At 50.2% G+C, this 71805-nt stretch overlaps 1 protein-coding gene and 1 long non-coding RNA gene across 2 annotated transcripts; one reads left to right on the top strand and one right to left on the bottom strand.

Moving 5' to 3' along the window:
- Positions 1-32821: 32821 nt before the first annotated feature.
- On the bottom strand, positions 32822-56604 carry LOC140394954 (uncharacterized). The gene is made up of 3 exons (XR_011936077.1): positions 56427-56604; positions 39196-39243; positions 32822-33351 (listed from the first exon to the last, which is right to left on the bottom strand). It is a non-coding gene; the product is annotated as an uncharacterized lncRNA (long non-coding RNA).
- micos13 (mitochondrial contact site and cristae organizing system subunit 13) lies at positions 56503-71286 on the top strand. The gene is made up of 4 exons (XM_072482174.1): positions 56503-56651; positions 64770-64926; positions 66318-66369; positions 71082-71286. Exons 1-4 carry the CDS (start codon positions 56638-56640, stop codon positions 71186-71188), a joined length of 330 nt encoding a protein of 109 aa, XP_072338275.1. The 5' UTR covers positions 56503-56637; the 3' UTR covers positions 71189-71286.
- The last annotated feature ends 519 nt before the right edge of the window (positions 71287-71805 follow it).

The following is a 71805-nucleotide window of genomic DNA, read 5'->3' as shown; positions in this document are numbered from 1 at the left end:
GGGCATTCAAATGGTCATTGGATAGACATATGGACAATAAGGGAAAAGTGTAGATGGGCTTTAGAGTGGTTTCACAGGTCGGCGCAACATCGAGGGCCGAAGGGCCTGTACTGCGCTGTAATGTTCTATGTTTTATGTTCTATGTCTCTTGGTGGATTGCAAGTTAAGATATGCTCCTTAACGATGCATCACAGGGCAACGCGGTGGAGCAGTTGGTTAGCCCTGCAGCCTCACAGCGCCGAAGTCCCAGGTTCGATCCCAGCTCTGGGTCACTGTCCGTGTGGAGTTTGCACATTCTCCCCGTGTCTGTGTGGGTTTCACCCCCACAACCCAAAGTTGTGCAGGGTAGTTGGATTGGCCACGCTAAATTGCCCCTTAATTGGAAAAAATGAATTGGGTACTCTAAATTTTTTTTTTTTTACCGATGCATCACAACTACTGAGTAATACGTTGATTATTATAGAATTTACAGTGCAGAAGGAGGCCATTCGGTCCATCGAGTCTGTACTGGCCCTTGGAAAGAGCACCCTTTTATTAAGGCCACACCTCCACCCCATCCCCGTAACCCAGTAACCCCACCTAACCTTTTGGACACTAAGGGGCAATTTAGCACGGCCAATCCAACTAACCTGCACATCTGTGCACATCTGTGGATTGAACCTGTAAGGCATTGGCCTGTCCTTCTATCATGGCGAGTCATGTGGAACACAGCTGAAGTCCGCACAGAGCTCAAAAATGCTCAACTCCATTCCACCCGGAAACATAGGAGTAGGGGACTTAGGAGCAGGAGGATGCCATTCGGCCCATCGAGCCTGCTCCGCCATTCAGTAAGGTCATGGCTGGTCTCAACTCCACTTTCCTGCTGCCTCCCCTAACCCTTGAAGATCCAAGCATCTGTCCAATTCTGTCTTGAATATACTCAGAGACCCAACCTCCACTGTGGCGTGGTAACACAGTGGTTGGCACTGCTGCCTCACAGCTCCAGGGACCTGAGTTCAATTCCAGCCTCGGGTGACTGTGCGGAGTCAGCACTTTCTCCCCGTGTCTGCGTGGGTTTCCTCCGGGTGCTCTGGTTTCCTCCCACAGTCCAAAACTATGCAGGTTAAGTGCATTAGCCATGCTAAAATTTCCCATTAGTGTCCAAACGTTTAGATGGAGTTATAGAGTTACAGGGATAGGGTGGGGGCATGGGCATAGGTAAGGTACTCTTTCAAAAGGTCGGTACAGACTCGGTCGGCCGAATGGCCTCTCTGCACTGTCGCGATTCTATGATCTCTAGGGGCTAGAATTCCAAAGACTAATGAGAGAGAGAACAACATTCTCCTCATCTCCGTCTCCAAAGGAAGGCCTCGTACTGTTAAACTGTGTCCCTTAGTTTTAGTCTCCCCAGAAGTGAAAATATCCTCCTGGATCTTTTTACTTCAATAAGGTCACCTCTAATCTTCTCAACTCCAGTGGGTTTCGGCCCAACCTGTTCACTATTTCTTCATAGGATAGGGTACGTGTGTATATATTGCCAGCGCCTGTACACAGGACATGATGATGTGTCGGTCGTTCACGAGCTCTCACCAATGTGGCTACAGGCAAGGCTGCTGAAGATCTTCCAGTAAACCGTTTAAGTTGTAGCCTTTGTCATCATTCCTTTTTTTTTAATTTAGAGTACCCAATTATTTTTTTATCCAATTAGGGGCAATTTAGAATGGTCAATTCACCCAGCCTGCACATCGTTAGGGTGTGGGGGCGAAACCCACGCAGACACGGGGAGAATGTGCAAACTCCACACGGACAGTGACCCAGAGCCGGGATCGAGCCTGGGTCCTTGGCGGTGTGAGACAGCAGTGCTAACCACTGTGCCAGCGTGCCACCCCTTTGTCATCATTCCTACAGTTTTGTATATATTAGCAATCTTCAGGCTGCATACTTTTAAGGTGCTCTCTGCACTTTTTAATTTGCACCACAGGTAGGTGGCGGTTCTGAATCAACATTCTCGCTGACAAAGTAGTTTCTTCCGTAGCAGAGGCAATGCCTTCTCACAGGTACCTGTGCAATTACACTGATGAATGTGTCATTAATCAGTAAAGTTGGACTTCAAAGTCCGGTCTCGAGTTTCAAAGCAGCCTGGAAACGTTCCTCAGGATTCAGTGAGGTGAGAGATGTTATTTGGGAGACGTCATTTGTTAATGTAAACAATGCTGCCCCCCACCCCCCCCCCCACCCACCCTCTAACCCCCACCCATTCTCTAGCCCCCACCCATCCTCTAACCCCCACCCATCCTCCAACCCCCACCCATCCCCCAATCCCCACCCATCCCCCACCCATCCCCCAACCCTCACCCATCCCCCAACCCCCACCCATCCCCCAACCCCCACCCATCCCCCAACCCCCACCCATCCCCCAACCCCACCCATCCCCCACCCCTCACCCATCCCCCAACCCCCACCCATCCCCCAACCCCCACCCATCTCCAACCCCCACCCATCCCCCAACCCCCACCCATCTCCCAACCCCCACCCATCCCCCTACCCCCACCCATCCCCTAACCCCCACCCAACCCCCACCCATTCTCTAACCCCCACCCAACCCCAACCCCCACCCATCCCCCAACCCCCACCCATCCCCCAACCTCCACCCATCCCATACCCCCACCCATCCCCCAACCCCCACCCATCCCCCAACCCCCACCCATCTCCCAACTCCCACCCAAACCCCACCCATCCCCAACCCCCACCCATCCCCCAACCCCCACCCATCCCCAACCCCTACCCATCCCGCAACCTCCACCCATCCCCCAACCCCCACCCATCCCCCAAACCCCACCCATCCTCTAACCCCCACCCATCCCCAACCCCCACCCATCCCCCAAACCCCACCCATCCCCCAACCCCCACCCATCCTCCAACCCCCACCCATCCCCAACCCCCACCGATCCCCCAACCCCCACCCATCCCCAACCCCCACCCATCCCCCAACCCCCACTCATCTCCTAACCCCCACCCATCCCCCAACCCCCACCCATCCTCTAACCCCCACCCATCCCCAACCCCCACCCATCCCCCAACCCCCACCCATCCCCAACCCCTACCCACACAGCAACCTCCACCCATCCCCAACCCCCACCCATCTCCCAACCCCCACCCATCCCCCAACCCCCACCCATCCCCCAACCCCCACCCATCCCCCAACCCCCACCCATCCCCCAACACCCATCCATCCCCCAACCCCCACCCATCCCCCAACCCCCACCCATCCCCCAACCCCCACCCATCCCCCAAAACCCATCCATCCCCCAACCCCCACCCATCCCCCAACCCCCACCCATCCCCCAAACCCCACCCATCCTCTAACCCCCACCCATCCCCCAACCCCCACCCATCCCCCAAACCCCACCCATCCCCCAACCCCCACCCATCCTCCAACCCCCACCCATCCCCAACCCCCACCGATCCCCCAACCCCCACCCATCCCCAACCCCCACCCATCCCCCAACCCCCACTCATCTCCTAACCCCCACCCATCCCCCAACCCCCACCCATCCTCTAACACCCACCCATCCCCAACCCCCACCCATCCCCCAACCCCCACCCATCCCCCAACCCCCACCCATCCCCAACCCCTACCCACACAGCAACCTCCACCCATCCCCAACCCCCACCCATCTCCCAACCCCCACCCATCCCCCAACCCCCACCCATCCCCCAACCCCCACCCATCCCCCAACCCCCACCCATCCCCCAACACCCATCCATCCCCCAACCCCCACCCATCCCCCAACCCCCACCCATCCCCCAACCCCCACCCATCCCCCAAAACCCATCCATCCCCCACCCTTCCCTTTAAATGCAGGTTGAGGTCCTCAATTCAGGCCAATTATCAGTTTTCCAATTACAGTCGAGGTTAAATACCCCAACTTTGCTTTTTAATAAAAATAGTTCCCAACCCCACGGTTATTCTCTGCGTTTTAGAAAAATAAGAGACAATCTCATTGAAAGCTGGGTTTGATAGGGTGAATGCCAGGACGCTGTTTAGTACTGTTCCACACAAACCTGGGTAACAGCACCTGGAAGGGTCTCTCAGGCCACTGAAGACCCCCGGGTGGTCGGGGACGGGGCAGGGTAGCACCCTGGCACTCCCTGTGTCACCTGGGCACCTTGGCACTGCCACCCTGGCACTGCTTTTTTTAAATCTCGTGATCCCCGACGCAACTTCCAGACCCCCAATGCCCCAACTCATCTGTTGGTGGGGGGGGTCCATGAGCCTCCCCGCACACCACCACATACCGGCACGCCACCCCCATGCCCGATCCATGGTGGGGACACAATGCCAGCTTGGCACCCTGGCACTGCCAGCTTGGTACTCTGACAGTGCCACCTGGGCACCCTGGCAGTGTGTGTGTGTGTGGGGGTGGAGTGTGGGCATGTGTGTGTGTGTGAGTGTCTATGTGTGTATGTGTGTGTGGGGGGTGTATGTTTGTGTGTGTGTATGTGGCTATATGTGTGGGGGTGTGTGTGGGTGGAGTGTGTGTGTGTGGGGGGTGTATATGTGTGTGTATGTGTGTGGGGGGGGGGTGGGTGGATGTGGGTGTGTGTGGGTGGAGTATGTGTGTGTGTCTGTGTGGGTGTATATGTGTGTGTGTGATGGTGTGTATGTGGTTATGTGTGTGTGTGGGTGGAGTGTGTGTCTGTGTGGGTGTGTATGTGGGTGTGTGTATGGGGGTGGGTGTATGTGTGTGTGTGTGGGGTGGTGGTCGGTGTGTGTGTGTCTATGCGTGTGTGCATGTGGGTGTTAATTTGTTATGTTGTAGGTGTAACATAAGCGGCTTCCTTGTGGTGCACTTGACAAAGGAAGGTTCAGACGTGGAGATAACTTCAACACGTTTATTAAACGATTTACACTTCTATTACTCGGGTTCAACACTACTGCTAATCCTACTATAGCTACCCAGACTGACTAACCAGTTGCTGCAATCCACGTGGTGGGTCTAATATTGAATCAACCCTGTGTCTTTACTCACTGACTGTCTCCACTGGAAAGAGGCAGATCATGTGTGTGGTGTCCTTTATATATGGGTTGGTGTAATGCCCCCCTGTGGTCGTGTCACCTCCGTGCGTATCGTGAATGGCCATTGGTCATGTCTTATCTACCTGATCTATTGGTTGAGTGTGCGTGTGTGTGTGTGATGTCTCTTGTGCTCCCTCGAGTGGCTAGCTAGCCTACATGCATTTACATTGATGCACATCACCACAGGTGTGTGCGTGGGGGTGGGTGGGGGTGATCTGTTGCAGGGATAACACCATAAAAGAGCATCTCAAATAAAATCTCATGCAATATAAATCCAATGTCGACACCCCCAAAATGGCTGTGGTTTGTGTTGATATCTACAGGTCTGTAAATTTACTATCAATTACTTATTACAGTCTGCAATCTAAGGGCTAAATCCAGCTGGTCTGTGTTTATACATTGCTAATAAAAACAGAGGGACCTCAATAAATGAACAGGCAAGTCAGCTGTAGGGAGGTTATGGCACCTTGCCAGGGTCTGTGGCAATGACTAACGGAATTATTAGTGAGGAACCCCTCAGATAATTGTCTTTGCTCTGTGTGCCCAGACCTGTGCTTGGAATCACGTCATGGTCGAGTACTGGAGCGGCGCTGCAAGAAAATGAAAACACCCCCTCCAGGCAGATTCACAATTTGACAGTGACTTAGTGTTCTTGTAATCAGAGGTTACTTAAACTGCTACTATGCGGAATATGTGTACACGGTCAAACCTTTCTCTTACAGAATCTAACATTGGTCCCCGATCTCTCCTTTTCTTTTTTTTAACTCCCTTCACAGAAATCATTCCTGAACTTCCAAACCTGAGGAAAACTTTGTGATGAAAAATAACCAAGTGATGAAGGGATGAGGTGCCAAATTTGTTCGGAGATTCGGGGTGCTGTTCTGACTTACCAGGAGCTTTGGGTTGTTGGAAGCCTTTCATTTCTTTTGTGTTTCTTCACTTCAAGTTGTTAAGAACCTTACGTAGAATGTGTACTCCCTGTCAACAAAACGTCGTTACAACCTTTGGTCACATACATCTAACAATGCGTACTGTTATAAAGTTCTATGTCAACATTCTCCATTCAACCTGGCCTCTTTATCTGTCACGGTTGAGATGCAGTGCATGGCCAGTAGGTGATGCTGTGGAGCAAGCTTTTGAGACCTTACTCCAAAGATTGCTGCTTTTTTTGTGGTTGTGTGTTCTGAACTCATGTCATCATCGCACCAGGGAAACGCTGTGGGTAATTTATTAGTGAGGCCTATCCAGAAAACTGAGTAATGAGATGAAAGTATTTTTATTTAAACATGTGCATGGGATTGTTCAGAGATGACGGGAAATTGGATGGTCTTCACTATTGCTGGATGAGAAGATACTGTCGTAGTGAAGCTCACTGTTAACACTTCCAGCTGTGTGTGAGAGGTAGAGAGTGCCGTTACGAGATCATCTCTCCCCAGCTCTTTGAGCTTATTCCCTGCAAAGATCAGATGAATTATTAAAGAAAAAAATTTAAAGTGGCCAATTCTTTTTTCTTCCACTTAAGGGGCAATTTAGCGTGGCCAATCCACCTAGGGGCGGGGGGGGGGGGGGGGGGAACGGACACTCACGCAGACACGGGGAGAATGTGCACACTCCACACGGACAGTGACCCAGGCCGGGATCGGACCCCGGTCCTCGGTGCAGTGAGACACCAGTGCTAACCACTGCGCCACCGTGCCGCCCAAAGATCGGATGAATAATAATCCATACTAAAAACTCTAGAAATTAAACCCTGTGATGGAAAAACAAACCTGAGGGTAAGTAATCTAATTTTGCATTGCCGACATAAGGGAAGAAGGGACTTGCATTTAAAAAGCACCTTTCCCAGCCTCAGCATGCCACAAATCACTTTACAATCAGTGAGGTGTGTTTGAAGTGCAGCCATTGTTGTAAGGTGGAAGACAAGGCAGTCGATTATCGCACAACAAGCTCCCACAAACATCACTGGCTTTGAAAGCAGACCAAGGCAGGCCAGCAGCACGGTTCAATTCCCGTACCAGCCTCCCCGAACAGGCGCCGGAATGTGGCGACTAGGGGCTTTTCACAGTAATTTCATTTGAAGCCTACTTGTGACAATAAGCGATTTTCATTTTCATTTCATTCATGTGATAATGAGCAGATTATTATGACGGTGGCTAAGGGACAAATATTGAGCGGGCCATCAGGAATGACTGCCTCGCCCTTCTTCATGTGTGCACTATGGGACCTTTCACATCCACCTGTGAGCGTAGCCAGGTCATCGGTTTTACCGCTCACTTCGAACGACTGTACCTCAACCGTGTAGCATTCTCTCAGGACTGCACTAGAACTGCCGGCTTGGACTTTGAGGTCAAGTTGCTGGGGTGGTCTGACTTGGAGGTCAGGGTGCAAACCCACCGACTCACAAGGAGACACACCAGGAGCTTAAACTTTAAAAAAAATAAATTTAGAGTAACCCAATTCATTTTTTCCAATTAAGGGGCAATTTAGCGTGACCAATCCACCTACCCTGCACAACTTTGGGTTGTGGGGGTGAGACCCACGCAGACACGGGGAGAATGTGCAAACTCCACACGGACAGTGACCCGGGGCCGGGATTGAACCCCGGTCCTCGGCGCCGTGAGGCAGCAGTGCTAACCACTGCGCCACCGTGCTGCCCCTCTAGGAGGTTAACCTTTGTAAATCAGCTGTCGTATTTCCTGTATTATAACAGCGACAGTGCTTCAAAAGGGCTCGTAAAGCACTTTGGAATATCTTGAGATTGTGATAGGTGCTATGCAAATGAAAACCGTTCTCGTCTTCCCGTTCCCCCCTTCCTTGCGGCGTTCCTGGAGTGGGAAAGCAGCCATCACACGGGCCATACATTTTAGACTAAACTGCAAAAATCTCCTTTATTATAAGATGTAAATTTATGTCGGAACAAAATTAATCAGCAGGATTTGAGTAGTGCGGTGGGCAGCATTCAACGATAATTGGATTTTCAAAGACGAAAATGACAAAGTGTTTTGGGATTCTCAGAGTCTTTTGTTCAACAAGCTAAAACTGGATTCTTATTGACGTAACTGTGTGCGTCTGTTCACCATGGTTAACTGAGAATACGGTGCAAAGCTGCAATAATTACACCTGGTCCGACAGCTTTCCATAATTCAGGAGGAAAGGAAGCTAAAGGACAGAGGAGACCAGTCACAATAAGGAAAATCCAAAGATTTTCTCCGGAGCACAGGAATCAACATTATTACATGTTTGTGTGCGTCCAGGTGTTTGGGAAATAGAAATGAGCTCCCTCTGTTGTTGGACGAGATGCTTGAATGATTAGTTGCAGATCCACATTCGATAGGTCTGATCTAATAACAACTTGGCGATGTGTTACAGTTCACTCCAGGAGTCCAAGTCACCATAGCAACATGCAAATTTACACGTATGTCGTAATCTGGAGCTATGAATCGTGAAGGTAAATGGCTCCAACTCTCTTTCTATCACGTGGCTGACAAGGAATCTATACCACTCTTCCCAGCTGTCATTGATGTGTGTTGTGTTGTGTTATGTACTCTGGGATAACACAGGCTGCAACTGGATGCAGCTTTAACCAAAAGATACTCCAGACCTTGAAGTTAGTTCAATCTGACTTATTGAGCCAGTAGCACAGTTACCACAGTTCTCTATGAGTTCGACTCTCTGCTAACCTAAGTGTGGTTACTCTGTCTGACTGAACCAGACTAGCTCTTAGCCACGTGCTGGAGGTGTGATACTGTACATACACCCTGACTCACTCTGTAGATGTTCATCAGTGGAAAGAGGCGGAGTGTGAGTGCCTCGTGCCTTTTATAGTGAGATACCACCCCTGAGTGTCCTGCCTGCTCATTGGTCATGTCCTGTTTTCTGTGTTCATTAGCTGCCTGTCTGTGCCTGTCTGTATTTCATTATCTGCATTTCTGCATATCGTGACATATTGGAAGGGTTTTCAAGTTGATAATTAATCTTTCTTGGCCTCATTATGAACACACCATTCTTGGCCATCAAGTCCTGGAGTGAAACCCGACCTCCGAGCTTCTGGTTCAGAGGGAGAGACACTGCTCACTGCACAAGACCTCCGAATAATCATTTAGGTCCCAACCAAATAACTATTTGCATGTTTTTGCTAAACCTTGAAAGATTGTTTGAACCTCCACTGCAGTATTGTGTTCAATTCTACACACCGCACTTTAGGAAGGAGGTGAGATCCATGGGCAACATGCAGAAGAGATTCACTACAACTTTTCAGGGCTGAGGGACTTCAGTCCCATAGAATCCTTAAGTGCAGAAGGAGGCCATTCAGCTCATTGAGTCTGCACCGCCCATCCAAAAGAGCACTCCACCTGGGCCCACTCCCCCAGCCGATCCCCGTAACCCTAGTATAGCCACCTGGGTTGGCCAACTCCCGATGTAAAATGGAGAACAGCAAAGGCTGCAGGGAAATTCAGCCAACACCAAATGTTAGCAACATATTACTGGCGACTCCGCCGGGACCCGAACTAGAAGTGGCTTAACCACTCTGGGAGAACCCAAAAATCTGAATTAGAGATCCAATTGGGAACAGAAAACCACAAGTGTTCAAGCAGTTCTGATCAATCCTCATAATTCGGAAGTGTGTTAAATGCATGCGTAACTAACAGGGCTATAAGGTAAACAGATAGATTTTTTGTTGCGACAAAACTGTCGGAAGTTTGTATTTCGGAAATTTGCGAAAGCCGTACCCATATTTACAGCACCGCCTTAGTCCCCCTGTTCCAAATTTAAAAGAAGCATTCAGATAAGAAAGATGGCAATGCAGGCAATGCAACGCCTCATGAACCCAGAAGAATTTGCGGTCGCAGCGACCAGCAGCAGTAGAGTAGGACAGTTACCCATATGGGAGGAAGAAATCAGGAAGTACCTCAAAGGGAAAGGATGGCCCCTTTGGAGCAAATTCTGTTGCAATGAGGAAACAGGTCCCGGGAGTATAGGACATACTTGGTGGGAGAACCTGAGCGAGATTCACAAGAAGAGCTTAGGGAAAGCTCGCAAGCCGATGGCAATCGTGTCCTGCTTGGCACAATTGCGAGGCACAGAGGAGGTCGTAAGGACGCTCCGGAAAGAGATAGAAGGCATACATCGAATGAGCAAGGTCGATGTTAGTGAGGTAGAAAGAGAGGACTTAGACTTAAGGAGGAAGTTGGCAGCAAAAGACAGAGAGGTGGATGATGCCAAGAGGGCACACCAGTCTTGTCTGGCGCACCTAAGCAGCTTCCAGTCCCAGTATGAAAAGGCCTATCAGGACACGCAACCTGCGGTCCTGGTACGAGAAGAAACCGAGAAGCAGGTAGAAGCATTGCAGAGACAGTGTAGTGACCTGAAGGCAGCATTAAGAGCACTACATGCTGCCACCACGGAGCAAAGACAAAGCTCGTTAGACCACGCAAAGTGCCGGAAGCAGATTGCAGAGCTGCAATCCCCGCTTTCAGTCCAAAAGGGATTCCAGGAAACCTTTGGAGCAAAATTAGATGAGGAAGACGGCCCTGATTGGGAAGAGTTAAATGAGACAGCGCAGAGATATGTTCAGGGAACATGTGCGCAGGGAAAGCCCCAGAAGAGGAAAGTGCCCCAACCCCCTACAGAGCAGATAGTTCAGGCTCCAATGAACCCAGTCACCACCCACCGCACAGCCACATCGGACAATACGGAATTTCTGTACACCACCCCCTTAACAGTGACCCAATTACGGGATGCGTGCGAGAAAATCAAACCGTTCCTCCCCACCTCAGACCCCCACCACTTCTTTGCCAGAGTAAAGCAGCAGGCGACCATGTACGGCCTGGATGAGCGAGAGCACGTGAAGCTCACAGTTTTGAGTTTAGACCCTTTGGTCGTAGCAGCTCTTCCCGACCCACAGAATGTAGGAGGAGGCACCCTTGAAGAAATGCCTACCGCAGTCCTATACGTGATCGGGTGTAACCGGGGTGACCCCGCAGATGGCCTCAATAAATGCAGACAAAAGAAAACCGAGCACCCCACAGCATTTGCTGGACGCCTGTGGATTCACTTTGCAGCAGTTTTTGGAGATTTAGACCGTGCCCATTTGTCCCCAGACAACATGGCCAAATGGACTTGCACCCTTATCTCCCATTCCACAGAAACAGGACAAAAAGCTCGCGCGAATTATGATCCCTCAGAGGAGGCTCATAATGAGAAGTGGGTAGTAAAAAGATTGTCCCGCACCTGGGAGCAGTCTGTAGAAAACAAACCCGCAGTTAAAAATCCCGAAGAAAAGCAGGCAGAAGCAGACATACAAGCCGTTAAAACACACCAGAACCCCGCATGGGTAAATGAAGGCAAGAACAGCCCCCCACCAAAGTCACAGGAGTGTTACAACTGTGGACATTTGGGACATTTTGCAAGGGAATGCAATGCCCCACGAAAGCCACAGAGAGCCCAGCAGACGGGCACTCTAAGTAAGAATAAGACAGAGCCCATACATAGTGTGAGCACCCGTTCAGATCAGACGGACCTGAACGGAACGGACTGACGGTGTTCGGGCTCCCCCAGTTGGGTCTGCGAAACCCTTTGGGATAAGTCCGAACGACCGGTCGTCGCAGCGAAAATACGGGGACAGCCCATCGAGTTTCTCTGGGACACAGGAGGGTCCCGCACCACAATAAATTCCTCCACCATGTCCCAAAAGGACACGTGGCCCACTATAACCACCATCACCCTCAGCGGCTTTACAGGCCACTCACAGCAGGGACACATCATAGGCCCTGTACCCGTTCAAATCGGCAACATCACCGCCAAGCACCCCGTAGTTTTAGTTGACCTGCCCCACACAGCAGAACACATTCTGGGAATAGACTTCATGAACTCCCACCATCTTTCATTCGATCCAGTCAACCAGTGTGTCTGGAAAATGGCAAAATCTGCAAGAGCCCCCGCAACGCTCACAATAGGAGAATACGCCAACAAAATTAGCGCAGTAGGCAAATTTTGGTTTAACCCGACGACAATTAGCATGGACAAGCAGGTTAGGGCAGTTTTACAGAAAAACAGGACAGCATTCGCGACCCACAAACACGACTGTGGCTGGATGACTGGTTCAGTACAAATCACAGGACCTGACCCTAGACCCCAAAAACAGTATGGATTTCCCCAAGAGGCAGAGGGAGAAATCTCAAAGGTAACCGACAGCTTATTAGAGCAGGGCGTACTTAGATCAGTAGCCTCCACTAATATTGCCCCGATTTGGCCAGTGAGAAAGCCCGATGGATCATGGCGACTGACCATCGATTACCGGGAACTCAACAAAATCACCCCCGCAGCAGCCCCCACAGTAGCAACAAGTCCCGAGACCATGCTCAAGCAGGGACTCAATTCCCGATGCTTTACGGTTTTGGATGTCAGTAATGGATTCTGGTCCATTCCATTAGCAAAGGCGTGCCAGTACAAATTTGCCTTCACCTTTAAAAATCAACAGTACACGTGGACATGCCTTCCACAAGGATTCCACAACACCCCCTCCATTTTCCGCTGACAGCTGGCAAATGGTTTAGCCAAATTTTCTCGCCCCGAAAGTCTGGTCCAGTACGTAGATGACCTACTACTGCAGACAGACACCAAGGAAGAGCACATTGAGCTTCTGTCCGAACTCCTGGAACTCCTACAAGCAATTGGATGTAAAGTTAACCCCAAAAAGGCCCAGAATTTGGAAGATAAGGTGATATATTTGGGTACAATTATCACACATGGTAAACGCGAGATCGAGCATAAAAGGATTGACTCGATTGCTAAATTGCTCCTTCCCCAGAACGTTTCAACCCTCCGGTCGATTTTAGGACTGGTTGGCTGCTGCCGAAACCACATTGACGGTTTTACCAGCAAGGCAGCGCCCCTCTCAGACCTCCTAAAGAAAGGAGCCTCCCGGGAATGGCTTCCGCAGCATACGGTTGCTGTGGGTGCGTTGAAAAGAGCACTCATAGCAGCCCCCGCACTACAAGTTCCAGACCCGCTTTCCCCCTATGCGATAGAGGTAGCAAGCACAGACCGCACTCTTTCGGCCGTGCTCCTTCAGGAACTGCACGAATAGTTAAGGCCTGTGGCTTGCGCCTCCTGAGTTTTAGATGCTGTGGAGCAGGGATTTTCAGCCTGTGAAAGGCACCTGCTCGCAGTATTCTGGGCAGTACAGTATTTTTCGTACATTACCGGACTCAACTCCATCACAATTCTCACCGAACACACCCCCACCCAACTTTTACTGGACGGACGACTCAAGGACGGTACAGTCAGTCAGATTAGAGCAGCTAGATGGACCCTTCTTTTGCAGGGATGGGACATCACTGTTAAAAGGACAAAGACCCACACTTTTTTAGCCGACAACTTACAGTACCCCGGAACACGCCATGAATGTGAAATTATATCTCCACACCACAACACAGGCCCCTTTATTGCTAAAACACCCCCCAGAAAGATAGGTAGTTCAACCCAGAGCCCCAAGCACACAGACATGTGCGAACCCATAAAGATATATGTGGATGGATCTTCCACAATATTAGAAGGGAAGCGCATAACAGGATGCTGCATTTATGTCGGGGACGTGCAGGGACGCGCCCTAGAAGAAATAGCAATAAAACTTCCAGGCCACTTAGGCGCGCAGGCAGCAGAACATGCAGCCATCGCATACATAGTGGAACACCCAGATTCCTTCCCCAGCCCAGCAGACATATATTCGGACAGCCTCTATGTCTGCAACAGCCTTACAGAATTCCTACCCCTGTGGAAAGCAAGAGGATTTGTTTCCGCAGACGGAAAACCCCTCCCTTCAGCCCCATTGCTCCGTCACATTTTAGAGCGAGCACAGAACAGGACTTTTGGTATAGTCAAAGTTCGAAGCCACCATCGTTCCTCCCCCCCCTGGAAATGTAAAAGCCGACGCATTCTGCAGGTTCCACGCATGGATATTTTTGGACACCCCCCGAAAGCGCACCAGTGAATGCAGTTCAGGTCTCGCAGACCAATATCAAGGATTTAGTGCAGGCCCAGAAGCAGGACAGCAACCTCAGGGAGATTTTGAAAGGAAACTATCCAGCACCCTACGAGAGGTTAAAAAATGCTCTGACCACACATGACGGTGTGGTGTTAAAAGACACCCTTTATGTGGTTCCTGAACAGGACAGGAATCAACTGATTTGTTTATTCCATGAATTGATCCCACTACAGCCCACCTCAGGCAGCTCTGCTGGTGGCTGAGTTTAAAGGACGATGTAAATCACTACATTGAGAATTGCCTTATCTGTGCCCAGAACAACCCGGACAGATACACCAAAATGGCTCAGGTCAGTCACACCCGACCCATTAATGGCCCCTGGACTAACCTCCAGATTGATTATTTGGGACCATTGCCCCCTTGCAGGAATGGTTATAAATATGTACTCGTGGTGATAGACACGTTTACAAAATGGGTAGAGGCATTCCCATCCAGAACAAATATGGCAAAGACCACAGCCAAGATCCTCACCCACCACATCTTTAGGAGATGGGGACTCCCCCACAGCATTTCGGACGAGCCGGAATGAATCCGACCAAGGTTCCCATTTTACGGGACGTGTCATAAAGAACGTCCTCACGATATTTGGCATTACCCAAAAATTCCACATTGCATACCACCCCCAGTCAAGTGGTATCGTGGAGCGCATGAATCGGACCCTAAAATCCACCCTCAGAAAAATGGTCCAGCAAAACAACACCACTTGGGATTCAGTCCTCCCTTTAGCGCTGATGTTTTTGCAAAATACAGTTTCCACATCTACAGGTTACACCCCACACACCCTCATGATCGGAACCCCGTGAAAGGCACAGAATTTTTATTAGGATTAGATTTGACCAGCCCCGAAGTGACGGCCCTCACACACGAGAACGCAGTCAAACAATTAGTGGAGAATGTTAAAACGGCTCAGCTAGCAGCCGCAGTGAAATTGGGCACAAGAAAGAAACAGAGCAAGGCCTGTTTCGATAAGACAGTGCATGCGACTGAGTTCAGTGTAGGACAGCAAGTCATGCTCTCCGTATACAACCCCAGCACATTCCTGTCACCAAAGTACTCGGGTCCGTACTCCATTGCGGACAAAGTAAGCCCTTCCGTCTACAAAATAAAGTACCCCAATGGAAAGACTGCGTGGTTCCATATTTCAACAGCTGAAGGCATATGGAACACAGTCTAACCACGCACATCACGTCATGCTCGACGCAGCAGACCACGCCCCGCCCACAGCCAACGTAACCCTACCCTCCCCCAACATGTCCAGCCCAGCCACGGACTCAACCTCGACTCCACCCCTGAAATATACACACCGCCCCGGAACGCCCACAGACTGCAGCAGCAGCAACAGTGACTGTGACTCGGACAATAGCCACAGCACGCCTCCCTACTATCCCCATGCAACAGAACCGACACCAAGTGAATCTGAGCACGATTCGAGTGATCCTTCAGGATCTCTTTCCCAAACAAACCCCACCACCGACCACCGACCTACAATGACGACCCCGATTCCGTCCCCACAGAACTAGCCACCACCTTTTGGCACAGAGATAATTTGTACAGACTCGTCCGGAATGAAGAGAGCGATCCAAAATCACACTATGCAGCCCTATCAGCCCTGATACACTCGAGAGTTTGGCATCCGGGAGAAGATGACGACCTTGAGTCTGACTCCCAAAATGAGAACCCCTTTGCGACCCTGTTCGCAACCGATAACAGGTGTCCAGATGATGTTTTAAAAGGAACCGCTTGGGAGAAACGGTGTCCTTTCTGATGGAACCTGCAGCATGTTTGATGTTGTTTGTACTTGTACTGTTAAATGTTGTATGTCAGACCTCCACGGCCCCACGCCACCACCCTTCTGACGCCCACTGGCAGTCAGAGAAACTAGTTTGGCCAGACGCTAGTTCAGAGGAACTAGTTTGTCCGCGGAGACTTGTTAATGTCCCAGACGCCAGTTCAGCGGAACTCGTCTGTCGACAGATACACAGACCCCTGTTCGTAACTGCTCTTCTGGTTCGAGGAAAGAACCACGACGGCAGCCCCCCCACGATGACTACATTTCTTGCCCGTTCTTGTCGGTTGCTCAGGCAGTGGAGAAACGGCATTGGGACCTGCCCTGCCTGGGAACCCCCCTCTGGTCAGCTATGCTCGAGTAGAGCACACACAGCATTGGTCGCCGTCCTACCCGGGGACTCCATCCAAATCGTACCCGTCGCGGCCCATACGCACCTCATTTCGGCAAGTTTTGTTCAAAAAGTTTTGTTTTGTTTTCAGGTAACCCTTAGGTTGCCAACCCTCTGCTATTTGCATCCTCAAACATTTGGATGGTAAACCGCACAGTCTGCGAGACGGCTCGCACTGGTTCAGTATTTGTAAGTGTGTCTTGTCCTGAAATTCGGTTTTTGAAAAAAAAATGAGGGAGTCACACATAGTGACCAATTATAAAGGGAGTAATTGGCACTAAAGGACAGACAGGCTATCGTACGAGATATTAAACCAAGATAGTAACAGACACTATGCTTGATCCCACAGAACTCCAGAAGCTCCAGGACCCGAGAAGAGAAGAGAAGAAAGAGAGAAGAAGAACCATGAGGACATCCTCCGCGTGGCTCATAACCCGAATGGACATTTGGTTGTGCGCGAACGCGAACCCCCTGACCTCAACCCCCCCCCAGCCGTTAATGATTCACTAAAGATCCCCTATTTTCAGATACGACCAGAGCCCCGAGCCCCGCGATCTATAATAAAGAGCATTCGTTTGCGATTTGTTGTAAATAAAGAAATGTTCATGAGCAATTGTACAATCCTGAGCTTGACTGCCAAGCCAGGAAAATGTGTATAAAACTGCTATGATTTTGTTTGTATGGTTTAGGAAGTTAGTGTGATGAAATGTTTGAGTGAGTGTAGTATATTAAGGATAGTTAGAGGTTCCCATTTTCTTGTTTTGTAATGCATGTCCCTGTTTGACATAGCGCTCCTCAGAATTGTCAGTAAAACATTTTTTGCATAGTTATGGTCAGTGTAGAGGCCATAGAAGAGTGCTCGCTGGGTCAGGGAATGAAAACCAACACAGTTATGTGATCCTTCACGCTTCGCGTTAGGATCACAAGGAGGGAGTGTAGCCACCTGGGTTGGCCAACTCTTCAGCCAACACAGGCAGAAACCAGCAGGTGCAAGTTTACTGTGTATTAAACTATGCAAAAGCCCAGACAGCATCGATACAAGCAGCCATCTGCATAATAATGTAGCAGCCATCTACATACTGATGAGCGATCCCCGGGAACAATCGCAACATTTGGGACAAACAAAGCTAAGCCAGACTCCCCGGCGCCAGCAGGAGCCAACACAAAAGAGGTTAACGGACACCTCAAGACCACCCATCGATCAGGGAACCGCTCCAGTATTGGAGAAATCGAACCAAGCGATTGGAACAAAGTCCAATCACCAAGAACCAGGTACAGGGTCCGCCCCGAAAGGCGGGAAGCCCCTGGGGACTATAAAGTTAAGCCCCCAAGTTCAAATTGTTCTTCTTGACCGCGTCACTCAGCAACGCGAACCAACCTTGACCATGACCGATTCTACTGTCGCCGATATCCAGTAAGTCTTAAGTCAATGCTCGCTACGAGATAGGCGCTCCTAGCTACCAATCCGAACCAACTTCGAATCCTGCAGACTCAGAACCCAAATGAAAGGCCATTTGTTCCCCTGACCTGGTGGGCCAGTCCGAAGCTAAGTATAGGCCTGTTATTCGTAGAAGTAGCTTAGACATAGAATTTGTGCATGAGTAGCGATTACTGTGTATAATAAATGTGCTTTGATTTGAATCTTACTAATCGGTGTATTGAGTTATTGATCATTACTTGAACTTGAACCTCATGGCGGTATCATAAAGATACCTGGCGACTCGAGAGCAAAGGTTATAAAACAGAGCCAATTGAACCAACCAAAAGTTAGCAACACTATGCATTGATCAGGGGCAATCCAGCTCACCTGCACACCTTGAGAGGAGAGATTGGATAAGCTGGGATTGTGTCATGTGAGGGTGTTTGGGACTGTAAGGGTTAATGCGGGGTTGGGGAAACAGTACTGGCCACATTATGATGGAGCAGTCACATGGGAGTGACAGAGTGTCATGGTGTTGTATTTCTTTGCTGTCTCAAAGATAACAGGTATAGAGGTGCCCACATTCTGGATTCTTGTAAAATACGATGAGAGGTTTATTAAGGATGTTCAATAGAATCAAGGTGATCTGTCCAAATCCCCCACAAACACTCTGCTGATGTCACTGCACATCATGTGATGCAGAACCAGCAGGAGTGTATTCCCAGATACATAACACCCCTCCCTCTTTACTTCATTAATGCAACAACAACAATTAACATTTATACAACAGATCCCATTAAGTATTATTTCTTTACATATTCTACACAAACCAGTAAGACAGTCTCTATGGTGGACATCAAATCCTTTATGGTAGAATTTGGCGTTCTTGGACTCGGCTACTTGTGATCTCAGATGTGTCCTCATCCCTTTCTGTAAATGCTTCTTTTTTAATTTAGAATGCCCGATTCTTTTTTTCCAGTTAAGGGGCAACTTAGCGTGGCCAATCCACCTACCCTGCACATCTTTTTGGGTTGTGTGGGTGAGACCCACGCAGACACGGGGAGAATGTGCAAACTCCACACGGACAGTGACCTGGGGCTGGGATCAAACCCGGGTCCTTGGCGCCGTGAGGCAGCAGTGCTAACCACCGCTTGTAAATGGTCCTTCTTGAGTAGCCATTTCAGTGTCTGTCTCTGTCGGCATTGAGAAGTCCTCAGAAACAGAATCTGAACTCTTCACTGTCTCTGGTCTCTGTTCCAACGTATAGCACTCCAGGGGCGTCATTCTCCGACCCCCCGCCGGGTCGGAGAATGGCCGTTGGCCGCCGTGAATCCCGCCCCCGCCGAAGTCTCCGCTCCCGGAGATTGGGCGGGGGCGGGAATCCGGCCGCGCCGGTTGGCGGGACCCCCCGCTGGATTCTCCGGCCCGGATGGGCCGAAGTCCCGCCCAGGAATTGCCTGTCCCGCCGGCGTAAATCAAACCTGGTATTTACCGGCGGGACCAGGCGGCGTGGGCGGGCTCCGGGGTCCTGGGGGGGGGCGCGGGGCGATCTGACCCCGGGGGGTGCCCCCACGGTGGCCTGGCCCGCGATCGGGGCCCACCGATCTGCGGGCGGGCCTGTGCCGTGGGGGCACTCTTTCCCTTCCGCCTCCGCTACGGCCTCCACCATGGCGGAGGCGGAAGAGACTCTCCCCACTGCGCATGCGCGGGAAACTGACAGCGGCCGCTGACGCTCCCGCGCATGCGCTGGGAAACTGACAGCGGCCGCTGACGCTCCCGCGCATGCGCCGCATTTCCGCGCCAGCTGGCGGGGCAACAAACGCCATTTCCGCCAGCTGGCGGGGCGGAAATCCCTCCGGCGTTGGCCTAGCCCCTCAATGTTGGGGCTAGGCCGCCAAAGATGCGGAGACTTCCGCACCTTTTTGCCGGCGCGATGCCCGTCTGATTGGCGCCGGCTTTGGCGCCAGTCGGCGGGCATCCCGCCGTTGGGGGAGAATTTCGCCCCAGATCTTCCAACGTTAGAATTTCTTGAGGGGCTTCTGGAAACTCACATCATGCGGCAAGTGACTGATCATCATGACTCCGCCAAAATCTCATCATCCGTCTGTGCGGTGTATGATACTGGACCTGTCTTCACCCAGATCATAGCCGGTACCCGTTTCACGTTGGCGGTATAGCTCCGAGCTAGCCCTCTGTCTCCCTGGTTCAATATTCGCTTTTTAGAGATGTTCTCCCTCCAGCAATTTGTGCTTATTGTCGTTTCACAATCTCTGACATATCAGGTGGAGTTAACAACTCAAACTTGTTCGTAGTTTCCTCTTGAACCACAGCATTGCCAATGAACTTTGCGTGGCAGCAGGTATATTGTGCTGATAAGATGTTAGAAATTTGTTCAGTCTTCTTGATAAAGTATGCCTTTATACCCAAAGATTGTAGTCAAGGGTCGATGATCTGACAAAAGAATAAAATGATGGCCATAAAGATAATGGCGGAACCTTCTCACACCAAAAATGATGCTGAACGCTTCCCTTTCTAGCTGAGTGTAATTCACTTCTGCGCTAGTAAGAGTGCATGTTGCAAATGCTATCAGTCGTTCCTCTTTTGAAGGCATAATGTGCGAGATGACTGCGCCAACCCCATAGGGTGAGGCAGTGCAAGTTAATTGCAACTTCATCTTGGGATTATAAGGAAACAAAGGCTCTGAATTCAGTAAAGTTTCTTTTAAAAAAAAATTTAGAGTACCCAATTCATGTTTTTCCCAATTAAGGGGCAATTTAGCCTGGCCAATCCACCTACCCTGCACATCTTTGGGTTGTGGGGGCGAAATCCACACAAACACGGGGAGAATGTGCAAACTCCACATGGACAGTGGCCCAGAGCCGGGATCGAACCTGGGACTTCGGCGCCGTGAGGCAGCAGTGCTAACCACTACGCCGCCGTGCTGCCCCGTAAAGTTTCTTTCACTTCATTATCTGCCTTTTCACATTCTTCTGGCCAGTTCCATGTCTGTTTGACACATAGCACCGCGTGTATGGGTTTCAATCGTGTTGCTAAATTCGACACAAATTTCCCATTATAATTAATCAATTCCAAAGTTGACCTTAATTGTGTCACATTTTAAGGATGTGGTGTTTCTAAGGTTGCTGATATTTTCTTTGGTTCTGTGTATAAACCATCTTTGCCAATAATATGTTCGAGATAATTCCTGGATGAGTTGAAAAAGTCACACTTTTCCTTTTTAACTCTCAGATTGTGGCTCAGTAACCGCTTCAGGTCAGCTTCCAAATTCTCCAAGTGTTCCTGTTCACTTGAACCGGTGATGAGTATGTCATCTAAATAACGTTGCACTCCATTCAACACACTCAGAATTTGATTCATAGATCATTGAAAGAGAGCGGGCGCAGGCGTTATTCCAAAAGCATGTCTTCTGTAATGAAACAGACCTTTATGCGTCACTATGGTGACACTATGCTCAGCAACCACATTCACCTGCAGATACGCCTGTGAACGATCAATTTTACTGAATTTCTGCCCTCTAGAAAGTCCAGCAAATAAGTCTTCAATCAACGGCAGTGGATAATGATCTGCGCACAATACTGGGTTAAAAGTATTTTTTTAAATCTCCACAAATTCTCACTAAGCCATCATGTTTCAATACAGGAATGATTGGTGTCACCCAATCACTTGCAGCAACAGGTTCGATGACTCAAGTCCTTACTAATCTGTCTGGTTCTTCATCAACTTTAGGCTTCATGGCATTGGTAGAGTTCTAGCTTTGAGACATTTGGGTGTGCTATCTGGCTTGATTTTTAGGTGTATCTCAACTCTAGTCATAGAGCCCAGTGAATCTTCAAACACTTTCTCACACTTCTTGAGAGGTTGCTGCAAGTTGCTCTTTTAATCCACTAAGTGATTGACTTTTTCCCAGTTAAGCCTCACCTTAGCCAACCGTGCCCAAAGAGAGAAGGAAAGATTCCACAGACAACACGAAGAGGGAACGCCTCTATCTGTCTATTTGCTTCTACTTGCACCATAATACATCCTTGTAATGGTACAACCTCTTCAGTGTACGTCCATAGAATCAAAATTGAAAGTTTAAAGGCAGATGCCTGAGCTTTTGATGATAAATTGTCTCAGGTATTAGTGATACTGCTGTGCCCGTATCCACTTCCTTTTTAATTTCATGACCGTCAAGGTTTGGATATGCCCAAGAATGTTTTTGATCGTCCTCAATTGACAAAATTCCTAGCTGTGGTTTTCTTCTTGCACCTTCTTGGTATAAGAGAGGTTTTCTGAGCTGAACATGCCATGGCAATGTGACCTTCCTAACCACAATTCTTGCATGTATTTGATTTACTCCAGCATTCCTCCCTGAGTGTCCAACCTGCGTACAACGGTGACAAGGCTGCAAAGGTTGTGCCATCCATTTTGCTGATCTTCACTCCAGCCCCTACTTGCAAAGCTTACATAAGAACATAAGAACTAGGAGCAGGAGTAGACCATCTGGCTTTTCGAGTCTGCTCTGCCATTCAATGAGATCATGGCGGATCTTCTGTGGACTCAGCTCCACCTTCCTGCCCGAACACCACAACCCTTTATTCCTTTATTCTTCAAAAAACTATTTATCTTTATCTTGAAGCTTCTTTCACTGCAAACTCCATAGATGTGGCAATGTCCACAGCAGCTTTCAGAGTTAAATCACTTACACGTAAGCAGCTTCAGACAAATAGCTTCACTGTGGAGTCCACAAACCAGCCTGTCTTGAAGAGCATCATCAAGTGTTGCACCAAATTCACAATCTCTAGCTAATCGGCTACAAACTGTAAAATGGTGTCACCTTCTTCCTGACAATGTCTGTGGAACCAAAACCTTTGTGCAATCAATAACGGTTTAGGATAGAAATGACCCTCGTAGATTTTCATTCATTCAATATCTCCTGCTTTCGTTGAAACTAAATTCTGTAGCAGCATCAACGTTTTACCACCAACTGAGCTGGGAAATGTTGCGACTATTAGGTACTCCCGTGCCCGATTTGCTAAATAACCAATTGGAATCCTCATATGTTTCATAGTCCTCATCAAACGCATCCATGGAGACTGTTTTTCCGGCCATTTTTGGATCCCAGCTCCTCGGGTCTACATTTCCTCCCTTCCGATTTTTAATCGAAAATATAGCACAAACAATCCCTTTTAACAGGCAACTAGGAATTATTTTCCGTTTTGCCTGACTGTAGTTCGCCTGTTTCCGAGTCATGGCCCCTGCAGACTTCGAAATCCCGGTTCCCCACATGCCCGTTTAGCATATACACATGCGCAGTCCCTGCAGCCTAGACCCCACTCACTTCAACGCAAGCAAGTCTTCCCCGACGGTTGATCTTCTTACTCACAGTTGCGGGATTTTTTTTGTTTTAAACCTTCTGCATCGGCAGCTGTGCTTCATCCGAAGGCTGTGTGCATGTGCGAGTCCAGTGCCGGGAATCCTCCGCGGCCCCCAATGCCGTCCCACCGTGAGTCAACTCAATCTTCCTTTTCAGCCATTTGACCGACCTCAATCCTCGTCACCAGTTTCACTCCTGTTATATTTCCATGTTGCCGCAAAGGGAAAAGCTATGGAGGTGCGCACACTCTGAATTCTTGTAAAATGTGACAAAACACAATAACGTAAAACATTATTAAGGGTATTGCTCAATGCAATTAAAGGTGTCGATCTGCCTAAAGCCTCTGCTGGTGTCACTACATGTCACGTGACACAGAACCAGCAGGAATGTATTCCCAGACACATGGAAAGTCTGGCCAAAGTTGTCACGAAGATGCAGCGAGTCAAGACTGTATCCTGTGTAAATATGTCTGTAGGTATGCATTATTAACAAACAGTTATTGGATGTTAATATACCAGCCTCATGGGACATCCACACAACAGGTTCGTACAGAGAAACATCAAAAAGATTCACAGCATGGATGGAGGCCATTTGGCTGGCTTTGCCTAAGCTAGTTGAGAGAGAGTTATTCAGTCTAATTCCATCTTCCTGCTTTTAGGTTACAACCCGTGCTGCGGGTGCTTTGTTTTAATGCGATGAGTGGTTTATGCTCTACCATCCTGTCAGCCCGGGGAGTTCCACAACCCCAGGGCAGCATGGTAGCACAAGTGGATAGCACAGTGGCTTCACAGCGCCAGGGTCCCAGGTTCGATTCCCCGCTGGGTCGCTGGCTGTGCGGAGTTTCCATGTTCTCCCCGTGTCTGCGTGGGTTTCCTCCGGGTGCTCCGGTTTCCTCCCACAGCCCAAAGTCGTGCAGGTTAGGTGGATTGGCCATGATAAATTGCCCTTAGTGACCAAAAAGGTTAGGAGGGGTTATTGGGTTACGGGGATAGGGTGGAAGTGAGGGCTTAAGTGGGTCGGTGCAGACTCGATGGGCCGAATGGCCTCTTTCTGCACTGTATGCTCTATGTTCTAACCCCAGCACCCTCTGTGTGAAATCGTTACCCCCTCAACTGCCCTCTGATCCTTCCACCATTGACTAAACTGCTGAACGTTCTGGTTGATGATCGAAAAGCCCAGGAGAAAACATGACGGGGATAGCGCGGGGGAATGGACCTTGGTAGGGCCTCTTTCAGAGGGTCGGTGCAGACTCGATGGGCCGAATGTTCTCTTTCTGCACTGTAGGGATTCGATGATTCTAACTCTCAAAAAACCCGAACCCTTTAGAGATTTATAGATATTCGCTGCAAGGTGGGGGGAGAGGACTAACCTGCACAAGGGACATCCAATTGAGGGCAATTGAGGTTCCTCCCCACCTCATGTTTATCCAGACTGAATTCCTTTTGTCACCTTTCCGTCCACCTGGCCAGACCATTGATATCTTCCTGCAGTCTACATCTTCCTTCTGCACTGTCAGCTGAATGGCCAATTTTCGTTTATCTACAGACTTTGTGGGCGAGCTTCTCCGCCGGCGGGATTCTCCGTATTGCCGGCACCCGGGGGTTTCCCGGCGGCGTGGGGCTGCCCCACAATGGGAAACCCCGTTGACCGGCCGGCAGAACGGAGAATCCCGTTGGCGGTTCCAGGTAGAAATGTGGCGGGGCGGAGCGGAGAATCCAGCTCCCTGCATTTCAGTCTAAATCATCGATATAGACCATGAAGGGCAAGGGGCCTGAGCCCTCCTGTACCCCATTGGAACATCCTGCCAGTCATAAAAAATACCCGTGACTGTGACTCCATGCTTCTTGCTCTGAGCAAAGTTTTGATCCAACTTTCTCGGGTGCCATGATGATTAATTTATTGATCAGTCTGCCGTGTGGAACCTTGCCGAAAGCTTTGCTAAAATCTATGCAGGTGGCGTCAAATGTGCCACCTTCATTGACCCGCCTCACTTCTCAAAAATTGCAAAGGGCAAAGGTAGCACAGTAGTTATGTCATGTGAGAGTGCCTTTAAGAAATGGATGTTTAAGCAAAGTACCTTTAAGAAATGCAGTGATGTCAGAGTGTGGGTGGAGCTGGGTTTTAGATCAGCCATTTGGCAGTTCTTTTGGTTTCAGTTTGAAAAAAAGCTTGGGTGAGTGTCTGTGTTTGCAGTGAGCTGGATTTGCTGTGATCTCTGCCGTGAAAGACTAGCTCTGGATCATTTGGGTGATTTAAACTCATAAAAGTAATGCCTTTAACCTGACGTGTTTCTGTTTAAAGGTGTTAAGTCTTCCTTGGATGTTAAAATGAATAACTGAAGGATTATTTAGTGTTGCAATATTTTCGGGGTTATCTTTGAAGTAAGGGGCTGTTGAGAGATCCAATTTAAAAGAGTTAAGTTGAGTTCATGGAATAAACATTGTTTTGTGTTTAAAAACCATTTGTCCATAATTGCTGTATCACACCTAGGGAACAAGCCGTGTGCTAGGAAAAGCAACAAATACATAAAAGGGGGAGGTTGGTTGAACTCCATGATACATTTTGGGGTTCTGAAAAAGCCTCTCCCTTAACAGTTGACACTGTTGCTTCACAGCGGCAGGGTCGCAGGTTCAATTCCCGGTTTGGTCTATGCGGAGTCTGCACGTTCTCCCCGTGTCTGTGTCGGTTTCCTCCGGGCGCTCCGGTTTCCTCCCACAAGTCCCGAAAGACATGTTTTTAGGTGAATTGGACATTCTGAATTCTCCCTCTGTGTACCCGAACAGGCGCCGGAATGTGGCGACGAGGGGCTTTTGTGGGGCGGAGGGAGATAGGGTGGGGGAGGATGGAGGGGTTCCCTCCCCCTCCCCCTGATTTGTGGATGTAAACTCTGACCGGTCAAACGGCCTGTTACTGAGCGGGAACCATCTGGCATCGGACAATGCTGCCTTGGCAAGTGAACACTTAGTTGAGACGACCACTGGATCCACAGTGAGGAAATGCGGCAGCCAATCAGCGCACAGCAAGCTCCAACAATCACGGGCTAAATAAGTGGCTCCTGGTGTTGCTCTAGGTGTTGCTTAAAGGAAAAACCTCAACCTCAACAGAGGGACCAACTCCCCCAGGCAGTACGTTTGCAGCCTGAGTCATGATAAAATTTGGGCAGGAAATTTCCTTTCCAAACTCTGACTGGGGAAGAATCTATTTGTGACTTTGAGCAATTGGGGCTCGGCACTGCCACTGGGTGGCACTGTGGGATTATTTTCACACTGACGGACCGATGATTTGTATTTATATGGAACAGCATCGCCCCTTGCTGGCAGATGTATGTAACTGCATCAACATGGGGAAAAACAAACTTGTCTCCACATCTGTTGTACACATGGAATGAGAAAACTCAACAACTATTATCAGCAACAAAGAAACTCTGTTGATCAGTTTAGAGACACGTTCCCATGATTTGTTGACACTCTGAAAACGCAAGCAGCTGTTCCTTCATCTCATTCCCTGCTTCTAATAAACTCCCCTCATATCCTGAAGGTGCCAACTTAAACTGCCATAGCAACCTTGCTCCTGCAAACCAACGTCTTCGACCAAGATGAAGGCTCTTCTTGGGCTCCACATCCATTTACTGGTTTGAGCTGCGGCCCAACACACAGCATTTTCTCCTCAGGTTTCAAAACCCAACTCTTCAGAAGTGACCATGTAATCTAGACTGGCACGCCAGTGCAGTACTGTCAGAGGGTCAGTACTGAGGGAGTGCTGCACTGTCAGAGGGTCAGTACTGAGGGAGTGCTGCACTGTCAGAGGGTCAGTACTGAGGGAGTGCTGCACTGTTAGCGGGTCAATACTGATGGAGCGCTGCACTGTCAGAGAGTCAGTACTGAGGGAGTGCTGCACTGTCAGCGGGTCAATACTGATGGAGCGCTGCACTGTCAGAGAGTCAGTACTGAGGGAGTGCTGCACTGTCAGCGGGTCAATACTGATGGAGCGCTACACTATCAGAGGGTCAGTACTGAGGGAGTGCCACAATCTTTCAGCTGCAATGTTAAATTGAGCCTCTCTGGTTGATGTAAAAGACCCCCTGGTATTATTTCAAAGATGATCAGGGCGTATTCCCCCTTTTCCTCGCCAATATGTATCCCTCAAACAACATCTCAAACAAATAATTTAAAAAAAAAACATCCTGGAAACACTCAGCATGATCTATGGACAGAGGATCAGAGTTACCATTTCAGACCAACCAATGTCATTTATTTTGTTGCTTCATTGGGATCCTGCTGTGCACAATTTGGTTTCAGGCCTTCCCTACATTACAACAGCGACTGGGTCGTAAAGTACTTCATCGGCTGTGAGGTACGTCCAGGTGGCCTGAAATAGTGGAAGAAAGACCTGCATTTATATAGTGCCTTTCGAAACCTCAGCGCATCCCAACGTGTTTCACAGCCAATTAAATATTTTGGAAGAGTCGAGACTGTCCATGCTGTAAAAAGACAAGTCTTACGGGATTCTTTTTATTGAGCAACAGGGCCTGTGTCATTTTATTATGCGTGCCTTCTGTTTTTCCTGGTGTGATCATTGCGCCCTCTTATGGATCAATTGACTCACTACAGTGACCACCAGCTACATAAACTGCAGCAGTCCCTGAACAAAGGTTCGATACACTAATGACCATCTACCTTTATCCTGTCACGGGCACAGTGCAAGGGCACCCCTCTCCCCACCTAAACCACCCCTCCTCCTCACCCACCCCCACCTGCCCCCGGCCAATCCCTCTCAAATTAGCTGGCTTGTGATTTCCCCGCCAGCAACGGAAGCCGTTGTACGATTCACAGCAGGTACAACAACAATGTACGTTTATGTTGCACCTTCAATGTGTTAAAAGGGACCGCGCGCTACACAGGAGCTTAACAAACCAGAGCAATGCACCGAGCCACCTTAAGGAGTTATTAGGTCAGGGGAAAGGAGGTAGGTTTTAAGGGTCGCCTTAAAGGAGGTAAGAGAGACGGAGAGGGGGAAGGGGGGGGGGGGGGTGGTTCCAAGGTTTAGGGCCTGGGCAACTGAAGGCACGGCTGCCAATAATAATAATCTTTATTAGTGTCACAAGTCGTCCTACATTAACCCTGCAATGAAGTTACTATAAAAAGCCCCTAGTCTCCACACACCGGCACCTGTTCGGGTACACAGAGGGAGAATTCAGAATGTCCAATTCACCCAACAAGCAGGGAGCAAATAAAATCGGGAATGCACAAAAGTGGCCAAAATTGGAGGAGCGAGGGCAGCACGATGGCCTAGTGGTTAGCACTGCTGCCTCTCGGTGCCGAGGTCCCAGGTTCGATCCCGGCTCTGGGTCACTGCCCGTGTGTAGTTTGCACATTCTCCCCGTGTTTGTGTGGGTTTCGCCCCCACAGCCCAAAAATGTACAGAGTAGGTGGATTGGCCACGCTAAATTGCCCCTTAATTGGAAAAAATAATTGGGTACTCTAAATTTTAAAAAATATATAAAATTGGAGGAGTGCAGAGATCATGGAGGCTTGAGGTGTTGGAGGAGATTACATACTCCACCTATATTGGGGCCATCTATTGGTGAAGAAAGAAAAACTTGCATTTATATAGCCCCCTTTCATAGCCTCAGAATACCCCAAAGGTTTTTTTTACAGGCAATGGAGTACTTTTTGAAGTGTGTTCATTGCTGGACTGTGGGAAGCGCAGCACCCAATTTGTGCACAGCAAGATTCCACTAACATCAATAGCCAGAGGATTTGTTTTAATGGTGTTGGTTAAGGAATAGTTATTGGTCTGGACACTGGGGAGCAGTTCCCTGTTCTCCTTTGAAAAAATGCCATGGGATATTTTCTGTCCACCTGGGAAGAGAGATGGGGGCTTTCGTTTAACTTATCCAAAAGATGGCACCTAGCGCAAGTTTTGTGCTCAGATCCCTGACATGGGAATTAAACGCACACCCTCCAAGCTCAGATTTAGACACAATTGTGAAGTTGACCGTGAGGAGTGAGAGCCAGACCAGCATCACTGTGCAACAGATTGGGGGGATGGGACGCTGGTCAAAAACTGTGAAGCAGACCGGGAGGTGTGTGAAATATGTCAGCATCACTATGAAACAGACCGAGAGGAGTGTGAAGCAGGTCAGAATCACTGTGAAGCAGATTTACCAGAATGTTGCCTGGTATGGAGGGCATTAACTATGAGGAGCGGTTGAATAAACTCGGTTTGTTCTCACTGGAATGATGGAGGTTGAGGGCCGACCTGATAGAGGTCTACAAAATTATGAGGGGCATAGAGTGGATAGTCAGAGGCTTTTCCCCAGGGCAGAGGGGTCAATTACAAGGGGGCATAGGTTTAAGATGAGAGGGGCAAGGTTTAGAGTAGATGTACGAGGCAAGTTTTTTACACAGAGGGTAGTGGGTGTCTGGAACTCGGTACCGGAGGAGGTGGTGGAAGCAGGGACGATAGTGACATTTAAGGGGCATCTTGACAAATACATGAATAGGATGGGAATAGAGGGATACGGACCCAGGAAGTGTAGAAGATTGTAGTTTAGTCGGGCAGCATGGTCGACACGGGCTTGGAGGGCTGAAGGGCCTGTTCCTGTGCTGTACATTTCTTTGTTCTTTGTTTTTTGTTCAGACTGGGAGGAGTGAGAAGCAGGTCAGCATCACTGTGAAGAGACCGGGAGGTGTGTGAAGTAGGTCAGCATCACTGTGAAGAAATCAGGAGGAGTGTGAAGCAGGTCAGCATCACTGTGAAGCAGACCGGGAGGTGGGTGAAGCAGGTCAGCATCATTGTGGAGCAGACCGGGAGGTGTGTGAAGCAGGTCAGCATCATTGTGGAGCAGACCGGGAGGTGTGTGAAGCAGGTCAGCATCACTGTATAACAGTACGGGGGTACTTTTTCTGTCTAGCTGCGAAGAGAGATGGGGATCCTTCATTTAACTTATCTAAAAACTGGCACCGAGCATATGGTGTATGCTCCGATCCCTGACATGGGAATTAAACGCACAACCTTCAGACTCAGGCTAAGCCTCAACTTATGCAGGTTGACCTTAACCAACTCTGCTACTCAAACCGTACAATCAGTAGAATTTAAATATTTGACTAGCTGTCTCACTCTAATATGCAGATTTGCCAAAGAGTGATCTCATCCACAATGAGCGGGATTCACATCGCGATGATCGCGTTAGATCTCGCAAGGCGCGGCGAGATGGGTAGATCCTGGAAGAGGGATCATTTGGCATCTACCGCCCACGCTTTCAGGCGCATCGCGGCCGGTCGATTTCGCCCAGATGGGTTGTGGTTGATGGAGATAGTTTCGAAGTTCACAAACACTTATAGACACGTTGGTGGAATGGCTAGGCAAATGGCTGAGGATGTTCAAATCGAGAAAATGTGAAGTGATTCATTTTGGCGGGAAGAACATGGAGAGACAATATAAAATAAAGAGTACAATCCTAACCGGGGCGCAGGAGCGGAGGGATTTTTCCCAGTTATGATGAAAGGTCATCGACCGGGAATGTTGGTCAGGGCTTTTCCAAGGAGGCAGCAGTCCCACTAACTGGGGAGGCGGGTGTGAGGGGCAAACCTGATCTAGTGGGTGGTGGGTTCTGGGGGGGGGCGACATTTAACTGCAGCAAGTACTACTGTCCAATGGTGGCCTGCCCCCAAAAGCTGCTGGCCAATCAGTGGCCCCGCAACCTCAGCAGCGCCACCAGTGGTAGTGGTGGCTACTGCTGGGCTACACCTGGATGAAGACGGTTGGACGTGCGTCCTCACATCCAGGCAAATGATGGGCATGGCCAGCAGCCGTGAGCCCCATTGTAGGCCAAAGAATGCTTAAAAATTAGCTCCCCCCCCCAACACACACACCCGGAGCCGGCCAGGGGGTCACCAGTATTCACTGGACAATCTTCCCCTGTTGTGGAGGGCCCAGTAGAGAGAGGCTGGAAGAGGCCCTTAACAGGCCAATTGGTCAACTGGACTCCACCTTAGCCACTACAGGCAACGCGTCAGTGCAGCAGGAGAATGGCAGGCTTCCGAACATGCCTCCCAGAGGCGCATAAAATTCCGGCTGCCTGGTCCATTTCCACCATTTTCTATTTTCATTAGCACTCCTAATGCCACTAAAACATAGCATAGATAACTCAGAGCAGAATAGGATATCGAGACCTCCTTGATGTCTATTGTAGAAGTGCTGGGCTCCCAAACACTGGAGTACAAGGGCCTGTAACAGACAACACTTTATTCACCTGCGGAATGGCCACTCCAGGCTCGTGGTCTGGCCGCGCTCCGGGGAGCAGCTCCGCCCTCCCGTCACGTGACCTTTTTCGTCGTCGCAACATCGCGTGACCACACGGTCTACATCTGTGACTCAGTGCCCTCAACCAGCTGCACTGTCAGGGAACCAGATCGATCTTATATTTTTTTTGTAATTTAGAGTACCCCATTCATTTTTTTTTCCATTTAAGGGGCAATTCAGCGTGGCCAATCCACCTAGCTTGCACATCTATAGGGTTGTGGGGGCGAAACCCACGCAAACAGGGGGAGAATGTGCAAACTCCACACAGACAGTGACCCAGAGCCGGGATCGAACCTGGGACCTCGGCGCCGTGAGGCCGCAGTGCTCACTCACTGTGCCACCGTACTGCCCTTCGATCTTATTTTTAAGTGAATATTTCTTTACTTAATGAGGATCAAGGCAGATTTATTTTGGATTAGAAACGCTACTGAATTTTACATAAAATTGGCTTTACCTTTTGTGGAGCAGGGTGACGGGGGGGGGGGGGGGGTAGGTGGGGGAGATAAAGTATAAAAGGCTTCAAAGTCTTTCAAAAGCCTGCGAAAATTAGATTGGATAACGGCCAGGAATAATATGGGGTAATGAACCATAAAGTTGGTCATGTCTTTTGGTGAGATCACGCATTTAATCTTGCGGAAAGGTCTGTCTGAATAATGATGACCAACTTTAGCTCCATTTGCAGTCCAGCCCTGGCATTAGTCCATCGTTACAGCCATTACTTCGACCCAAGCGACATTCAGGAGTCCTCTTGTCTTTTCTTTCTCTATGCGGTGTTTGAACAGTCACACAGCAAACACACACAAAGCACACAGTGACACCACAGACATCTGTCAGCGGCATGAAAAGCAAGGTAGCTTGCAAATGGCCCCGTCCCTACCACCAGGCCCACAGGTGCAGTGAACAGTGGGCGATAAAGAGATCAGACATACAGCTAATTTTATAGAATATTTCAGCACGGGACGCCAGCCCCGTGCTCACGTATTGCTCTTGAGGACAATTCGCCCACTTACCCCCAAGTCCCACGGGTCGGTCTCCGGGCTCTCTTAAAATGTGTTGCTTTTTCGGATGCTTTCCCATTTCTCCAGCTTCCAGGGGCTAATTGGGAATTCTGCTTCAGTCTCCGATGGGACGTTCCAGGACCTCGCAGCACTCAAAATCTTGTAAACGCGTCCTTTGTGATTCAAGTAACGGGAAAGCCAATGGAAAGACGATTGGGTGGGTGAACACCAAAATGGACTGGTCGGGGGTGAAATGGCCTCTTTCTGTGTGGTGACTGTCGTGTTATTCACCCTGGGGTAACACGGACTGCAACTGGATGCAGTTGTCCTGGAAAGCAGACACCAAACTTAGACGTTGGTTCAATACGATTTATTGAACTTCTGTAACAGCACACACAGCTTGCTGTAGGTTGACACTCTACTAATCTAAGTGTACTAACTCTAACTAACTAGACCAGACTAGCTCTGAGCCACATGTAGAAGGTGCTAACTGATATATACACCCTGACTGTCACTGCAGTTGTCACCAGTGGAAAGAGGCGGAGTGCTGATGCCTCTTGTGTTTTATAGTAGGAAACCTCCTTCTGGTGTTCTGCCTGGTGATTGGTTGTGTTCTGTCCTGTGTGTTGATTGGCTGTGCTGGGTGTCTGTCACTGCCTGTCTGTATCTCATTATGTGCATGAGTGCATATCATGACAGTGACTTCTACCTAATTCCTTGCTGTGACTTTTGCACCTCCCCAGGAACAGCAACTGCTGCAGGCTAGTCTCCGTCTTCTTTGCTTTTTTCCTGGAAGGAGCTGCGAATCATTTTGTCCTTCATTTCAGGAAACCAGTCTCGGATGCTCACAAGTAGAGTTGTCCACCAGGGGTAATGGATTTCTTGTGCCCTGACAGCCCCACCTTTAATGATGGGCAGGGCAGACTCAGGCGCAGGGTAAGCAGTCACTAGTCCCATATCCAAGTTTCTAAATGCACACATAGAAGCAAATAAGGTGAATAACGTTAACATTTTTAGATAAGCTACTATTCAGTAACATTAAGGCAACCAATACCAGCTTCACATGCTGCATTGTTTTAAAAAATAAATTTAGAGAACCCAATTTTTTCCAATTAAGGGGCAATTTAGCGCGGCCAATCCACCTACCCTGCACATCTTTGGGTTGTGGGGTTGAAACCCACGCAGACACGGGGCGAATGTGCAAACTCCAGGGCAGCATGGTAGCACAGTGGTTAGCACAGTTGCTTCACAGCTCCAGGGTGCCAGGTTCGATTCCCGGCTTGGGTTACTGTCTGTGCGGAGTCTGCGCGTTCTCTCCGTGTCTGCGTGGGTTTCCTCCGGGTGCTCCGGTTTCCTCCCACAGTCCAAAGGTGTGCGGGTTAGGTGGATTGGCCGTGCTAAATTGCCCTTAGTGACCAAAAAGGTTAAGTCGGGTTACTGGGAAAGGGTGGAGGTGTGGGCTTGGGTAGGGTGCTCTTTCTAAGGGCCAGTGCAGACTCGATGGGCCAAATAGCCTCCTTGAGCACTGTAACTTCTATGATTCCGTGATTCTCCACACGGACAGTGACCCAGAGCTGGGATTGAACCTGGCACCTCGGTCGGCCCCGTGAGGCAGCAGTGCTAGCCACTGCACCACCGTGCTGCCCATCTCATGCTTTGCATTGTTAACCAATGCAAAATCGCCATTTACAAAAGGAAGGGGCGAGATTGTTTTCCATTCGATAAATTATTTCAGTTTGATAGGTCCAAGGTCATGTTTCTGAGTTATGTGAAGGGTTGAGGGAAATGCTGGACACACTCAACAAGTTAGGCAGCATCGGTGGGGCCAGAAGAGGTAAAACTGGTTTTAAAGAATGTATTAATTCATGGGGTGTGGGCTTCGCTGGTTAGGCCAGCATTTATTGCCCATCCCTAATTGCCCTCGAGAAGGTGGTGGTGAGCCGCCTTCTTGAGCCGCTGAAATCCGTGTGGTGTAGGTACACCCACTGTGCTGCAAGGGTGCGGGTTCCGGGATCCCGCCAAAAGGAAGTATAGACAGGGGAAAAGCTGGATTCTCCGCTGTCGGAATTCTCTGTTTCGCCGGCAGCCCCGGGGGCTTCCCGACGGCATGGGGCTGCCCACAATGGGAAACCCCGGGCGGGATTCTCTCAGCCCACGCCGGGTCGGGGAATCGCCGGGCCGGGCGCGATCCGCGCGACGCTGCCCCAACACCGGACCGCCGATTCTCCGGTCACCGGTTGGCGCCATTGGTGCCGGCGCAGCCGGCGCGGCGCCGGTCGAGCACCGCTCTACGTGCCCCCCCCTCCCCCCCCAGCGATTCTCCGCCTGGGATGGGCCGAGCGGCGGCCCAAAAAAGCCCGAGTCCCGCCGGCGGCGTTCACGTCTGGTCTTACCCGGCGGGACCTCGCCGTCCATCCTGTCGGGGGCGTCCTGGTGGGGGGGGGGGGAAGGGAAGTCCGACCCTGGGTGGGGGGCCTCCACCGTGGCCTGGCCCGCAATCGGGGCCTACCGATTGGCGGGCCGACCTCTCGTGATGGGGGCCTCTTTTGCTCCGCGCCGGCCCCTGTAGCCCTACGCCATGTTGCGCACATTCGCGCCGGTCGCAACGCGCATGCGAGACCCCCGGCGCCCATTTGACGCCGGGATTGGCAGCTGGAGCGGGGTGGGTCACTCCAGTGCCGTGCTGGCCTCCTGTAGGGCAGAACATCTCTTCAGGTTTTACGACGGCGTCAACACTCTGCCTTCAGATGGTAGAATCTCGCCCCCCATTGGCCGGCTGACGAGACGGAGAATCCCAGGGGCGCATCGCAGGGACGGAGAACCCCGCCCAGGATTAGGGTGGGCTGGAAGAACAAAAGGAAAAGTCTGTAACAGACTGGGAGACAGACGAAAACAAAAGACAAATGGGATGATGAAGCAAGACAAGAGGAGACGGTAATGGGATCAATGTTTGCAGTTTTCCAAGCTTGTGTGGTATTTTGCTTTTCTGACTGGTGTCAACCTTCTCCCTGGGATGAGTAATTCTATGGAAGAATGCCGAATAATACAGCGAGTGATGATTCGTTGAAGAGCTGCAAAATATAGCAGGCATTGTCAAACTCGGGGGTGCGACCCGCGGGTGAGAGCGGGCGGGTGTCGGGAAGGTCACGGAGCCGTCCGTCGCGGCGCTCCCGATCGCGAAAGAGATCAAAGGATTGGGGGGGGGGGGGGGGGAAAGGCACGACAAGTCTATTGAGTTGGATGATCAACCATGATCATAATAAATGGCGGCTAGGCTCGAAGGGCCGAATGGCCTCCTCCAGCTCCTATTTTCTATGTCTCTTTGTTAAGTCATAAAGTCAATGCCGAAGAACCTCGAATGAAGGAAAAACCTGTGGCTGTTGGATTCACAGGATTGAATAGCAATTAAATCTGACAGGAAAGGAATGTGGGATAAGATTACCAAAAATGAGGAATTACTTTCATGCTTTTAACTCAGTGACAGAGGAACTCTTTATACAAGATTCCCTATTTAAAGGGCTCCTTAAACAGCTCGCTAACTGAGTTATTAATAAGAGGTGCTGGTTTCTTATTAGTTACCTCTCACACACAGTCGCTTGTAACTTACTGGGACAATGTCATGTGGAGTCAGGCTATTGGGTTAAATTATGAGGACAGTTTATTGTATTCACTGGAGCATAGATGATTGAGGACTTTAAGATGCTTGGGTCACTGTCTGTGCGGAGTCTGCACGTTCTCCCCGTGTCTGCGTGGGTTTCCTCCGGGTGCTCCGGTTTCCTCCCACAGTCCAAAGATGTGCAGGTTAGGTGGATTGGCCATGATAAATTGCCCCTTAGTGTCCAAAGGTTAGGTGGGGGGTTGCTGGGTTACGGGGATAGGGTGGAAATGTGGGTTTAGGTAGGGTGCTCTTTCAGGGGCCGATGTAGACTCGATGGGCTGAATGGCTTCCTTCTGCACTGTAAATTCTATGATTTATGATCTCTATTTATACTTTGATAGAGTAGATGGAGAGGAAATATTTCCTCTGGTGGGGGTGGGGAGGGGGTAGGGGGAGTTTAGGAAGAGGGTCGTTCAGGCAAATGTGAGGAAGCATTTCTTCAATTGAAAGTATAGCAGAAACCTGGAAATATCCCCCTCAAAATGTTATTGTTATTGAGGCTGGGGATCAATTTCAAAACTGAGTTTGTTAAGTTTTGTTAGGCAAGAACATTAAGGGTTGTAGGATTAAGATGGGAAAATGGGAGTTAAGTCCTTGGGTAGAATTGAGGAATTAAGAGATCTTGGTGTACAAGTCCATGGATCCCTGAAGGTGGCAGCACATTTAAATAGGGTGTATGGTGATATGCATCACTGTATATACACAAGGAGTTAATGTAAATACACTACAACTAAGTAACTACTAGAGGGAGCACCAGAGATGTAATGACACACAAACAGACAGCCAATGGGTAATCAGGACACCCAGAGGTGGCATTACCACAAGGGGGCACTTCACAACCCATATAAAAGGAAAGGGCACACATGCACTGCCTTTTTCCACAGACAGACATCTAGAGAGTACATCAGGATTGATCAACAGCATCACACCCAGCACGTGGCTTAGAGCAGGCTGGTAAAGATAGACTGAGTTACTGCAGTTAGATTAGCAGAGAGTCAAACTCATTTAAGAACTGTGTCATTTCATAATCTGGAGTTTCCTTTGTCGAAGCATACATCAAGGAAGCAGCTTATGCTACACAAAGCAGCACAACAGTGGGCAGCATGGTAGCATAGTGGTTAGCACAATTGCTACACAGCTCCAGGGTCCCAAGTTCGATTCCCGGCTGGGTCACTGTCTGTGCGGAGTCTGCACGTTGTCCCCTTAGGAGAATTCAGAATGTCCAATTCACCTAACGGCACGTCTTTCGGGACTTGTGGGAGGAAACCGGAGGGAAACCCACGCAGCCACGGGGAGAACATGCAGACTCCGCACAGACAGTGACCCAATCCGGGAATCGAACCCGGGTCCCTGGTGCTGTGAAGCAACAGTGCTAACCACTGTGTTGCCCATAGAATAGTGGGAATAGACATGGTGGGCTGAAGGGCCTGGTTCTGTGCTATATGACTCCGTGACTCTTTTGTGTTCACTTAAATAAGCAGATGGAGGGTGCGCAATTCGTCGACACCACCAGGACAAAACAGGCTGGTAGTGAGTTGGCACATGATTGTTCATCACGGCTGACCGTCCTCTCACAGAAATCCACAGAACAATAGTTTGAACTCTCTTTCTTTGGAGGCTAGTTTCTTACTGTCACGCTGGCTGGGTTTGAAACTCAAATTCTAAGCAGTATATTCCAAGACAATGGACAGAAAAACATGAGGATGGTGGCCAATTCACCACCATTCCATCTTGCGTTACTGGAATAGATCAGTTTCATCCTCCCAGAGTTTAACATCTCATCCAAAAAGACACAAGAGTGGTAACAAACTTCATAAAATGTATCAATCTTTTATGTATGTCAATCTATAAGTATGAAAGTTTCAAATAAAGCAAATGTACATGTCGTGTTAATCACCCTGGGGTAACACGGACTGCAACTGGATGCAGTTGTACTTGAAAGTAGACTCCAAACTGTGATGTTAGTTCGATACGCTTTATTGAACTTGTTAAGCAGTGCACACAGTTCGCTGTGGGTTTGACACTCTACTAATCTAAGCGTGCTTGCTATAACTAACTAGACCAGACTAGCTCTGAGCCACGTGTAGAAGGTGCTAACTGATATATACACCCTGACTGTCACTACAGTTGTCACCAGTGGAAAGAGGCAGAATGTTGATGCCTCGTGTGTTTTATAGTGCCAGACCACCTTCTAGTGTTCTGCCTGGTGATTGGTTGTGTTCTGTCCTGTGTGTTTTTTGGTTGTACTGGGTGTCTGTCACTGCCTGTCTGTATCTCATTATGTGCATGAGTGCATATCATGACAGTACATTTTTGGAAACCCAATTAAAAGTTGAATTTATTAGGTCCTACCAACGTAGCCAGTTGACACTCGGGCCTACCACATCCAGAAAGATTTAGAAAAGCAATAACAATCTATGCTGCATATTTAACGTAAATAAAACCTTCCAAGGTGCTTCATGGGAGTAATATAAAACTACATTTTACAAAGAGTCGGGCGAGGAGTTGGACGGAATTTCCTGGACATTCCTGCCGGTGGAATCTTCCAGTCCCACCAATAGTGAACCTCCTCTGCCGGCAGCGGGGGTGGGACGGTGGTGGGGGTGTGGTGGTGTTTACAATGGGAAGCCCCATTGGGAGAGGTGGGACTAGAAGATACCAGAGCTGCCCAATGGCTGGCCTCCTCCATCGCTGCCAAACACGCCACGGGGACGTGGAAAACCACGCCGAATTTAGGTCAGCTAATCAAAAGAGGCAGGTTTTATATGTTATCTTAAAGTAGAAAAGCAAGGTAGAGATCGGGCGGAGAGGTATAGCGCGGGAATTCCAGAGTTTCGGTCCTTGGCAGCTGGAGCTGCGATGTCTGATTCCTGGGATGGCGGGACTGACCCTTGAGGAGAGATTGAGTCGGTTACGATTATATTTGTTGGAGCTCAGAAAAATGAGGTGGGGGGGGGGCGGATCTCATAGAGAGGCTGAATGGCCTAGTCCTGCTCCTATTTTCCATGTTTCCATATTGGAGCAATTGAAATCGGGAAAGCTCAAAACCAGCTCCTGGAGGTAAATCTCATTGCTCACTCACTTCAATCAACTTTCCTCAACCGAACTCCTCGTTGTAGAATAAGTTGCATGAAGAATCTTAAAAGCCCTTACCAGAATCAAAAGTATCTCTCCAGAATATTGCCAAAAATCCCGCAGAAACTGTTGAAATAAGAAAAGAAAATCTTTTTAAACCCTGCCATTTCTTACTCTCCAAATTCTACCGAAAATATCTGACAAACAAGAGGCTTTTATTTCATATATCGTTCATGGGATTTGGGCATTGTTAGCAAATCCAGCCTTTATTGGCCATCCCTAATTGTGCCTGAGAAGGCTGTAAAACATTCACTGTCTATTCTGATATGGGATTTGGAGCAGTCCAAGATTAAAGATAGATATGTCTGTAAGAATAGGAGGTCTAAATGTCAATGAAGGGTCTTTGGGGCAGGGCTTCCGTAGCCACCGCTCTCTTCTGCAGTCCCTTTAATTTCACTCACCGCCCCAAACCTGCACCAGTCAAGTAAAAGCTTTTGATATGGAGGCTGAAGCATTTAGACGCCCCTTTGGCTCCTCAGCCACTTGTTATCGCGGAACGCTTGTTTTTAAGGGCCTCACGGTGGCCCAGTGGTTAGTACTCCTGCCTCGCAGCTACAGGGATCTGGGTTCAATTCCAGGTTTGGGTGACTGTCTGTGCGGAGTTTGCACGTTCTCCCCGTGTCTGCGTGGGTTTCCTGTGAGGAATTACCCCAGGGGATGGTGCCCTCTTCGCCAAAGAGATATGTTGGGAGCCAGCGACAGCCGTGCGGCTGCTGAACAATTAGGGTCATCAAGATCCACAGCACAGAAAATGCCCTTCAGCCCATCGCATCTGGTACCAGTCAAAAACAACCACCTAAGTATTCTAATCCCATTTTTCACCATTTAACCCGTAGTCTTGAATGCCTTGGCATCGCAAGTGCACACTGATGCACTATCAATTACGACGAGATGAGAGTAGAGAGTAATCGAGGCTTATTACGCAGAGATGTGTGGCCTCCTACAGCTGCTGCCGAAATGGCTGCAGCTCGGTGAGCACACACATTTATACTCCGCCTACTGGGTGGAGCCAGCAGGCAGGGCTCTACCCCCATACCTGTTGTACAGGAGCCTTACCGTATTACATCTCATACGTGCACTATATACAACAGTGGTGACTACATTCACCCCCTGTTAAAAAAGAGTCCGGCAGGGGTGGTGGAAAATTATTTACATGTAATTCAGCATGTACAGTTCTGGAAAAGTTCACAAATTCAGCCAGTCGGGTGCCTTGATTATCCGTTGCGAGCGCCGCAGTCCCGGTGGTGATGCAGGCGCCGGCATGGTCGCCGGTGACTCCGGGAGCGTGTAGTCCTCATCTTCATACCCGGGTGGAACCAATGGGAGGACGGACCGTCCTGGAGCGAGGGCTGTGGTGAGGTGCGCGGGGGGGAGGATGGGTGGCGCCGGGGCAGTTTGGGGAGGGGGCGGGGGACCCAGCTGGTGCCAGGTCCCTGAGGGAGACTGTGTCTTGGCGGCCGTCGGGGAACGCCACGTAGGTGACTGCGGGTTTGCATGGAGTAGCTGTACCCTCTCGACCAACTGGTCCACCTTGTGGAGACGCACGTGCTTGTGGAGGAGGATGGGTCCTGAAGCTGCCAGCCACGTTGGGAGCGAAACCCCGAGGTGGACTTCCTGGAGAAGGCACGGAGACGTTCATGGGGGGTTGCATTAGTCGCAGTGCAAAGTAGCGATCGGATGGAGTGGAGGGCTTCGGGGAGCACCGCCTGCCAGCGGGAGTCCAGGAGATCTTTAGACCGCAGGGCCAGCAAGACGGCCTTCCAGACCGTCCCGTTCTCCCTCTCCACCTGCCCGTTTCCCCGGGGGTTGTAGCTGGTCGTCCTGCTCGATGCAATGCCCTTGCTGAGCAGGAATTGACGCAGCTCATCACTCATAAAGGAGGCTCCCCGGTCGCGGTGGACATGAGCGGGGAAGCCGAACAGAGTGAAGATGGTGCTGAGGGCTTTGATGACTGTGGCAGACGTCATATCGGGGCATGGAATGGTGAAGGGGAATCTGGAGTATTCGTTGACCACGTTAAGGAAGTACGTGTTTCGGTCGGAGGAGGGGAGGGGCCCTTTGAAGTCCATGCTGAGGCGTTCAAAGGGACGGGAGGCCTTCACCAGGTGCACTCGATCTGGCCGGTAGAAGTGCAGTTTGCACTCCGCGCAGACCTGGCAGTCTTTGGTGACCGTCCTGACTTCCGCAATGGAGTAGGGCAGGTTGCGGACCTTAATGAAGTGAAAGAACCGGGTGACCCCTGGGTGACAGAGACCATCGTGTAGGGCCCGGAGTCGGTCCACTTGTGCGCTGGCACATGTACCTCGGGATAGGGCATCGTGGGGCTCGTTGAGCTGACCCGATACAAAATCGGGGCGATACAAAATCTCGTAATTGTAGATGGAGAGCTCGATCCTCCACCTCAAGATTTTATCATTTTTGATCTTGCCCCGCTGTGTGTTATTGAACATGAAGGCAACCGACCGTTGGTCAGTGAGGAGAGTGAATCTCCTGCCGGCCTGGTAATGCCTCCAATGCCGCACAGCTTCCACGATGGCTTATGCCTCCTTTTCGACAGAGGAGTGCTGAATTTCAGAGGCATGGAGGGTGTGGGAAAAGAATGCCACAGGTCTGCCTGCCTGATTGAGGGTGGCGGCCAGAGCGACGTCTGATGCATCGCTCTCAACTTGAAAGGGGAGTGACTCGTCGACCGCGTGCATCGCGGCCTTTACGATGTCGGCCTTGATACGGTTGAAGGACTGGTGATTCTCGGCCATCAGGGGGAAAACTGTGGGGTGAATGAGTGGGCGGGCCTTGTCCCCATAGTTAGGGACCCACTGGACATAGTATCAGAAGAACCCCAGGCATCGTTTGAGGGCCTTGGGGCAATGGGGGAGGGGGAGTTCCATGAGGGGGCGCATGCGATTGGGGTCGGGCCCTAGGACTCCATTTTGCACCACATAGCCAAGGATGGCTAAGCGGTTGGTGCTGAACACGCACTTCTCCTTATTATACATTAGATTCAGGAGTTTGACAGTGTGGAGAAATTTGAAAAGGTTAGCGTCATGGTCCTGTTGGTCGTGGCCGCAGATTGTGGCGTTATCCAGGTACGGGAAGGTGGCCGCAGTCCGTACCGGTCAACCATTCGGTCCATCTCCTGTTGGTAGACAGAGACCCCCATTAGTGACGCCGAAGAGAACCCTAAGGAAGCGGTAAAGACGGCCATCAGCTTCGAACGCCGTATATTGGTGGTCCGCCTTGCGGATGGGGAGCTGGTGGTAGGCAGATTTTAGGTCCACTGTAGAGAAGACCCGGTACTGTGCAATTTGACTGACCATATCAGGTATGCATGGGAGGGGGTACGTGTCGAGCTGCGTGTACCGATTGATGGTCTGACTGTAGTCAATGACCATCCTGTGTTTCTCCCCAGTCTTTACAACTACCACTTGGGCTCTCCAGGGGCTGTTACTGGCCTCGATAATGCCTTCCCGCAGTAGCCGCTGGACCTCTGACCTGATGAAGGTCCTGTCCTGGGCACTGTACCATCTGCTCCTGATGGCGACGGGTTTGCAATCTGGGGTGAGGTTCGCAAACAGGGAAGGTGGGTCGACCTTAAGGATCGTGAGGCCGCACACAGTGAGGGGTGGTTGGGGCACGCCGAATTTCAGGGTCAGACTTTGGAGGTTGCACTGGAAGTCCAGGCCGAGTAGCAAGGCAGCGCAGAGGTTGGGGAGGACGTAGAGCCGGAAGTTGCTGAACTCTACGCCCTGGATGGTGAGGGTGGTGATGCAGTACCCCCGGATCTCCACGGAGTGGGATCCCGAGGCCAGGGAGATGCATTGGGTAATGGGGTGTACCACGAGGGAGCAGCGCCTTACCGTATCGGGCTGGATGAAGCTCTCCGTGCTCCCAGAGTCGAGAAGGCAAGGTGTCTTGTGGCCATCGACTTTCACCGTCGTTGTCGCGGTTTCGAGGTTGTGTGGCCGGGACTGGTCGAGCGTGATGGAGGCGAGCTGTGGCTGGTGTTGGTGGCCCCCGGGCTGGTCGGCGGCGGTTGCGGGCGATGAGTGGCCCGATGAGGTGCCCGACGAGCAGGGGTCCTGAGGCGCCGTCCAAAATGGCGCCGAAGATGGTGGCATTAAAGATGGCGGCGCCCACGGGCTGCACGAGGTCTGATGGGGGGATGATGGCGGCGCCCACGGGCCACACGAGGTCTGATTAGGGGAAGATGGCGGCGCCTACAGGCCGCACGTGGGTTGCCGGGGCGAAAATGGCGGCGCCCACGGGTCGCACGTGGGTTGCAGGGGCAAAAATGGCGGCGCCCACAGGCCGCACGTGGGTTGCGGGGGCGAAAATGGCGGCGCCCACAGGCCGCACGTGGGTTGCGGGGGCGAAAATGGCGGCGCCCACGGGTCGCACGTGGGGTGTGCAGGAACAATGGGGCTGGTTACAGCGGCGATCCACCGGGCCTGGCACACCGCAGCGAAATGTCCTTTCTTCCCGCAGGCCTTGCAGAGTGCACTCCGCGCCGGGCAGTGCTGGTGGGGGTGTTTTGTCTGCCCACAGAAGTAGCACTTGGGCCCCCCGGGGTTGGCTGGGTGCCGCGCGGCGTAGGCTTGGGGTTGGCTGGGGGCGGTCTCTGGGGGGGTCCACGATGTCCAGGAGGGGGTCGTCGTGCGGTCGGGGGCGTACGCTTGCACATTACGGGAGGCGACCGTTAGCGAGGTCGCGAGTTTCTTGATCGCCACGAGGTCGAGCGTACCCCCTTCTAAGAGGCGCTGGCAGATGTACACCGACCCTATGCCCGTAACGAAAGCATCCCTGATTAAGAGTTTGGAATGCTGAATGGCCGAAACTGCCTGGCAATCGCAGTTCTTCGCCAGGGCATGCAGGGCACGCCAGAAATCATCCAATTACTCACTGGGGAGTTGGTGCTGCGTGGACAGGAGGTGCCTGGCATAGAGTGTGTTGATCGGCCGTGTGTACAGTGTACTTCTCTTTGAGAAGCGCCACGGCCTCAATGTAGTTGCGCGCGTCCCGGATAAGAGGGAAAATATCGGAGCTCAACCATGTGTACAGGATCTGTAGTTTCTGTGCCTCTTAGGGTGGTTCTGTCGCTGATCCAATGTAGGCTTCAAAGCAAGCTAGCCAGTGGTCGAAGGCCGACGTGGCATTGTCTCCTTGAGGGTGCAGCAGTAGGCGATCTGGCTTGATGCGAAGGTCCATTGCTGTAAAATCTCTGCGTAATAAATTGATGCACTATCAATTACGACGCGATGAGAGTAGAGAGTAATCGAGGCTTATTACGCAGAGATGTGTGGCCTCCCACAGCTGCTGCCGAAATGGCCGCAGCTTGGTGAGCACACACATTTATACTCCACTTACTGGGCGGAGCCAGCAGGCAGGGATCTACCCCCGTACCTGTAGTACAGGAGCCTTACCGTATTACATCACATACGTGCACTATATACAACAGTGGTGACTACCATACACATCTTTTTTAAAAATAAATTTAGAGTACCCAATTCATTTTTTCCAATTAAGGGGCAATTTAAAGTGGCCAATTCATCTATCCTGCACATTTTTTGGGTTGTGGGAGCGAAACCCACGCAGACACAGGGAGAATGTGCAAACTCCACATGGACAGTGACCCAGGGCCGGAGTCGAACATGGGACCTCAGCGGCATGAGCAGCAGTGCTAACCACTGCGCCATCGTGCTGCCCCGGCAAGTGCACATCTAAATACTTCTTAAATGTTTTAAGGGCCTCTGCCTCCACCACCCTTTCAGGCAGTGAGCTCCAGGCTCCCTGTTAGTGAAAAGGTTTTCCTCACGTCCCCCCTGAACCTCCTGCTCCTTACCTTAAAACTATGCCCCTTGGTCCTTCCACTAAGGTGAAATATTTCTTCTTGTCTACTCTATCTATGCCCCTCATAATTCAATACATCTCAATCATGTCCCCACTCTGCTCTAGGGAAAACAACCCCAGTCTATCCAATCTCTCTTCATAGCTAAAACTCTCCAATCCAGGCAACACCCTGGTAAATCTCCTCTGCACCCTTTCCAGTGCTATAACGCCCCCCCCCCCCCCCCCCCCCTTTAATGTGAATTCCAGAATGGCACACAATACTCTCGCTGTGGCCTAACTAACGTTTTATACAGTTCCAACATAACCTCCCTGCTCTTAAACTCCATGCCTCGCCTAATAACGGCAAATATACCAATTGCCTTTTTAATTAATCCTATTTGTGTTTATCAATGAAGTCTGTGAAACTGCATCTTGACAGCCTGACACTGAATCCTTTGTTCTGGAGGTTGTGAAGGCAACACTGCCCTTAATGATTCTGGGGATTGCCTAGAATGACAGAGGAGGGATGAAGTTACAGAACATGACAGGAAAAAAAAAGAGGAATTGTGCAGGAGAACAAGGACATGCAAATGTTGCAAAAGAGTTCCATAAAAAAAAGCAAGATCCAATACTTGAGATGTAGGAGAGAGTTTGAGAAAAAGAGGAAGTTAAAAAGACCACAGTAAAAGATAAAATTGTTGTGGGCAAGAAATAGGCAGCCTGTGCTATTTTTATTTCAGAGACAGCTGGATTTTGTTTTCGGCCTCCGTGTGAGTGTGTGTGAAAGTGGCAAGATCCCTCACCCAACGAGAAACTGCCTTTATGGAGAGAGTATTGTGTTTGTTTTGGTTGATCAAACATAGAAAATAGGAGCAGGAGGATGCCATTCGGCCCTTCAAGCCCACTGCACCATTCATTATGTTGATGGCTGGTCATCCAGCTCACTAATCCATTCCCACTTTCCCCCCATAATCCTTCGATCCTTTTGGCCCCAAGAGCTACATCGAACTCCTCCTTGAAAACATCCAAAACGTGGGATTCTCTGGCCGCGCCCGCCCGGCGACCAGAAATTCCCGCCCAAGGTCAATGGACCTTTACATGGTCTGCGTCATCCCCATGGCGATCTAGCGGCGGGCGGGGCGGAAAAATCTTGCCCGATGTTTTGGTCTCAACTGCTTTTTGTGGCAGCAAATTCCACAGGCACACCACTCCCTGAGAGAAGAAATGTCTCCTCATCTCAGTCTTGAATGGTTTACCCCACATCCTCAGACTGTGACCCCTGGTTCTGGATTCCCCCCACCATCACGAACATCCTCCCTGCATCTACCCTGTCTAGTCCTGTTAAGAATTTTACAGGATTCTGTGAGATTCCCCCTTCATTATTCAAAACTCCAGCGAGTATAATCCTAACCGACTCAATATCTCCTCCTATGTCAGTCCCGCCATCCCAGGAATCTTTGATTCTGGCCTTTGATTTCTCTGCCTATCACTTTCCTTATTCCCCTTTCTGTCTTTTGATCTTTTCTGTGTTTCCCCCTCCTCTGCCTCCTTGCATAGGTTCCCACCCACCCCCCCTGCCATTTTAGTTTAAACCCTCCCCAACCAGTATAGCAAACACTCCCCCGAGGACATCAGTGCTGATCCTGCCCAGGTGTACTGGTCTCACTTTCCTATAGAACCATTCCCAACGTCACAGGAATCTGAAACCCTGCCCCTCACACCATCTCTTCAACCATGTATTCACCTGATATGCGTTGTATTCATGGGGGGAAAGTCATTTAATTAATTATAGCTGCTGTTTCAAGCTTTCATAATCCTTGCTCTATGTGGATAGAAAAGCATTTTTGTTTGAGAAACTTGAGTCATGTTTTTGGCTCTGAATTGTGTGAAATGGGTGAATGCTCCCGTCACTCGAGATCTGGGAATGTCTGGGGCTGGTTTGGCATCTGGGGCTGGTTTAGCACACTGGGCTAAATTGCTGGCTTTTAAAGATGACCAAGGCAGGCTAGCAACACGGTTCAATTCCCGTACCAGCCTTCCTGAACAGGCACCGGAATGTGGCGACTAGGGGCTTTTCACAGTAACTTCATTGAAGCCTACTTGTGACAATAAGCGATTTTCATTTCATTCATGCAAAATTTGACAATTTGAGTTTGTATCCATCAATATTTCTCAGTTGTATGGAAGTCATATAATCGTAGAGTGCGTTTGTTCCAATTTAAGAGTGCTCTCCCAAACATGGGGAAAAGTGAGTTGTTTGTGGTGCATCCAGGGGAGCAGAGCACAGAAATAGAAGATTTACCGTTGAGGAAGGTAGCAAGGGATTTTCGGTACTTGGGGATCCAGATAGCCAAGAATTGGGGTACATTACATAGGCTTAATTTAACGCGGTTGGTGGAACAGATGGAGGAGGACTTTAAGAGATGGGACATGGTGTCCCTGTCACTGGCAGGGAGGGTGCAGGCGGTTAAAATGGTGGTCCTCCCGAGATTCCTTTTTGTGTTTCAGTGCCTCCCGGTGGTGGTCACGAAGGCTTTTTTCAAAAGAATCGAGAAGAGTATTATGAGTTTTGTGTGGGCCGGGAAGACCCCGAGAGTGAAGAGGGGATTTTTGCAGCGTAGTAGGGACAGGGGGGGGCTGGCACTACCAAGCCTAAGTGAGTACTACTGGGCAGCCAATATTTCAATGGTGTGTAAGTGGATGGGAGAAGAGGAGGGAGCGGCGTGAAAGAGATTGGAGAGGGCGTCCTGCAGTGGGACTAGCCTACAAGCTATGGTGACGGCGCCGTTGCCGTTCTCACCGAAGAAATACACCACAAGCCCGGTGGTGGTGGCTACATTGAAAGTTTGGGGGCAGTGGAGACGGCATAGGGGAAGGACGGGAGCCTCGGTGCGGTCCCCGATAAGAAATAACCATAGGTTTGTTCCGGGGAGAATGGATGGGGGATTTGGAGCATGGCAAAGAGCAGGGGTAGCACAATTGAGAGATCTGTTCGTAGATGGGACGTTTGCGAGTCTGGGAGCGCTGACGGAAAAATATGGGTTGCCCCAAGGGAATGCATTTCGGTATATGCAACTGAGGGCTTTTGCGAGGCAACAGGTGAGGGAATTCCCGCAGCTCCCGACGCGGGAGGTGCAGGACAGAGTAATCTCAGAGACATGGGTGGGGGATGGTAAGGTGTCGGACATATATAGGGAAATGAGGGACGAGGGGGAGATCATGGTAGATGACCTGACAGTGAAATGGGAAGAAGAGCTGGGGGAGGACATTGAGGAGGGGCTATGGGCTGATGCCCTATGTAGGGTAAACTCATCGTCCTCGTGTGCCAGGCTAAGCCTGATACAATTTAAGGTGTTACACAGGGCGCATATGACTGGAGCACGGCTCAGTAAATTTTTTTGGGTAGAGGATAGGTGTGCGGGATGCTCGAGAAGCCCAGCGAATCACACCCACATGTTCTGGTCATGCCCGGCACTACAGGGGTTTTGGGTGGGGGTGGCAAAGGTGCTTTTGAAGGTGGTGGGGGTCCAGGTCGAACCAAGCTGGGGGTTGGCTATATTTGGGGTTGCAGAAGAGCCGGGAGTGCAGGAGGCGAGAGAGGCTGATGTTTTGGCCTTTGCGTCCCTAGTAGCCCGGCGCAGGATATTGTTAATGTGGAAGGAAGCCAAGCCCCCGGGTGTGGAGACCTGGATAAACGACATGGCAGGGTTTATAAAGTTAGAACGGATTAAGTTCGTACTAAGGGGTTCGGCTCAAGGGTTCACCAGGCGGTGGCAACCGTTCGTCGACTACCTCACAGAAAGATAGAGGGAATGGAAAAGAAGAAGACAACAACAGCAACCCGGGGGGGGGGGGAGGGGGAGGGGGAGGGGGGGGGAATCGGACGGATTCTCAGGGATGTTATTGTATATGTATAGGCACTTGTTTAGGTAATGTATATTGGACTGTTGGATTGTATCTCTGGAGAGTATTTATTTTTGACCAGGCAGTTGCCATTTAGTTTGGTTTTTGTTTCTGTTCATATATTATTTATTTATTTGTTTAAAACTGGCCACTGTTATTTATATTGCTTTATTGTTGTTTAAAAGAAACACTGCGTACTGTTATGTTTGGCCAAAAAATCTTGAATAAAATATGTATTTTTTAAAAAAGAGTGCTCTCCCAGTGTTGGGGAAAACTAGGCTCTGGTTTGAATGTCCGGAAGCTCAGAAATTGTGGAAATCCCCACCTCTTTAAACTTTTTTATCTAAGAATATTGAAGGTATTATTTCACTGTGAAAGTTAATCATTACTTAAGGTATATTTATTTTTTTGCAGTAACTTGTAAAACAACCTGAAGAAAGAAAAAACATGATGTAATTTATCTTTTTGTAAGCATGTCAGAATGTTGCTGTGCCATTGGCAGTACGTCCTGCTCTTTTTTGTGATGTACTGTTTGATTATTAAACATTTTGCTGGCTTCATAAGAACATAAGAACTAGGAGCAGGAGTAGGCCACCTGGCCCCTCGAGCCTGCTCCGCCTTTGAATAAGATCATGGCTGATCTTTTTGTGGACTCAGCTTCACTTACCCGCCCGTCCACCATAACCCTTAATTCTTTTACTGTTCAGAAATCTATCTATCTTTGCCGTAAAAACATTTAACGAGGTAGCCTCAACTGCTTCACTGGGCAGGGAATTCCACAGAAATGAGGAAGTTCCTCCTTAACTCAGTCGTAAATACGCTCCACCTTATTTTGAGGCTGTGCCCCCTAGTTCTAGGTTCACCGCCATTGGAAATAACCTCCCTGCTTCGATCTCTTTTTCTTTTATTTAAATTTAAAGTACCCAATTCTTTTTTTTCCGGTGTAGCCTCACCAGCACCTTATACAGCTGCAACATAACCTCCCAGGTCTTAAATTCCATCCCTCTTGCACGGTAGCACAGTGGTTAGCACTGTTGCTTCACATCTCCAGGGTCCCAGGTTCAATTCCCGGCTTGGGTTACTGTCTGTGTGGAGCTGCACATTCTCCCTGTCTCTGCGTGGGTTTCCTCCAGATGCTCCAGTTTGCTCCCACAGTCCAAAGATGGGCAGGTTAGGTGGATTGGCCATGTTAAATTGCCCTTAGTGTCCAAAAAAAAATGTTAGTTGGGGTTACTGGGTTAAGGATGGAGGTGTGGGCTTAAGTGGGATGCCCTTTCCAAGGGCTGGTGCATACTCGATGGGCTGAATGGCCTCCTTCTGCACTGTAACTTCTATGATCCTATGAAAATTCCATTTGCCTTCTTAATTACTTGCAAACCAACTTTTTGCGATTCATGCACAAGAATGCCCAGGTCCCTCTGTACAGCAGCATGCTGCAATGTCTTACTATTTAAATCTTAGGCCATTTTGTTGTTACCAACATGGATGACCTCACATTTACCAACATTGTAGTCCATCTGCCAGACCCTTGCCCACTCACTTAAACTATCTATTTCCCTCTGCAGATTTTCAGTGTCCTCTGAACTAAATTTTGCTCTACCATTCATCTTAGTGTCACCTATGAACTTTGACACATTATACTTCATGTTATTATGCTGACGCTACTTTAATGTACTTTCGATGTACAGTGATTATTTTTTAGTAGTTTGCATTGAATTCCCGTAACAGCCTCCCCGAACAGGCGCCGGAATGTGGCGACTAGGGGCTTTTCACAGTAACTTCATTTGAAGCCTACTTGTGACAATAAGCGATTTTCATTTCATTTCATTTTCATGTGGAGATCAAAAGTGGAATTAGTAGAAGAGTCGAGTGATGTATTCACTCTGGATTGCGGAGTATGGCATAGCAATACTTATACTGGAATCTCCCTGAGTACAGACAACACACAGGGCAAATACTCTCCGGAGTTCAACAATGCAGTGCTACCACTTTCTCAAATTCAAACAACACATAATGTCAATATCCCAAAGAGTCGGCAAGATCATTCTCCTGGCACCAAAAGTCATCGCTGAAAATTGACCAGATTTTAGATGCAGCATGACATGTCAGCTGATCAAGCATTTTGCAGGGATCCAGACATAATTATAATAATCTTTATTAGTATCACAAGTAGGCTTATATTAACACTGCTGTCGTGTTGGGTGTTCCGATGCACAAATGATCCAACGCGGCTGTAGATGGTACAACCCTGCTTTATTGTCTTAAACAATGACAACTACTAACTGCTGGCTAAGGTTCGTGCTTCACCAGCTAACCTGTGGACCCAGCCCTATCACTATCTTGGTGAGGCACTCAGCACATGGTCTATGTCTGTGTGGCACGCTGTGAGCTCTGTGCTCTGAGCTATCTCCTGGTAGAATGAGCGGGAACTGTGGTGTTCCCTGTTTTATAGTGCGTGTGCTCTCACTGGTGATTGGCTGCGATGTTGTGTGTGTGTTGGTTGGTCCAACTACCTGTCCATCAGTGTGTGTGTGATTGCACCATGATATGCTGATGTGGATATCATGACATCCCCCCCCTTTCACAAGGATATGTGCCTACATGCTAATAAATGGAAATGTGTACTGAGTGCATCTGAGTATGTGTGTGCAATATTTACAACATGTACATGAGGCTAAACTATATACAGAGGAAGGTGTCAGGTGTAACAGAGCAACGAGATTGTACCAATAACAGAACAAATGCAATCAGCAAACGACGAGAGAGAACTTCTGGAACGACAAGAAAGAAACACGTTAACAGTTCTGTAAAACAATTCAGTGAGTCCAATGTGCTAACAGGCTCATAAATCAAGTCTATCAGGTGGGCGACGAATTCGGGATGACCGCCTCAAGGGTGGGTCAAGATCCACCGGCTGAGGAATGGGCCTGGCCACGGGCGAGAGAGGAAGAAGCAGAGTGGCAGGAAGCTCAACGAAGTCGACAACAGGAGGGCGTGGCACCGGTGCATGATCACGTAGCGAGCGCGGAAGCAGCCGAAGGGCCCGCCGATTACAGCGGCGAATAGAGCCATCAGGCATGTGAATCAGGAATGAGCGGGGAGCCACTTGGCGGAGAACTTCGGCGGTTGCCGACCAGTCACCCTCCGGTAGGTGTATGTGTACGTTGTCTCCAGGCGCCAGGGCAGGAAGATCAGTCGCTCGAGCATCATGTGCCACCTTCTGCTGAGCACGCTGCATCCTTCGCAGTACTGGCACATGGTCGGGTTCAGGAACATGAATGGATGGCACAGTGGTCCTGAGGGTGCGACCCATCAACAGCTGGGCTGGCGAGAGGCCCGTGGACAGTGGGGCCGAGCGATAGTCCGGCAGGGCTAAACAGAGGTCAGATCCGGCATCAGCAGCCTTGCAGAGGAGCCGCTTCACGATGTGGACGCCGTTTTCCGCCTTGTCATTCGACTGGGGATGCAAGGGACTGGACGTCACGTGCGTGAAGTTATATGAAGTGGCAAAGGAAGACCATTCTTGGCTCGCAAAGCAAGGCCCAGTGTCAGACATGACGGTGAGCGGAATTCCATGGCAAAGGTTTCTTTGCATGCCCGGATGACAGCTGATGATGTCATGTCGTGCAGGCGTATGACCTCCGGATAATTTGAGAAGTAGTCAATCAGAATGATGTAGTCCCTGCCGAGCGCATGAAAGAGGTCCACGCCCACCTTCGTCCAGGGGGATGTGACCAACTCCTAGGGCTGAAGTGTCTCAGGGGATTGCACCGGCTGAAACCTTTGGCAGGTGGGGCAGTTGAGCACCATGATGGCGATGTCGTCGCTGATGCCCGGCCAGTACACGGCCTCTCGGGCCCTCCGCCTGCACTTTTCAACTCCGAGATGGCCTTTGTGCAATTGTTCGAGGACAAGCCGGTGCATGCTGTGTCCAACTTCAAGAGGACACCCTCAATGCTGGCCAAGTTGTCCCGGGCATTGTAAAATGGTGGGCTCTGCCCCTTGAGCCACCCTTCCATCATGTGGCGCATTACACGCTGTAGAAGCGGGTCAGCCGCAGTCTCACGGCGAATGCGGGCCAGACGTGCATCAGTGGCCGGCAGATTGGCCGATGTGAAGGCTACTTGTGCGTCGATCTAACAAACGAACCCCTCCGATTCGGGCAGTGTGTTGACCACCCTGGACAGAGCATCCGCGATGATGAGATCCTTCCCCGGGGTGTAGACAAGTTGGAAGTCGTACCTCCGGAGCTTGAGCAGAATGCGCTGGAGGCGAGGGGTCATGTCGTTGAGGTCCTTCTGAATGATGCCGACCAGGGGGCGATGGGCGGTTTCCACAGTGAACTGCGGAAGACCATATACATAATCGTGAAATATGTCGATGCCGGTCAACAAGCCTAGGCACTCCTCAATCTGCGCATAGCGCTGTTCTGTGGGGGTCATGGCCCGCGACGCATAGGCGACCGGGGCCCATGATGCGGTGTCGTCCCGTTGCAGGAGTACCGCCCCAATGCCGGACTGGCTGGCGTCCGTTGAGATCTTTGTTTCCCGTGTGGTATCGAAAAACGCCAGTACCGGGACGGTGGTGAGCTTGACCTTGAGCTCCTCCCATTCACTCTGGTGTGCGGGCAGCCACTGGAATTCCGTTATCTTTTTGACCAGGTGGCGAAGAGCCGTCGTGTGTGAGGCAAGGTTGGGAATGAACGTCCCCAGGAAGTTGACCAACCTGAGAAAGCGCAGCACTGCCTTCTTGTCTGCCGGCTGCTGCATGGCTGTGATGGCTGCCACTTTGTCGGCATCCGGCCGCACACCCGACCGGGAGATGTGGTCCCCCCAAAACTTTAGCTCAGTCTGGCCAAAAGAGCACTTGGCTCGGTTGAGGCGTAGGCCCTGATCTCGTATCCGTGCAAAGACACGCTGGAGACGACTGATGTGCTCCTGTGGTGTGGTGGACCAGATGATAACGTCGTCTACATAGACGCGTACCCCTTCGATGCCCTCCATCATCTGTTCCATGATGCGATGGAACACCTCGGAGGCCGAGATGATGCCGAACGGCATCCTATTGTAGCAGTGTCTGCCAAATGGAGTATTGAAAGTGCACAGCTTCCTGCTGGACTGATCCAATTGAATCTGCCAAAAACCCTTTGAGACATCAAGCTTGGTGAATATTTTTGCCCGAGCCATTCGCTCGTGATTTCTTCTCGTTTGGGTATGGGGTAGTGTTCCCTCATAATGTTGTCATTCAAATCTTCTGGGTCGATATAGATCCAAAGCTCGCCGGAGGGCTTCTTGACGCATACCATGGAGCTGACCCATGGCGTTGGCTCCGTGACCCGGGAAAGCACTCCTTGGTCCTGCAGGTCCTACAGCTGCTGCTTGAGGCGGTCCTTGAGTGGTGCTGGGACTCTACGAGGTGCGTGAATGACCGGGGTGGCGTCCGGTTTGAACCGTATTCTGTACGTGTAGGGCAGTGTGCCCATGCTCTCGAAAACCTCCTGGTTGTGCGCGAGGAGTGAGTGGAGCTGCACCCTAAAGTCTGCATCCGGGAAGTCGGACGTGCCTTCTGGAGACAGAGTGTGTACCCGCTGAACGAGGTGGAGGATCTTGCACGCCTGTGCGCCTAACAGAGAGTCCTTCGAGGATCCAACTATTTCAAACGACAATGTGGCTTTGTGTGAGTTGTGTGTAACCTCGAGCTGGCAGGACCCCGTGGCCGGGATGACGTTTCCATTGTAGTCAACCAGCTGACAGTGGGATGGCAGAATCGGTGGTTTAACCTTCAAGGTCTGGAAGGCCGACCATGCAAGGAGATTGGCGGAGGCACCAGTGTCGAAGCGAAATGTGATCTGTGATCGGTTGACCGTTAGGGTGGCACACCACTCATCGCCCGGATCAATGCTGTGCTGGCAGCGGCTGGTGGTTCCGACTTGGGGACATCCGGTTCTTGTGGATTACCGCAACGCGGAAAGGTTCCCTGTTTTCGGTATCGCTGGGCTGCATGCAGTCAGGATATGACTCAGTGTATGGGGGCTGAATTGCCCACACGTCCCTGCGAGGCTGGCGGAATTGTTGAGAGTTGGCAGGTTGAGCTGCTCGACAGCAGGCAGCGTAGTGCCCCATCCTGCCACAGCGGAGGCATTGTCGCGCTTTGGCCGGACATTGCCGCTTTAAGTGGACGGAGCCGCAGTTGCCGCACGTCGGGACGTCATGGCGTTCGTCACGCCACCGTGCATGCGCGGTGCGGTCCTGCGTAGAGCGCGCCTGCGCATCACATCCCTCTGCGTCATCGTCCCCTCTTTTGTCGCGTACAAGCGCGGGAGGCCTCGGAAAGCGTGCAAAATGGCCGCCTTCATCCGGGCCGCGAGCCGGGAGGAACTCGATCGACTGGACCCGTTCCGCCTCGTAGGACCCCTGCCGTGCCGTTTCAGCCACCTGGATTTGGGAGTACCGGCTGGTCGCGTTCTCATGGAGGACGCAGGTCTCGATGGCAGTCGCGAGGGTGAGGCGTTTAATTTTGAGGAGCTGCTGGTGTAGGGTGTCCGAGATAACTCCAAAAACTATCTGACCCCGTATCATGGAGTCGCAGGTGGCCTCATAGCCGCAGGACTGCGCGAGGATACGGAGGTGTGTCAAGTAAGATTGAAAAGGCTCATCCTTACCCTGCAGGCGCTGCTGGAAGACGTACCTCTCGAAGCTCTCATTGACTTCCACGCTGAAGTGTTCCTCGGATTTTAGAAGCACCGTCTTGTATTTTGTCTTGTCCTCGCCTTCCGCGAATGCCAGGGAGTTGTAGATGTGGATGGCGTGTTGCCCCGCCATGGAGAGGAGGAGGGCGATCTTCCTGGTGTCCAATGCATTCTCCCTGTCTGTGGCTTCTAGGAAGAGCTGTTTAAACAGCTTCTAGTTTACGCCGAGATTACCGTTGGACACTAAGTGGCAATTTAGCACAGCCAAACCACCAGGGGCTGGTTTAGCACACTGGGCTACATAGCTGGCTTGCAATGCAGAACAAGGCAGCAGCGTGGGTTCAATTCTCCCGCACCAGCCTTCCCGAACAGGTGCTGGAATGTGGCGACTAGGGGCTTTTCACGGTAACTTCATTGAAGCCTACTCGTGACAATAAGCAATTATTATTATAACCTGCACATCTTTGGACTGTGGGAGGAAATCGGAGCACCCGGAGGAAACCCACGCAGACACGGGGGAAAGTGCAAATTTCACAGTCACCGAGGCCAGTGTGAGCAGTGGCGCAGTGGTTTGCACTGCTGCCTCACGGCGCCGAGGACCCGGGGTCGATCCTGGCCCAGGTTCACTGTCCGTGTGGAGTTTGCACATTTGCCCTGTTTCTGCATGGGTCTCACCCCCACAACCCAAAGATGTGCAGGGTAGGTGGATTGGCCACACTAAATTGCACCTTGATTGGAAACATTAAACAAATGTTTAATAACTTGGAGGAAGGATTGGAAACATTAAAAAAATGTTTAATAACTTGGAGGAAGGATGGGAATCAGGCCTCACGATCATATAGCGCCCGGCACGACTACTGGCCGCCCTGCAGGCCAAGGGGAGCAGAGAGACTGGCACAAAGTGGTCGCCAGTATCAAAGATGGCAGCGCCCGTGTCAAATTGAAGGATTGGGGATTTTTTTAAAAGGGGCGAGTGGGACGGCGTCGCTTGTCAGTGACGCGCGACAGAGGGTGAAAGGTCGTCGGGAGCGGCAGCTTCGCTAATGGCGGCCCTCAGGTGAGGCCCGGGGGAGGGACGGACGGAGAGCGGCGAGGGGGGGAGAGCCCGAGGCCCCGGCCGGGAGGCTCAGGGGGTGCGGGGAGACCCCGGCGCGGGCGGCTCTGTCCTTCAGCGACCTCGCCCCCGGTCTCGGGGATAAAACCCACCGGGGCCGGATTTGAATCACCGCCCCCCCCCCCCCCCCCCCATTGGCACTGAGGGCATGCCGCACTGTCAGAGGGTCAGTACTGAGGGAGTGCTGCACTGTCAGAGGGTCAGTACTGAGGGAGTGCCGCACTGTCAGCGGGTCAGTACTGAGGGAGTGCTGCACTGTCAGCGGGTCAGTACTGAGGGAGTGCTGCACTGTCAGAGGGTCAGTACTGAGGGAGTGCCGCACTGTCAGAGGGTCAGTACTGAGGGAGTGCTGCACGGTCAGAGGGTCAGTACTGAGGGAGCGCCGCACGGTCAGAGGGTCAGGACTGAGGGAGCGCTGCACTGTCACAGGGTCAGTACTGAGGGAGTGCTGCACTGTCAGAGGGTCAGTACTGAGGGAGTGCCGCACTGTCAGAGGGTCAGTACTGAGGGAGTGCTGCACTGTCACAGGGTCAGTACTGAGGGAGTGCTGCACTGTCAGAGGGTCAGTACTGAGGGAGTGCCGCACTGTCAGAGGGTCAGTACTGAGGGAGTGCTGCACTGTCAGTGGGTCAGTACTGAGGGAGTGCCGCACTGTCAGAGGGTCAGTACTGAGGGAGTGCTGCACTGTCAGAGGGTCAGTACTGAGGGAGTGCCGCACTGTCAGAGGGTCAGTACTGAGGGAGTGCTGCACTGTCACAGGGTCAGTACTGAGGGAGTGCTGCACTGTCACAGGGTCAGTACTGCGGGCGTGCTGCACTGTCAGAGGGTCAGTACTGAGGGAGTGCCGCACTGTCAGAGGGTCAGTACTGAGGGAGTGCTGCACTGTCAGAGGGTCAATACTGAGGGAGTGCCGCACTGTCAGAGGGTCAGTACTGAGGGAGTGCTGCACTGTCAGTGGGTCAGTACTGCGGGACTGCTGCACGGTCAGAGGGTCAGTACTGAGGGAGTGCTGCACTGTCAGAGGGTCAGTACTGAGGGAGTGCTGCACTGTCAGAGGGTCAGTGCTGAGGGAGTGCTGCACTGTCAGAGGGTCAGTGCTGAGGGAGTGCTGCACTGTCAGAGGGTCAGTGCTGAGGGAGTGCTGCACTGTCAGTGGGTCAGTACTGCGGGAGTGCTGCACGGTCAGAGGGTCAGTACTGAGGGAGTGCTGCATGGTCAGAGGGTCAGTACAGAGGGAGTGACGCACTGTCAGAGGGTCAGTACTGAGGAAGTGCTGCACTGTCAGAGGGTCAGTACTGAGGGAGTGCTGCATTGTCAGAGGGTCCGTACTGAGGGAGTGCTGCACTGTCAGAGGGACAGTACTGAGGGAGTGCTGCACTGTCAGAGGGACAGTACTGAGGGAGTGTCGCACTGTCAGAGGGTCAGTACTGAGAGAGTGCTGCACTGTCAGAGGGTCAGTACTGAGACAGTGCTGCACTGTCAGAGGGTCAGTACTGAGGGAGTGCCGCACTGTCAGAGGGTCAATACTGAGGGAGTGCCGCACTGTCAGACTGTTCGTGCTGAGCGAGTGCTGCACTGTCAGAGGGTCAGTACTGAGGGAGTGCTGCACGGTCAGAGGGTCAATACTGAGGGAGTGCCGCACTGTCACAAGGTCCGTACTGAGGGAGTGCTGCACTGTCAGAGGGTCAGTACTGAGGGAGTGCTGCACTGTCAGAAGGTCAGTACTGAGGCAGTGCTGCAGTGTCAGAGGGTCTGTATTGAGGGAGTGCTGCACTGTCAGAGGGTCAGTACTGAGGGGAGTGCTGTACTGTCAGAGGGTCAGTACTGAGGGAGTGCTGTACTCTCAGAGGGTCAGTACTGAGGGAGTGCTGCTCTGTCAGAGGGTCAGCACGGAGGGAGTGCCGCACTGTCAGAGATTCAGTACTGAGGGAGTGCCACACTGCCAGAGGGTCAGCTCTGAGGGAGTGCTGCTCTGTCAGAGGGTCAGTATTGAGGGAGTGCCGCACTGTCAGAGGGTCAGTATTGAGGGAGTGCCGCACTGTCAGAGGGTCAGTACTGAGGGAGTGCTGTACTGTCAGAGGGTCAGTACTGAGGGAGTGCTGTACTGTCAGGGGGTCAGTACTGAGGGAGTGCCGCACTGTCAGAGGGTCAGTACTGAGGGAATGCTGCACTGTTAAGTGGGTCAGTACTGAGGGAGTGCTGCACTGTCTGAGGGTCAGCACTGAGGGAGTGCTGCACTGTCTGAGGGAGTGCTGCACTGTCAGAGGGTCAGCACTGAGGGAGTGCTGCACTGTCAGAGGGTCAGTACTTTTGGAATGCTGCACTATCAAGAGGAGCAGCACCGAGGGAGTGCTGCAATGTCGGTGGTAGGGACACGCTGTCGGAGGCGCGTTGCCGAGGGCCCGCCGCGCTGTCGGAGACATGGTGCCGAGGGCGGGCCACCCAGTGCTGAGGCGCGGTGCTCTGGCCGTACGCACTGGTCTGAGCTCGGTGGAAAGTTCCCAGCTACCCAAACACAAGGGCGGGTGTAGGAAAGTAAGTCGTGGAGGAAAGTAAGTTGTGGAAAAGACAAATCAGTTAAGTGAGTAGGCAATGATCTGGCAAATAGAGCATAATGTGGGGAACTTTGAAATTGTCCATTTTTGCAGGAAGAACAAAAATGAAATGTATTATGCATATGGTGGGAATTTGCAGTCTCTGCGATTCGGAGGGATTTCATGTCCTAGTGCATGAATCACAAAAGCTAGCCTGCAGTTACAGCAAATAATTAGAAAAGATAATACAATTTATAATTTATTGCAAGGGGATTGGAATACAAAAGTAGGGAGCTTATGTTTCCGTCCTACAGAACACCAGTTAGACCACATTTGGAGTGTGGGTCACCTTATTTAAGGAAAGATGTAAATGCATTAGAATAATAATAATCCTTATTAATGTCACAAGTAGGCTTACATTAACACTGCAATGAAGTTACTGTGAAAATCCCTTAGTTGCCACTCCGGAGAATTCAGAATGTCCAATTCACCTAACAGCACATCCTTCGGGACTTGTGGGAGGAAACCGGAGCACCCAGAGGAAACCCACGCAGACACGGGGAGAACGTGCAGACTCCGCACAGACAGTGACCCAAATTGGGAATCGAACCTGGGACCTTGGCGTTGTGAAGCAACAGTGCTAACTACTGTGCTACCACGCTGCCCATCTGAAATGAAGCAGTTCAGAGAAGGTTTACTGGACTAATCCCAGAATGAGTGAGTTTTATGTGGAAAGGTTGGACAGGCTGGGCTTTTATCCACTAGAGTTTAGAAGAGTAAGAGGTGACTTGGTCGTTAGCTCATGAGGAGTCTTGACAGGGTGGATGTGGAGAGGATGGTTCCTCCTCTGGGAGAATCTAGAACAAGGGGCCAGTGTTTAAAAATAAGGGGTCACCCATTTAGAAGGGAGATGAGGCAAAAAAAAAAACTTTCTCTGAGGGTGGTGAGTCTTTGGAACTCTCTTCCTGGGAACGTGGGAAGCAGAGCATTTGAATGTTTTTAAGGCAGGCCTGGATAGATTCTTGGTAAGCAAGGGGTGATAGGTTATCGGGGGGCAGCCGGGATGCAGACTTGAGGTTACTATTCGATCAGCCATGATCTTGTTAAACGGCAAAGCAAGCTCGAGGGACTGAATGGCCTCCCTCTGCTCCTTGTTTTTACGAATACCCACTGATAGCCCAGTCACAAACCATTGTGCTTCCGTGTCAACATACATGAGCATACACACAGAGCGGAGTGCCAGCTGAATACTGGGACCAAACGCATCCTGGGAAGGCATGTCCAGGACATCGGGCAAGGCTAGTTGCGGAAAGTCCAGGACAGCTGGTCACCCTGGCTGAAGCCCTCCCAGTGGAATACTGGGGGACTGCCGCACTGTCTGCTAGCTGTCTTTTTGGCTGAGGCATTATACCAAGGGCCTGACTGTCTGCTCGGGTGGGTGTAAACAGCACTGCTACCAGATTAGGGTATTTCTCCCTGTGCAATGAACATCACAAAAACGGGGCGGAATTCTCCGACCCCCCGTCGGGTCGGAGAATCGGCGGCGGGCCGCGCGAATCGCGCAACGGCACCCCAATGCCGGGATACAATTCTCCGCAGAGCGGAGAATCGGCGCCACTGGGGCCGGCGTGGTGCCAGTCGGGGTATGTGCCAACCCTCTGGCACGGGCCGGCGCACCGATTCTCCGGTCCGGATGGGCCAAGCAGCTGCCTACAAAAAGCTGAGTTCCGCTGGCGCCATTCTGACATCCTCTGAGCTGGCGGGACCTAGGCGTAGAAGGGTCCGGGGGCGCCCTGTGGGGCGAAGGGTAGGTCCGACCCCACGGGGGGGGGGCTCCGTAGTGGCCTTGCTCACCGATCGGTGGGCCGGCCTCTCTGTCGGGGGGGGGGGGGGGGGGGGCTCCTTTCCTCCGTGCCGGCCCATGTAGCCCTGCACCATTTGGTATCGGGACTGGCGCAGGAAAGAATGCCACGGCGCATGTGATAGTTGGCACCGGGCCAACGGCGTGGACCCCGAGGCGCTGGGTTCACACAGGGATCGGCAGCTGGAGCGGCGTGGGCTGCTCCTGTGTCGTGCTACCCCACTGTGGCCTGGAGAATTGGGCCCCGGAACGAGTGCCGACGCTGGAGTAAAACACTCCCGTTTTTCGCCGGCGTTGGCACTTAGCCGCTCGCTAGGAGAATCCCGCCCCTGATATCTGGTTGTCAGCACTTTGCTGTTTGTGGGCGCATGCTGTGTGAAAATTGGCTGCTGAGTTTCCCACATTATAACACCTCAAATACTATTTCAGTGGCTGTGAAGTGCTTTGGGATGATCTGTGGTTGTGATAAGTCTATATAAATGCAAGTTGTCTCTCTCCTATGATTTTGGCTATGTAAACATATTTAGAATGGATGTTTGCTGTGCCCCGTGAAGTCTGGTGTATCCATTATACCTGCCTTCACTGATCTTTAATAACTCCTCCGACAGTGTGAGGTTTTAATTTCTCATCCTTGCCCTTAATTCAGTCTCGGGCCTCAGCATTGTAACTTTTCTGAAGCTTTACTCCTATCCAGGACTCTAACTCTGACCTTGTGTACTTCTGCTTCCTCCTATCCACCCATTCGGCATCTGTGAAATACACATTCACGTTTTGGATGGAGACTTGGATCTGCTGACTGGCTTAAAAAGGCCTCTGGAGAAACGTAAGCTTCTCCAGAGCTGCCGATATGAACCCGGAAGACTGTGGCTTCAGATCCCACTCAGTAACTGAGCTTTTGATCCGAGCTGTCCTTTCCGTGCAGCGTCGAAGGTGGTCTGCATTGTCGGAGAAGCTGTTCCGCTGAGCAAGTCTCTTAAGTGCTCGGTGTGATCAGGTGGATGTGAAACATAGCACTGGCTATAGTTAAATAAGAGCCGGGAGTTCTCACAGTAGCCTGGCCAAGCAGCACCAAGATAAAAAGACCAGCAGTTAATCGCCCCTCATGCTCCTATTTCTGTCCTTGACCTGCTGCAGTGTTCCAGCGAAGCTCAACACGAGCCTGGGGAACCGCCCTCGTCTTGCGATTACAACCTTCTGAACTTAACGTTGAGTTGAACAGTGACAGATCATGGACTATGTCCTCCATTTTGATTTTTTTTTTTTGCCAAGTGCCAGTCTGTATCTTGTTTTCATGTTTTTGCTTTCGGACAGAGCTGCTCATTTTAAAATTCAATTACGGGATGTCTTTTGTTCCATGGCATCTTTGTTATTTAGTCTCTTTCACTTTCTAACCTCGCCCAGATCTACCCTTTTGGTTGACCTCCCCTCTTACTTTTCAACCGCACAAAAACCCATCACATTTCCTCCTCCCTTCAGTTCTGAAGATCATATTGAACTCAAAATGTAAACTCTGTTTTACCATTGATACTGCCAGAGCTGCTGCGTTTTCCCAGAACTTTGTTTCTATTTCAGATTTCTAGGATCTGCAGTATTTTCTTTTCTTTTGGTTAATTTATCCCTCTGTCTGCAGGACTTTGTATTCGCCCTGACTGTCACACTTTGATTGCACTTCAAAAAGTAACCGAGTTAAGGTTGGCATGGAGACACCGTTCACAGCATCGCACTGTTTATTATAATGTGTGTGTCAAGTCTATACATGTGTTGAAGCAGTAACACCAGCTGCCTCTCTGTCACTGTGCAGGGAGTGTCGACCAGCTGTAGCTGAGTGGTTTGCGCCCCCACACCGGGTCACAAAGCTATGGCACAAGTCCCGTTCCAGAAATCCAGGCTGGTACTCGAGTGCAACACTGAGGGAATGCTGCACTGCCACGGGTGCCTTCATGTGGGTGATGTTAAACTGAGGCCCTGACTGCCCTCTGGAAAAGATTTTGAAGTAAAGCTACAGAGTACTTCCCAGCATCCTTGAAGGTGGAGTCGCATCTGGACAGGGTGGTGAAGAAGACATTCAGCATGCTAGGTTTTATTGGTCAGAATATTGAATACAGGAGTTGGGACGTCTTGTTGAAGTTGTACAAGACATTAGTCAGACCACACATGGAATACTGTGTTCAGTTCTGGTCACCCTATTATAGGAAGGATATTGTTAAACTAGAAAGAGTGCAGAAGAGATTTACGAGGATGCTACCAGGACTTGATGGTCTGAGCTATAAGGAGAGGCTGGTTAGGCTGGGACTTTTTTCCCTGGAGCGTAGGAGGCTTAGGCGTGATCTAATAGAGGTTTATAAAATAATGAGGGGCATAGGTAAGGTAGATAGTCAACATCTTTTCCCAAAGGTAGAGGAGTTTAGAACTAGAGGGCATAGGTTTAAGGGGAGAGATGCAAAAGAGACCAGGGGGGAAATTTCTTCACACAAGAGGGTGGTGAGCATCTGGAACGAGCTGCCAGAGGCAGTGGTAGAGACGGGTCCAATTTTTTCCTTTAAAAAGCAGTTAACAGTTCCATGGGCAGGGTGGGTACTGAGCGATATGGGCCAAATGCGGGTAAGTGGGACTAACTTAGTGATAGAAACTGGGCGGCATTGACAAGCCGTGCCGAAGGGCCTGTTTCAATGCTGTAAACATCTATGACTCTATCCTGTCCGATATTTATCCCTCAACCAATATCTGAAACATTATCTTTGGGATGTTCTTGAGGTCACAAAAATGCTATGTCAATGCAAGATCTTTAAGATAAACCTCGTATCGGTCACGCCTGGGGCTTCACGGCCGTTTAATCAATTTCTCCAAGGCTGCAAAGCTAGCTGATGGCATAAATCTTAGTATAAAGGACTGCCATGTTGGTTACCTTTCAACAATCCTGCCAAGTCCTCCTCAATCTGTCTCCAGTTTGGACATTCATGTGATTTGGTCACTGTGATTTTTCTCAGGTATTAACGGATTCAAACTCCTGAGGGACGAATTAAGGTTCTGAACTGAATTGACCCTTAAATGTGTAAACTGGAATACAAGTTGTTACTGCAGATAACCTCATATCAGTATCAATGTAATCATGTTCTCAACGTTATCCCAGAAATTCCTGTTAAAAGTCTTTTTTATAAAGCTTGCATTTTATGTGGCGTTTATCGTTCAGTCACTCAGAAATAGCCAAGAGGACGTCACAGAATGAATTACAACGTGCTGCCACTTATGTGGTTGCCATTTTGTACACTGCAAGCAATGCTGAGATGAGTGACTGATTAGTTGCTTTTTAGACATGCTGGTTGAGGCTGGGATGTTGCCTCAATGATTCTCTGTTCTTTGGATGGAGTTTTCTGGTTAGTCGAATCAGGGCAGATCTCTGGAATCTGAGTCAGAGGAAGTCCAGTATAAGTGATACTGTTCTTTTTGTTTGTTTTGTCCAAAGTATTTATTGTATCAGTCCATTAAGTAAGCTCATGACAACACTCCAAATACAAGTCCTAACCTTCTACTTGGCTGGGCTACACGAATGTCCATGGTTGCTAGCCTTGTACAACTATGTTTTATGATGAGTTGACTGTTTCTTGATGAAATGGGACAAAAATATTTTTGTTTTTTCCCCTTCCCCCCGATGGTTTTCTTTTCAAGGTTCTTTGCAAAAGTTGGTATCATTGGAAGCACTATGTACGTCGTTTCTGACCAAGAATTATTGGGGAACGGGGAACGCAGTTCTGAGATTTTGCAGAAGTTGTCCATCGCCGTACCCGCTGCTGTGGATCAGACGGCAAAGTATTTTGGAGTGAAGGTACAGTACATCATCCAAACACATTGCCTTGTTCTATGTTCACCTCCTGTCTGAGGTGGGCTTCAATTGACAGCAGCACCCTCTGTTCCATTGGCAAAGAAGCTTTTCTTCTGCAGTGAGCTCAGAATGAACATAACCCCCCCCCCCCCCCCCCCCCCCCCAGTTATCTAGCGAAGTGGGAAGCTGAAACTACTTGCCTGACCTCTATACAATTTTCCAGTAAGAGTCTCTGGATTGTGTTTGTGGTGGCGGGAGATGCCAGACTGGCTTTCTTTCCCCCTACCTCTATCTCTTCCTGGTATTTTCTTTTTGTTGGGGCTGAGAGCAGCTGGGGTTGGGGTGGAAGGGGAGTTTGGTTAAACGGGGAGGCCATGGTGGCTAAGTCCAACTTTTGTATCCTGACAGCTGCTCTGGCTGAAATTAGTCTGTGTGAACCAGGGATTGAATTTGGGGCTTTCTGGTGTGCATGAATATGCTACCCTGGGTGGAGGGAACGAGGGACGTGCATTGGTGAAGCGCTGTGTGTGTGCGTGCGTATTCATACAATCAGTCAGTGCCCAGTACTTCCTGAGAATTAGTATTAACTAGAGAATAAATCTCCTCAATCTAAAACCACTGTTATTGTCTTGGTTCTGTGACGGGGAAGAGAACCCACCAAAGAGAAAATGCTGGAAAATCTCAGGTCTGGTGGCAGCTATAGCGGAGAGAAAAGAGCTAACGTTTCAAGTCCAGGTGACCCTTTATCAAAGCTGAAAGACATTGAAAGTGGGGAAATATTTATACAGTGAGAATGAAAGCCGAGTCATAGCCACAGAAACCAAGGGAACAGGGTGCTAATAGCCACAGAAACCAAGGGAACAGAGTGCTAATGGCAGTCCCCAGAGAGAACAAAAGGTGTGAAAGGCCGAACAGCAGAGAAACTAACATCGGGCAAACTATGACAGATGTAGATGTGGGGGAAGAAAGGGAGAGAAACGGTAAGGAAAGGGGGAATAAGGTGGGGGGAATATATATAAAGAAATTCAAGAAAAAAAGAAATGGTAAAAGACAGTTAAAATGAAATGGGATGAAAACAAAGGGGTCGAGGTGGGGTAGAGCTAATCATCTGAAGTTGAGATTTTCCAGCATTTTCTCTATTTTCAGATTCCAGCATCCGCTGTAATTTGCTTTTATTAAGAGAACCCACCATTCTTGCCCGGTTTGAGATGTGACTCCAGTCCCACATCCGTATGCCATCTGGAATGGCCCAGCAAGCCAGCCAGTTTTATCAGTGCCTTGAGAACAATGAGGGATGGGCCATCAATTGCTGGCCTTGCGAGTGATGCCCTCATCCGCAAGAGAGGATTTTCTGACGGAACAGTAGTGACTAATGGTTTACCTTCCCTCCACAGCTACCTGAACTTCCCAAGCTGAATGTGTCTCCAGATAAGATGTGGAATACAGGTAAGCATGCCCATGAATAAACTTTATAGCCAGAGTCTGTACAGCTTCACGAGCAGCAGCCTTCCTTTAGCACCTCCTAGAACGGGTTATTCCGGTGTGAACCTAGACTTGGAGTGACAGAAGTTATGTTGTGGAGAGGCTGCACTGACTCCCGATCCTTCATCTCACAGCTGCTGGATATTTAGCAGTGGCAGGAATCCTAGTTCTTTTTCTTTCTGATTGTCAACATTATAACTTGTGAAGCGAGGCCATTGGTGGTCTCATGGTACTTTCCAACGACTAGGCTAAAAACAGGAATCTAATGGGCGGCACAGTGGTTAGCACTGCTGCCTCATGGCGCTGTGGTCCCAGGTTCGATCCCGACTTCGGGTCACTGTCCGTGTGGAGTTTGCACATTCTCCTCGTGTCTGCATGGGTTTCGCCCCCGCAACCCAAAGATGTGCAGGGTAGGTGGATTAGCCACGCTGAATTTCCCCTTAATTGGAATAAATGAATTGGGTACTCTAAACTTATATTAAAAAAAACAGGAATCTTAAATATTGTGAATCATAGGTGGAGGTTCAGAATCTGCCATTTCGCATCATATTTAGCTGACTCCACGCAATCTGATATAGAACAGCATTCAGTTTTAATCCTGTAGTTAGGAAGATTTTGATACAAACTTGACGGCTGCAGAAAGATTTAGACAGTTTAGGAGAGTGGTCCAAGAAATGGCAGATGAAATTCAACGTGGGCAAGTGCGAGGTCTTGCACTTTGGAAAAAAGAATAGAGGCATGGACTATTTTCTAAACATCCCAAGGAGATTCACAGGAGCATACCAGTCAAATTGTGACACCGAGCTATCTAAAGAGGCCCCAGGACAGGTGACCAAAGAGCTTGCACGTGGACACTGAGGCTGGATCAAATAAAATAGTACCACATAAACTGAAGGTTACTGAAATATGAAGTGCTATTGATGCAGAGACCATGACACTGTTTAAAGCAGAATTGTATAGCTGCTTGAAAAAGGAAGAGTACACAGGGAGAGGCCAGCTTTGTGTCACTATGGTAGGTAGCTGCCCTTGAAGAGAAAGCACAGGTCAAGTGGGCTGAACAGCCTTTGATTCATTCTTGGCATGTGGGCGCCACTGGCTGAGGCAATATTTATTGCCCATCCCTAATTGCCATTGAGAAGGTGATAGTGGAGGGTGAGGGAGCGGCGTGGAAAAGACTGGAGAGAAAGTCCTGTAAAGGGACGGGTCTAGAGGCGCTGGTGACGGCGCCGCTACCGTTCTCACCTAAAACGTTTACCACGAACCCGGTGGTGGCGGCAACACTGAATATCTGGGGACAGTGGAGGCGACAGAGAGGGGTGCCGGGTGCCCTGGTGGGGTCCCCTATCAGGAACAACCATAGGTTCGCCCCAGGAAGAATGGATGGAGGATTTCAGAGCTGGTACCAGTTGGGAATTAGGAGGGTGGGAGATTTATTTATAGGTGGGACTTTTGCGAGCTTGGGAGCATTGGAGGAAAAGTATAAGTTGCCCCGGGGAGATTTTTTGAGATATATGCAGGTGAGGGTGTTTACTAGACAACAGGTGAGGGAATTTCCGTTGCTCCCGACACAGGGGATACAGGACAGGGTGCTTTCAGGGGTGTGGGTCGGAGAGGGCAAGGTGTCAGAGATTTACCGAGAGATGAGGGAAGAGGGGGAGGAGTCGGTGGGCGAACTAAAAGGAAAGTGGGAAGAAGAACTAGGGGAGGAGATAGAGGAGGGTATGTGGGCTGATGCCCTAAGCAGGGTAAATTCCTCTTCCTCATGCGCCAGGCTTAGCCTGATTCAATTTAAGGTGCTACATAGAGCACACATAACGGGAGCAAGATTGAGCAGGTTCTTTGGAGTGGAGGACAAATGTGGGAGGTGTGGCGGGAGCCCGGCAAACCACGCACATATGTTTTGGGCGTGCCCGGCACTGGAAGGGTATTGGAAGGGAGTGATTTCGCAGGTGGTGAAGGCCCGGGTCAAACCAGGCTGGGGGTTAGCTCTATTTGGAGTTGCGGAAGAGCCGGGAGTGCAGGAGGCGAAAGAGGCCGACGTTGTGGCCTTTGCGTCCCTAGTAGCCCGGCGCAGGATCCTACTCATGTGGAAGGAGGCGAAGCCCCCTGGACTGGAGGCCTGGGTAAATGATTTGGCGTGGTTCATTAAACTGGAGCAGATAAAGTTTGCCCTGAGAGGATCGGCTCAAGGGTTCACCAGGCGGTGGCAGCCATTTCTCGACTACCTAGGGGAACGTTAGAGGGAAGACAGATGACCAGCAGCAGCAACCAAGAGGGGGGGGGGGGTTGAGTTTAGTTTAGGTCAATAGATAAGGGGGCTTTGTTACTTGTGTATTGTTAAAAATTTCTGTATTGTTACTGTTGCGTTTGTTTTGTAAGATGAAAAATTGTTGTTTGGGGAAAAAAAATTTCAATAAAATATATTTTAAAAAAAGAGGTGATAGTGACCTGCTGCATTCAACTGCTGCAGTCTCTATAGATTTCATAGAAGTTACAGTGCAGAAGGAGGCCATTCGGCCCATCGAGTCTGCACCGGCTCTTAGAAAGAGCATCCCACCCAAGTTCCACTCCTCCACCCTATCCCCATAACCCAGTAACCCCACCCAACACGAAGGGCAATTATGGACACTATGGGCAATTTAGCATGGCCAATCCACCTAACCCGCACATCTTTGGACTGTGGGAGGAAACCGGAGCACCCGGAGAAAACCCACGCACACACGGGGAGGATGTGCAGACTCCGCACGGACAGTGACCCAAGCCGGAATCGAACCTGGGACCCTGGAGCTGTGAAGCAATTGTGCTATCCACAATGCTACCGTGCTGCCCTCTATGGTGTAGGTGCACCCATAGTGCAGTTAGGGAGGGAATTCCAGGGTTTTGACTCTAAAGACAGTGAAGGAACATCGAGATTTTTCCATGTCAGGATGATGAGAGGCTTGAAGGGAAACCTCCAGATGGTGATGTTCTTGTGTGTCTGCCTGCCTTCTCTTTCTAGACAATAGACATTGTGACTTTGGAAGGGGCTGTCAAAGGAGCCTTGGTGATTTGCGGCAGTGCATCTTGTAGATGGTACACACTACGGGCACTGTGCACTGGTGGTGGAGGGAGTGAATGTTTAAGGTAGTGGATGGGGTGTCAGTCATGTGAGTTGTTTTGTTCTGGGTGGTGTCCAGCTTTTTGAGCCTTTTGAAGCTGCACTCATCCAGGCAAGTGGAGAGTTTGTCATCAAACTTTTGACTTGTTCCTTGTAGATGGTGAACAGGCTTTGGGGAGTCAGGAGGTGAGTTATTCTTTGCAGGATTCCTAGTCTCTGAGCTGCTTTGGTAGCCACAGTATTTATATGGCTAGTCCACTTCAGCTTCTGGTGAATGATAAACCCCCTGGATGATGTTAGTGGGCAATTCAGCAATGGTAATGCCATTGAGTGGACAAGATGAGCTCCGAGAGTGGGGGGAATGAGGTGTTATGGGAGAAAAATTAGAGAAAGGTTTGAGTCCAGGGTTAGAACAAGGGGAAGTTAATGGATGTCTGGCTTGGTGGGGGAGTGGAAAGGAGGGATATAGTAGAGGCTGGTGACTGGAGTGTCCCAATCTTAGTGACAAAGAAGTCTGCAGAGGGACAGGTAGTATTGAGGAAGCAAGGGGCTGCAGAAGGATTTGGACAAGCTAGGAGAGTGGACAATGAAGTGGCAAATGAAATACAATGTGGAAAAATGTGAGGTTATGCACTTTGGAAGGAGGAATTTAGGCATAGACTAATTTCTAAATGGGGAAATGCTGAGGAAATCAGAAGCACAAAGGGACTTGGGAGTCCTTGTTCACGATTCTCTTCAGGTTAATGTGCAGGTTCAGTCGGCAGTTAAGAAGGCAAATGCAATGTTAGCATTCATGTCAAGAGGGCTAGAATACAAGACCAGGGATGTACATCTGAGGCTGTATAAGGCTCTGGTCAGATCCCATTTGGAGTATTATGAGCAGTTTTGGGCCCCGTATTTAAGGAAGGATGTGCTGGCCTTGGCAAGGGTCCAGAGGAGATTCGCAAGAATGATCCCTGGAATGAAGAATTTGTCGTATGTGGAACAGTTGGGGAATCTGGGTCTGTACTCGTTGGGGTTTAGAACGATGAGGGGGGAATCTTATTGAAACTTACAGGATACTGCGAGGCCTGGATGGAGTGGACGTGGAGAGGATGTTTCGACTTGTAGGAAAAACTAGAAGCAGAAGACACCATCTCAGACTAAAGGGACCATCCTTTAAAACAGAGATGAGGAGGAATTTCTTCAGCCAGAGGGTGGTGAATCTGTGGAACTCTTTGCTGCAGAAGGCTGTGGAGGCCAAATCACTGAGTGTCTTTAAGACAGAGATAGATAGGTTCTTGATTAATAAGGGCATCAGGGGTTATGGGGAGGAGGCAGGAGAATGGGGATGAGAAAAATATCAGCCATGATTGAATGGTGGAGCAGACTCGATGGGCCAAGTGGCCTAATTTTGCTCCTATGTCTTATGGTCTTAAGTCCAGAAGTGAATATGTGGGGTAATGCTGTTCCTGCCTCTTAGCCAGGTAGCCTATACCTTGTTGATAAATGTTGAACAGAAGTGGGTACACTGAGCACTTCACTGTTGTTGAGGATTCCCAAAAGCACATGAACCAGCTTGGTTTTCAATGTTTTGCAGGAATTGACGCAACAGTGAGTTTCTTTTCAGCTGCACCCTCAAAATGTACCGAATACACTCAGAAGGGCTGGCAGTACATCAAGAATGTGACCAACAAAACAGGGTGAAGAGCTCCATCATCAACAGAAGACTTTTTGTTCATGACCACAGACTGTAACAAAATGTAAATACTTGTATGATGGTAATAAAATGTATTATGAACTTGTATGTGATCAATTCCTGGTTTTATGTTGAGCGTCAGAGCCGTGGGGAAAGGGAGTTAATGTTTGACACTCGGGGAAGCTAGCAAAAGTTAGTTTGGTGTGTATTTATAAATTCTGGTCAGCATGATTTCTGCAGTCCACCTACAGGCTGGGGATTTGGTAGAAGAATAAAGGACCCCAGTCTATCCGGGTAGCATCATGGAGAATAAGACAAGCCCAGATGGATGGCCCAGAATCCTGAATGGAATGGAAGGGTTGGGCAGGATGAAGTCACATTTTACCGAACGTATATTCTCAATTATGGGGAAGTAACTAGAACTCCTAGTGTTGGCTTCTCGGTTCCAGCACACCTATTAGTACAATGAAATGTGTACAAAGAATTGGTGGTTAGATATGGCACTAATGATGCCCAACCATACAACAAAAACAATTTGCATCATGCCATAATGAAATATCCCAAGGTGCGACAAAGGAGCATTATCAAACAAAGTATGACATTGTGCCATGAGGGCAAATGACTT

This window comes from Scyliorhinus torazame, chromosome 18 (genome assembly GCF_047496885.1).
Source record: "Scyliorhinus torazame isolate Kashiwa2021f chromosome 18, sScyTor2.1, whole genome shotgun sequence".
Taxonomy (NCBI): Eukaryota; Metazoa; Chordata; class Chondrichthyes; order Carcharhiniformes; family Scyliorhinidae; genus Scyliorhinus; species Scyliorhinus torazame.
This window is presented reverse-complemented; position numbering and strand designations above follow the sequence as displayed.

What these genes read in the sequence shown, in the direction of transcription:
- micos13 (XM_072482174.1), top strand. An exon ending in CAAAGTATTTTGGAGTGAAG is followed by an intron (nt 64,927 to 66,317) that starts GTACAGTACATC and finishes TTCCCTCCACAG; the next exon opens with CTACCTGAACTTCCCAAGCT. An exon ending in AGATAAGATGTGGAATACAG is followed by an intron (nt 66,370 to 71,081) that starts GTAAGCATGCCC and finishes AATGTTTTGCAG; the next exon opens with GAATTGACGCAACAGTGAGT.